This window comes from Adiantum capillus-veneris, chromosome 12 (assembly GCF_014529385.1).
Source record: "Adiantum capillus-veneris isolate H3 chromosome 12, ASM1452938v2, whole genome shotgun sequence".
In the NCBI taxonomy this organism is placed as follows: Eukaryota; Viridiplantae; Streptophyta; class Polypodiopsida; order Polypodiales; family Pteridaceae; genus Adiantum; species Adiantum capillus-veneris.
In genome coordinates, this window is record NC_140942.1 from 59,684,804 (window position 1) to 59,756,892 (window position 72,089).

Here is a 72,089-nt window from a genome sequence, read left to right on the forward strand (position 1 = left end):
GCTTCTTATACTTGAATGCCGATTGAAGATGAGCAAAAGCTCAACTTCTCCTTGTTGACCACCTTTGTAAACATGTCTGCAGCTTTCCTAGCTTTAGTTGTCCCTCTTCCAAAAGATTGCGTATGAAGTGATATCTCACCTCAATGTGCTTTGTCCTTGAATGAAAGGCTGAGTTCTTCGCAAGGTGGATAGCGCTTTGGCTATCACTGTACAAGACACAATTGTCTTGTTTGAATCCAAGCTCTTCTAAGAATCTGTGAAGCCATAGAATTTCTTTGTTTGCCTCCGTCATTGCTACATACTCTGCTTCTGTGGTAGAAAGTGAAACCACTTTCTGGAGCTTTGAAGCACAGCTTACTGCTATGCCTCCAACCGTGAACACATAGCGAGTAGTGCTCCTTCGAGTATCTTTGTCACGTGCCATATCTGCATCAGCATACCCTTCTAGAAAAATATCAGTTCCTCCAAAATACAAAGCATTTGTTGTTTTCCCTTTTAGATACCTATGTATCCACTTCACAGCTTGCCAACCCTCTTTACCTGGGTTGTCCATGAACCTACTCACAACTCCCACTGCATGTGCAATGTGTGGCCTTGTCCGGACCATAGCATATATTAGAGAACCTACCGCTGCAGCATATGGAACTTTAGAAATATAGGCTATCTCCTCTTGTGTCTTTGGACACATATCCTTCGTTAGTTTAAAATGACCAGCCAAAGGTGTAGAAACTGGTTTTGCATTTTGCATTGCAAAATGCATTGCAAACCTTTCTATTACCTTTTTGATGTAATCTTCTTCAGATAGCTTTATTGTCTTCTTCGTCCTGTCCCTTGATATTTTCATACCAAGTATACTCTTTGCAACACCTAAATCTTTCATTGAAAAAGGTTTGGATAGCTTCTCTTTTAGGTCTTTGATGTCCTGCATGTTAGCACTTGCAATCAACATACAACATTAGGATGATGAATTTCCCATCTCCCAAATTCTTCGTGTAGACGCAGTGATCCGAGTTGCATCTTGTGAATCCATGATCCAACATCCATCGATCAAACTTCAAGTACCATTGTCTTGATGCTTGCTTTAAACCATACAAGCTCTTCTTTAATCTGCAAACCATTTTCTCCTTACCTTTTACTTTATACCCCTTTGGTTGAAGCATGTAGATTTCCTCCTCTAAGTCACCGTGAGGGAATGCCGTATTTACATCCATTTGCTCGAGATTTAGATCATGAGCAACCACAAGGCTTAAGACAAGCCTAATTGAGTTCATTTTTACAACAGGAGAAAATATTTCATTGAAGTCAATACCTTTCTTTTGAGAAAAACCTTTTACCACAAGCGTAGACTTGTACCTTTTCTTTCCACCTTCTTCTTCCTTCAGCTTGTACACCCATTTGTTTTGAAGTGCCCGCTTACCTTTAGGCAACTCAACCAACTCCCATGTTTGGTTGCAATGTAGTGAGTCCATCTCCACATGCATGCTCTTCGTCCATTCTTCTTTGGATTCATGTTGCATAGCTTCATTTTATGATTCCGGCTCTCCAGAATCTGAGATCAAGAGATGGTTGAAGGAAGGAACAAACCTTTCTGGAGGTCTACTTGCTCTTGTAGATCTTTGGGGAATAGGTTGAGGCTCCTCATTTGGTTGACGTTGTTGCACATTGTCACCGTTTGCAGTCCTTGAGTCTTCACTGTCCTCAAGCTCCATGTACTCATCACCTGTTTCTTTTGTTTGTTTTCTTTCCAAGTAATCTTTGTACATATTTTGTTCGCTAAACATTACATCCCTACTCCTTAAGATTTTACCATCTTCAGGATTCCATAGGCGATACCCAAAGTATCCTTCTCCATAGCCAACGAAGAAACACTTTTTGGACTTTGCATCTAGCTTTGATCTTAGGCTTCTATCTATGTGCATGAAAGACTCACACCCAAACACTTTGAGAAATGCATAATTCACCGGTTTACCTGTCCATGCCTCTTCTAGAACTCCCCCATCCAATGCCGTTGAGGGTGACCGATTGATTAAGTACACATACGTACTTACAGCTTCCGCCCAAAGCTCAAGCGATAGGCCTGCATGTAGCCGCATGCTTCGTGCTCGTTCCATGATTGTCCTGTTCATCCTTTCCTAAATCCCATTTTGTTGATGTGTCCTTGGGGTTGTCCTTTGCCTCCGAATGCCATTGCTAGCACAAATGCTTTCAAAAGCTTGCTGCAATATTCACCTCCATTGTCGGATCTGAGGCATTTAACCTTGGTACCTGTTTCATTCTCCACAAAGGCTTTCCACCTTTGAAATATGGAAAATACATCGGATTTATTCTTCATGACATAAACCCATGTTTTTCTAGTTGCATCGTCTATGAATGTTACATAGTACAATGAGCCACCAAGTGATGGTGTACTTGCAGGACCCCAAACATCAAAATGAACCAACTCAAGTTTTTTATTTTTTCTTTCATTTCTTGATTTTTGAAATTTTACTCTCTTTTGTTTACCATAAACACAATCTTCACAGAACTCTAAGTCCACTTCTTTCAAACCTGGTAGAAGCTTCTTTGTTTGAAGGATTTCCATTCCTTTGGCACTCATATGCCCAAGTCGGTAATGCCACACCGCACTGTCGACTTCTGTAGTTGCTGCACAAGTTGAAGGTTGCATGCTAACAGTACACAAGTAAAGTGTACCGACTTTTTGTCCCTTGGCAACCACCAAAGATCCCTTTGAGATCTTCCACCGTTTGTTTCCGAATGCAATGTTGTGACCTTCATCGTCCAATTGTCCTGTAGAGATCAATTTTTTCCGAAGAGAAGGAGCATGCCTAACATCTTTAAGCTTCCATTCATTTCCGTTAGTAGTTTTGACTAAAACTGTACCTTTGCCGACAATCTGACAAGCTTCATCATCTCCCAAGTATACATACCCAAAATTACCTTTGGTGTAGTCTTGGAAATGTTGCTTGTGTGGTGTCGCATGGAATGAAGCCCCGAAATCTACTATCCAGGAATTAGACACATTGTCTAATGAGAGAATTAGAGCATCTTGCTCTACTTTACCTGCCACATTGGCCTCCGATGTTGGCTTGTTGTTTTGAGACTCTGTCTCCTTCTTGTTCTTGGACCAACAATCCTTCTTGACGTGGCCCTTCTTGCCACAGTTCCAACATTCAAGAACTGACTTTGTGCGTGACTTGCTCCGCCTTGAGCGATCACGACCCTTTTGGTTTCTGAACCTCTCCTTAGGCCTTCCTCTTGTGTCCACTGACACTTGATGATTCTCCTGTGCTTCTCCTTCACATTTCCTCGCTTAGGAGAACACCCACAACATCATTAAACTTAAGAGTATTTGTGCCAGAGATAGAATTACTTACAACCATCACAAGGCTGTCCCAACTATTCGGTAGAGATGACAGTATAAGGAGAGCTCGCACTTCATCATCGAAATTGATTTTCACTGATCGAAGTTGACTTATGTTTGTGTTAAATTCATTTAGGTGTTCTGCAACTGAACCATTCTCTGCCATCTTTAGATTGAACAAGTGCTTCATAAGAAATACCTTATTGGATGCTGATGGTTTCTCGTAGAAGTCGTCAAGTGACTTCATCAAGTCCTCCGTGGTCTTCATCTCCAAAACATTGAAGGCCACCGATGATGCCAAGCTCAACCGGATTGTTCCCAGTGACTTTCGATCAAGTACAATCCATGCTTCATATGCCATTGTTGCGGGCTTCTTCGCAAGACCGCCTAGTGGCAAATAGAGGTCCTTCTGGTAGAGATAGTCTTCAATCTGCATCTTCCAATGTTGGTAGTTTTTGCCGTTGAACTTCTCAATCTTGAGATTCCCTTCCTCCGCCATAACTCCCACTCAATTCACGGAATCCTTTCCTTGAGATAATTTAGCTGCGAGCAAACCTTGCTCTGATACCAGTTGTTAGGAAATAAGACGTAGCTAAATAGATTTTTGAGTAGATTACTTAATGGAGAGAGATAGATTTCACACACAAGAGATTATAGAGTAGAGAGAGAGAGAGAGAACATACGATATACGTGGTTCACCCAATGTGGGCTACGTGCACGGGAAAGCATCCACTCAATGGCTTTAGCACTTCAAAAGAAGAAGTAGTTTACAAAGGGATTAAACCCTTGATAGAGCTCCCGCCTTGCTTCACTCTCACCACCTCACACTCACCTCGTTGCATCAACTTCACACTATGAAATGTGTGTAGAAATGGCCTCCTTTTATAGGCCAAAAGCGCTACCCTCTCTTATGAGAGACAGCCATGTGTAGCCGCCCTTGTGCGAATAAGTCCAAATCGGACCCTCCAATCCGCCCATGTGTGGCTGCCCTTGAGAACACAAGTCCGCTTTTGAATTCGGCCACCAGCCATTGAATTCGGCCACCGGCCACCGGCCATTGACTTCCGACCACCGGCCATCGTCCATTGACTACCGGCCACCGGCCAACCGACCGGTTGTTTTCCGACCACTTTCTGGCCGCGGTCCGGCCATAATATTCCGGCGAAAAAAAACGTCTCGGGGGCCTCCGCCCCCGAGGCCTCTAAAGTTGCCCCTGATTCTTGTCCGTGAAAATTTTGGTTTCCGGTGAGTGATTTTCCTTCACGCACAATGGCTTCTCCTCATAATGGGGGCCTTACAAATGTGCGCTTTTACCACAGAAAATTACAAGGGTAAATCAGGCTCCATACTTAACAAGATTCTCGAGAGTGTGAAGGGAAAGGATGCAAGAGGAAATAAAACAAGTACGGAAAGCTAAAACAGAAACAAAATCAACAAAAACTCCAAAATCAAAACAAGAAATAACAAAAGACCTAGAGTGGACCAAATTGGAGCGTAAAAAGAAATACCAAGAACTAAAACGGTCATTACGAGAGGTATGGAAGACTGAGGAAGAAAGTGATAGTAAGGAGGATTCAGACAAAGGAAACATGAATGTACCATCACACTATCGGAAATTCACCATCTAGGAGAAAAGAATCATAATGACACCACCAATCAGGGAAAGAATAAACCAGGAATCTTACAATGGACCGGAAAATGCAAAATGGATAGACCTCGTTGAACCAGGTGAAAAGCCCTAGCCGGTCTATATCGCAACTAATTTAGATCTTGAAGAATAAGGACAACTAACACAACTTCTCAAGAAGTATAAAGATGTGTTTGCATGGTCCTACAAAGACCACAAAGCAGTTGATCCATCAATATGCCAATATACAATTCCTTTGAAATTAGATGCCAAACCTAGCAAACAGCGTCCTTATACATATAATGACACATTACTAAAAAAATCAAAGAGGAGACTGACAAGCTGATAAATGATGAATTCATCTATGAAATTAAGCATACAAATTGTGGTTGTCCCCAAAAAGAACAGAAAGCTGCGAGTGTGTGTGAACCTCAAAAAAGTAAATGCAGCCACCATAAGGGATAATTATCCCTTGCGGATCAGAGAACATGTACTTGAAAGGGTGCCCGGAAAACGGGCTTATTCCTTTCTAGATGGATTTTCAAGGTATAACCAACCTGCAATTGCAATAGAGGATCAACACAAAACAACGTTTTCCACAAAATGGGGAATATATGCGTATAGAGTCATGCCTTTTGGCTTAACCAATGCACCAGCTACCTTTTAGAGGTTAATGATGCATGCGTTCAAAGAATACCTGAGAATATTCTTAGAAATATATATGGATGATCTTTGTGTACACTCTCTTCTACTATAAGAACATATAGACCATTTACAAAAGGTATTTGAGAAGTGTAGAACATATCAAATCTGTCTTAACCCGGATGGTGCATTTTTATGGCTAGTCAAGGCCGCATCTTAGGACACATTGTCTCAAGAAATGGCATAACCACTGACCTAGACAAAATCAAAGTCATAGTAGATCTGCCGAGGCCTACTAACGTGAAACAAGTGCAATCCTTCATGGGACACTACAAATATTATCGAAGATTCATATGTGTGTATTGTTGTGCGTGCGTACAGAATGTGTGCAAGAGAGGAGAAGAAGAGAATGGGGAAGGGGATGAAGCACAGTACACAGCAGGTTTGGGTTTAGTGGAGAGGAAAGTGAGAAAGTGGTCAACTCTCTCCCTTTCTCTCCCTATATTCATTTAGGTGAAAGTGTAAATAGGGGCGGTTTCCCACGACCACCTGGCCCACACCCCAACATGTATGCAGTCATTGCACAACCTCTGTATCGCTTGTTAGTCAGTTTAGACTGGACTGAGGAGTGTGAAACTTCGTTCCAAAAGCTGAAGGAAGACCTTGTATCAGCACTGATACTTAAGGCACCAGATTGGAAAAAGATATTCTATGTTCACATTGATGCATCCCCATATGCAATCGGGATTATTTTGGCTCAACCTGGAGACGGAACAATGGATTTCCCAGTTTGTTATGCAAGCCGATAGTTAAACACTGCAGAAAATAACTACAAACCACTGAAAGAGAGTGGTTTGGAATGATTTATGCTGTAAAGAAAGTTCGGCATTATTTGCTTGCAAACAAATTTGTGTTCTTCACAGATCATCAAGCTCTTTTGTATTTGGTAAACCATGCAATACTGGGAGAATTGTACGCTAGTTTATTATATCACTAGAGTTTGATTTCAAAGTGGTAGTCAAAAAGGGTAAAACTCATCTACGAGCGGATCATCTTTCAAGGCTGTAAAACGGGGAAGCTTCTGAAGGAGCAGATGATGACATTTTTGGTGCGTATCTTTTCAATATTGAAATGATACCCAAATGGTCTCAAAAAATTGTTAGCATTCTTTCCTTTGGAGGTAGGTTTGATAACAAGGAAGACAAATCCAAACAGTAAACAATTCAACAAACAAAAAACTTCCAGTTGATTGCAGCACGACTGTATCATCTAGGATCGGACCAGATTCTATTATTATGTATAAATTCGGAGGAATTCAAGTGTTACCTTGAAGAAGCACACTTCCGGGATTGTGAATTTCATCGTTCATCACAACGAAAACACACAAGAGACTGAAATAATTAGGGATTTATTGGCCAACTATGTATGCTGACACACATGCTTATGTTAACCATTGTACTATATGTAGTGCCAAATGACCTGTGGATCAAGCGACATTGTTTTAACTAAACATTGCAGTTGCATGGAGTCAATATATCTTTGATTTCTTCACCACAAGGACGTTTCCTGAAAACATAACAAGAGCACGAAAAAGGTCTATAGAGTTGGAGGCTCGCGACTATAATTTAATTGGAAACCAACTCTATAAGCAAGGAAAGGAAAATCAACTTAGAATCTGTGCAAGTGAAAGTGAATACCTGCTGATTCTAGAACATGCACATGGAGGCATAAGTGGAGGCCATTTTTCAAGCGATAAGACGACAAAAATTGTCCCGCAGGAATATGGTGGCCAACATTGCATATGGATGCTGAGGAGTTTGTAAAGCGTTGTGACGCATGTCAGCGCACCAAGGTGCTGATAAAGAGAGATGAAATTCCACTACGGCCAATGATGGGAGCAAGGGCATTTGCAAAATGGGGCATTGATTTTGTGGGGACTATTTCACTAGGCTTGCATATCGCACCCATACCTAGTATATCATTGTGGCTACGGACTATCTCACAAAATGGGCGGAAGCTAAGGCATCAAAAAGCAGACGCACGAACCACTGCAAAATTTTTGTATGAGAATGTGTTTGTACGATACGGATTACCAATAGAAATTGTCAATGATCGATGAACACATTTTCTTAATGAAGTCATTGAATATCTACTAGACAAATTCATGGTCATACATAGAAAATCTGCTCCATATCATCCACGGGAAAATGGACAAGTTGAGGCCACAAATAAAACACTATGCATGGCTCTCACTAAAATTGTATCAGAGTCAAGGACAGATTGGGATCAGCAGTTACACTCAACACTATGGGCAGACAAGGTAGCATACAAAACATCAATAGGAACAACATCGTACAACATGGTGTTTGGCCTAAATGCTATATTACCCATAGAGTTTTTAATTCCAACTCTACGAGTAGCAAAACGCTTAGAATGGACAGAGCATGAGCTCTCTTCAAGAATAGATGGTCTTGAAAAGCTAGATGAAGTTCGCTTACGAGCTGTAGCTTCGATCTATGCTAAAAAGAGAAGACAAATATAATTTTTTGACAAGCATGTGTGCACAAAAGAGTTCAAAACATGTGCTTATGTACTTGTTTATACCTTGAAGCTGAAGGTGAAGGAATGCAAAATTGGATTGGTGGGTGTCGATTAAAGAAATATCATTTACCACTAGCACGGGATATGCGTGAACAAATCCATCAAGAAAAACAACGGATGAAGGAGAAATAGAGGGTACAAGAAGAAGCTCAAGCAGAAGAAAAAGAATGCATTGCAAAAAGACGGCTTCTATAACAACAACAACAGTGTGGCTCACCTTTTCAAATGAATGCTATTCGACTAACGAATTTTGATGAAGACATAGTGGAGCCAATAATTGCAATCAAAGTGGGTAGAAATCAAGTTGAATCGATGGAATTGCTTGATTCTGGAGCTCAAGCAAATCTAATCTCTTACAGATTATACAAACAACTCAAGCCCACAAGTCAACTACATCCTACTCCACAAGTGCTGGAAAATAGTACATCACATTCGCTAAAAACATTGGGCTGGATTATATTGTATGTACAACTACATCAATATATTTACCCACAAAAGTTTTATGTGGTCGAGGATGAAAGCACACAACACCCCATGTTGTTGGGACAACCTTGGCAAAAAGAGTATAATGTGCAGATAGATTAGAATGCAGATGCGGTAAAAATTCAGCATGCACAAGAACAACATGTGGTAGCTTTTCCTCAGCAACCCTGCAAGAACCAGATGGCAGCAACACAATCACTGGATAAAGAACCAAAAGGATGGGCGCCACTAAAGAACAACACGATACCCATGGCGACCAAACAGGGAACTGCCAACCATGTTCACTCCAACCATAAAACAACATCGACCGCAATCAAAAGATCAAGGTTAGAAACACGAGAAAAAAAATTATGGGTGTGGAATGATAGAGGTGACATGGAAAACAAACCACAACATAAAAGAAGAAGTCAACAGAAGCAGACAGTTCAACCAAGAACAAAGGGAATAAAAAAGATATGGATCCCCAAAGAATGCTCAGTAACAACTTAAGTGCAACTCGCATTTGGATCCCGAAACCAAAGCAACAGGGACTCCCTTTAGTACAAGCAACATCGGCATGGAGACACACACAACATAAGAAACCAACAAACCGATCTATGTGGGTGCCAATCAGCAGCAAAACAATGACAACCGCGGAAGTAGCAATAAGCCTACAAAAATATCCAAATCAAAGCTACAAATGGAAAGCAAGAGAGACAAAGACTACGACCAATTCAGCCATGACAATTCTCTACAAGGAGACAACCATGGCCATATCGACTGTAGCGGCAAACCAAGCGACTTTTGCACGAACGACGATCAAACAGAAAGTGGTGGAGTTACAACTTTTACTTGCAAAGAAAATCCGCCAACCAAATCAACAACAAACAAGAAACCTCAACGGCGAATGCCAATAAGCATCTTGCTTATACCCTCCTCTTGCACAACATTAATTTTTCCATGCATTGACCGAGTATGCATCATGTAGGGCCACATTACACGGCCAAGCATTAGCACAATTTTTCACTCCATACACGGCACATACATCGAGGCGATACCTTGTCGTCTGGGAGGACTCCGGCTAGGAGGGGGGGAGGCATTCTCAAATGCGGACCCAATGGACCCAAATGCGGCCATGAAGAATGAGTTAGAAGCCATGAAAAGAAATCTCGAGCAGGCGGAAAAGATAAATGCAGATCTAAATGACCTCCTAGTAAACATGGGAGAGCAAGCAGACGAGCAAAAGAAGACTCTTCAGAAGCAAATAGAAGAGCTGAGAGGCCAACATCAAATGGAAGAGCAGCAATTTAGCACCGGGCTAGCAGCCATGGAGGGTATTGACATAGAAAATGTGTCAGATCCAGTGGACACCACCATGTAAGAGGAAATCCTAGTGGGCCCTCACAAGAGCCACAAGATCTGACACAAGAAGAAGAAGAGAAGCTGCAAAAGGCCATAGAAGAGGCAGTCAAAGACACAGCTAGAGAAGCATTGGAGTGGGAGTGTAGGGTGTTTTAGTCGATGACTATTCAGAAGATAGATGCTAGTAACCTTCGGTGTAAATGGCTACAACCCTCTCTCCCATATCCTCTGCTAAAATATGAAGCTTCCACAATTAACAAACAAATAAAAGAGGCAGGAACAGTGCCATTGTACAAAGCAGATATCTCCAAACCTGAAGGAGTCAAGTTGATAGTGGACTCTCAGCCCAGGTGGAGAAAGGCATGGCTGACAAAGTATCCTCAATATCTAATTCATCAGGTAGAGGCACCTAAAGTGATCAGAGATAACCTCAGTTTTTTCCCTCTACCAAGGATGAGGACATGGAAAGCCCACGAGATGCTACAGAGAAGCCAACCTAATTGGCTAAATTACCCGAAGCTACCAGGCTTGGAGACAAGCGAGAGAATAAGTGAGCAATACATGGTGAAAACCCTAAGGGGCGTCATCAAATTGTTCACTAGCTCACGTGACCTATCTTGCATCATGATGAGAAAGATATGTAAAACACTTTCGGCAGTCTTTGAGACCTTCAAACCAGGCCAGAAAATAGACATTATCTTCTTCTTGCAAGATACATACAAATTTGCATACGATCTATTTGGTCAGCCTTCTCACCAGGTCATACATGCATTGTATCAAAGGATTATGTTTTTGCCATCTTATCACCTCCAGGCCTTTGAAGAAGCCTTCTACACTGGCTTCTTCACAATTAGCACAAATATATTTGGCCCGACGCTACTAGCTCAACATGCGAGATATGAGTCACTTCTCAAGATGAGAGAAAGCCTACGTTCAAGAAGCAGCTCAACTGCCATGTCGGGGACGACATGAACAAGGAGGGGGGGAGTGTTAGCACCTGGACACACCCAACGAAGAATGACTGCTTGGTGGAAAATATTCTTTGTAATTATTCATGTATTGAGAAAAACCGACATTTCACCTTTGTAAATAGTGGGGCTTACAGAAGCTTCTAGATTGTATCCCATTTTTGACATTTAGATTGAGTAGATGGTCAAATTGGAACATTAGGGTTTGAGATTGTAAGGTATTTATACCACTTTTTGACCTTAATAAAGAAAACCTTTGTCATTTTAAAAAAGTACTGTTTGTGAGTGAGTGTACTGTGTATGAGAGAGAGTGAGAGTTTCATCTTGACACTACGCGTGTACCACTGGTCGTCAGAATTGAGTGCGGAGAAGTGCAGCGTGTTGCCCTTGATGAGAGATACGAGCCGATACCTACATTGCAGGCGTACAGTCTGGTTTTGGAAGCTCGATGTACGAGCTTCATCTGGTGATTTAGTGAGCATACGTTATTCATTTTCGCATTTCAGAATATCCATGCATTTGCATTGAGTAGAGCTCCTCATTAGGCACTTTAGATTTTGAAACGACGATTTGCAAATTTCGACCAGACATCCTACGTGATTTTGCACCAGGTGTTTAGGGTTGAGATTTTGGTTCATAGACCTTAGGGAGAGTGACCTATTGGTGTTAGTAGGGTCTCCTTCAAGTTCTGTGGCATTTCGAGAATGTTTGATGGGTATTCGTCTCTTGAAAGTGTTATAGGAAATCTTCTCTTATGCACTCTTGAAGGCTGTAGCTTACACATTGGATAGAGACCTCTCTAGGAGTCAGTCGAGAGTCGGTCAAGTGTAGATTGACACCCTATGCTTGCTTCCACGCGCTTGCAGATCGAGCTTTGTCCTTAGCTGAAAAATCTTGTTAGGTGAGTTCTCGCTATGCTGACGTTCGTTGCGGCATATCTGCCGACCCTCCCCTTTCTAGAATGATCATGTCCTCAAGGAACGACACTTTCCTATACATTATGTGCCAGCTCTCGTTCACCGCATCACTCCTAGGGGTGATTTGTTACATGTGGTAGTGATATGTGTCAACACACTTAGGATTTCCAAGGCACTCTTTGTCAGTGCATGTGTACATAGCCAAATTTCAAGCCAATGAGGCCGCTATCGAAGAGAAACACAGGCGTGAGAATGGAGATGAAGGGCCTTCAAAATTGTTGGGAAATAAGACGTAGCTAAGAGATATTTGAGTATATTATTTAATGGAGAGAGATAGATTTCACACATAAAAGATTATAGAGTAGAGAGAGAGAGAGAGTACACACAATATACGTGGTTCACCCAATGTGGGTTACGTCCACAGGAAAGCAGCCACTCAATGGCTTTAGTACTTCAAAACAAGAAGTAGTTTACAAAGAGATTATACCCATAATGGAGCTCCCGCCTTGCTTCACTCTCACCACCTCACACTCACCTTGTTGCATCAAGTTCACACTATATAATGTGTGTAGAAATGGCCTCCTTTTATAGGCCAAAAGGGCTGCCCTCTCTCATGAGAGGCAGCCATGTGTAGCCGCCCTTGTGCAGATAGGTCCAAATCAGACCCTCCAATCTGCCCATGTGTGGCCGCCCTTGAGAAGACAAGTCTGCTTTTGAATTTGGCCATGGGCCATTGAATTCGGCCATTGGCCATTGGCCATTGGCCATTGGCCATTGACTTCCTACTAACGGCTACCGGCCAACCGGCCAACCAACCGGTTATTTTCTGACAACTTTTTGGCCACCGTCCGGCCATAATATTCCAACGAAAATGAATATTCCAGTGAAGCTCTCACTTCGTCATCAAAATTGATTTTCACCGATCAAAGTTGACTTATGTTTGTGTTAAAGTCATTTAGGTGTTCTGCAACAACTGAACCATTCTCTGCCATCTTTAGATTGAACAAGTGCTTCATAAGAAATACCTTATTGGATGCTGATGGTTTCTCGTAGAAGTCGTCGAGTGACTTCATCAAGTCCTCCGTGTTCTTCATCTCTGAAACATTGAAGGCCACCGTTGACACCAAGCTGAACCCGATTGTTCCCAGTGCCATTCGATCAAGGACAATACATGCTTCATCTGCCATTGTTGCGGGCTTCTTGGCAAGACCGCCCAGTGGCAAATAGAGGTCCTTCTGGTAGAAATAGTCTTCAATCTGCATCTTCCAATAATGGTAGTTTTTGCCGTTGAACTTCTCAATCTTGAGCTTCCCTTCCTTCGCCAGAACTCCCACTCAATTCAAGGAATACTTTCCTTGAGATAACTTAGCTACGAGAAAACCTTGCTCTGATACCAGTTGTTAGGAAATAAGATGTAGCTAAATAGATATTTGAGTAGATTATTTAATGGAGAGAGATATATTTCACACACAAGAGATTATAGAGTAGAGAGAGAGAGAGTACACACGATATACGTGGTTCACCCAATGTGGGCTACGTCCACTGGAAAAAAGCCACTCAATGGCTTTAGTACTTCAAAATAAGAAGTAGTTTACAAAGGGATTATACCCTTAATGAAGCTTCCGCCTTGCTTCACTCTCACCACCTCACACTCACCTTGTTGCATCAACTTCACACTATATAATGTGTGTAGATATGGCCTCCTTTTATAGGACAAAAGGGCTGCCCTCTCTGATGAGAGGCAGCCATGTGTAGCTGCCTTGTGTAGATAGGTCCAATTCGGACCCTCCAATCCGCCCATGTGTGGCTGCTGTTGAGAAGAAAAGTCCTCTTCTGAATTTGGCCACCGGCCATTGACTTCCGACCACCGGCCAGAGGCCAACCGAACAACTAACCGGTTATTTTTCGACCACTTTTCGGGCGCCGTCCGGCCATAATATTCCGGCGAAAAGGAATATTTTGGTGAAGGGGAAAAAAAAGTCTCGGGAGCTTCCGCCCCCGAGGCCCTCGAATTTTGGCCATGAATATTTTGGTTTTCGGCGAGTGATTTTCCTTCACGCACGATGGCTTCTCCTCATAATGGGGGCCTTACAAATGTGCGTTTTTATCACAAAAAATTACAAGGGGTAAATCATCCTCCATACTTAACAATCTCCCACTTGGAGACTGATCTCCAAACCAAACTTGTGATTGCTTTCCATCCTGGCTTCTTAGCGTTGAATGCCGATTGAAGATGAGCAAAAGCGCATCTTCTCCTTGTTGACCACCTTTGTAAACATGTCTGTAGGATTTTCACTTGTATGCACCTTTCCTAGCTTTAGTTGTCCCTCTTCCAAAAGAGTGCGTATGAAGTGAAATCTCACCTCAATGTGCTTTGTCCTTGAATGAAAGGCTGAGTTCTTTGCAAGATGGATAGCGCTTTGGCTATCACTGTACAAGACACAGTTGTCTTGTTTGAATCCAAGCTCTTCTAAGAATCTGTAAAGCCACATAATTTCTTTGCTTGCCTTCATCATTGCTACATACTCTGCTTCCGTGGTAGAAAGTGAGACCACTTTCTGCAGCTTTGAATCCCAGCTTACTATTGTGTCTCCAACCATGAAGACATAGCGAGAGATTTTTATTTCCAGTGAGTGATTTTCCTTCACGCATGATGGATTATCCTCATAATGGGGGCCTTACAAATGTGCGTTTTTACCACAAAAAATTACAAGGGGTAAATGAGACTCCATACTTAACAAAAATGGGCCACAAGGAGTGGAGTTAGAAATGGCACAACGCCTCCTAGATTAGCTTCCCCGCACCATATTCCTATCCCCAAAGTGCCTATGCAAGAAGACTCTAAAGAAAAGAAGAAGGATGCAACAAAAGCTAAAGGAAAGGGTACATCCTATAAACTCCAATCTGATATAGAAGTAGAAATTGATCTCAAGAATGTTTTGGAAGAGAGGACTTCCAGGAGTAAGGTTGAATTTACCTTGTGTGAGTTCCTTGACACAGCAAAGAGGAAGTTTTATGAAGAAATACTTGATAGCATCAAGATAAAGCAACAATATCTTATTGAGTCTATCCATGTATAGGGTGAAGAAGATACTTCAAATGCACAGGGAATATAGGTCTATGGTGGCAAGGTGATGAAACTATTGTTGAATGCCACAAGTCTAAGGGAGGAGTAAAAAAGGTTCGCTTGTTGGATGATGAAGATGAAGCTGAGACCACTGAGTTATTACTGCAAGATTCATTGGGCAAGAGCAACTACTGAGACCCTAATTAAAGCGGGAGACTTAGAAGAGACATTCATTGCGATGATAGATCATGGCTGGAAAATTAACCTCATATCAAAGAGTCTATATCAAAAAGGCAAATGGCCAATCGATATAAATCGTGGATGGATGGTCCGTGCAACAAACAACTCATCAGGGGAGCTATATGGAGCTTGTCCAAATGTAAGGGTGACTATAGGGGACGTGAAAGATGATCAAAGTTTCTTTTTTAAGGATATTTCTATGTACCCTCTTATCCTTGGGCAGTCATACATCATTTCTACTCATATAGAAACAAAGGTAATGGACAATGGTTCAACTTATGCTAGGATAAGGAGCAGGGATTGGAATCATGTAGTCCGATTCCTTACTATTTGTGTGGACCAAGAAAAGAGCCGTGAAATTCTTAGACAGCAACGCTTGCCAAAGACAAACAAAGAATTCAAGGACAGTAGGGATCTAGGGGGGTCTGGCCATGTACCATTGTAGAGCGGTATTGCAGTGGTACAAGAAGGGAAACGTTCTCCCATGATGTATATGAAAAGGAGATGTTTTCTATAGGCTCTATAGGATTATCAGATTAAGAGCTATTGATTTTACAAAGTGTGAGGACTTGAAGCGGGGTGAAAGACAACATGTAAATATTGTACCCAAAGGTTTGAGAACCAATGCTTTGATAGAAGACGAGGAATGTATTGCAGGTGTGTGTGATGAGTGTTTTTGTAGATACCATGCAAGACTTGGAGTCTTTAGAGGATTGCAATTTGTGTGTTGGGAATGAGGTTGTGAAAATATGCTCCAAGAACTATACAAAGTTATTGATGTGCGAGTGGATACTGAGTATAAGTCTGTGGCAAAGAAAGTGAAGCCAGTGGAATTACCTCTACCAAAAGACTGCACAAATAAGATGCAACAAGATGCTTTGCAACCTAGTATTTGTGACCCAAGCAAGATTGGACACAAGTTTATGCACGATTCCTTGAAGGAGCTAAAGGTTGGTTGCAAGGATAGTTTGAAATAAGCGGAAAAGATATTCTTTGAAGACATGCTTGCCAAACATGGAAAGGATTTTACATTTCAACCGCATGAGATAGGTTGTGTTGATCCTTCCATTGTTTCTACTATGGTAATCTTCACTATATCTCATGTACCCTGGAACTTGCAACCTATTCTAGTTCCAAAGATTCATTTGCCAAAACTCATTGAGTTGCTTAATAAAAAGTTCAAGATGGGTATTTTGTAGCCTTTGTGTGCTCCATATTGAAACAGATTGTTCACAATTCATAGAAAATTGGGTCTTTGCGGTTTATCTAGTATTTACAACCTGTCAACAAGGTTACAAATAGAATTTTGGGTATAGGATCAATTGTAGATGAGTTTGCTGAGGCATTTGCAAGAAGGGAGATATATTCTATGGGGGATCTGTACTCAGCGTTATCATCATTTCCAGCTAGTAATGAAAAAGCAAGGACTTGACTACCATGAGGACACCTTTGGGTCTAGTAAGGATGTGCACCTTAGCTCAAAGAGAAAATAATTCAGTTGTACATATGATGAATGGTATGGACAAAGTCCTATATGACTTCATACTTCACACTACGATGCCCTTTCTTGATGATGTGCCAATCAAAGGATGAAATGTAAGTGATATAGATGTGGCTCTGGACTCAAGGGGTGATGCAAGTATGTGGAAAATCATATCAATGACTATGATAAGATTTTGTCAAGGTTGGAAGAGATGGACCTTACCTTGTCTGGGCAAAAATTAGTGTTTGGAGTGAATGAAGTTCTTATTGTAGGACATATGTGTAGTCTATATGGTAGAAGGCCTTGTCCTGCAAAAACTAATGTAATTCAAATAATGAAAGAGAAATGTATAAATGTGACAGAGCTTTGAAGGTTTTTGTGTGCATATGTCTTTTATGTTATTTGGATTCGCATGTAGCAAAAACCTTTGCATCGTTTTTTGAGAAAGAACAAGAAGTTCCAAATAGAAGAAATGCATACCCAGGCCATGAGAAAACTAAAGAAGTTGTTTCACTTTGAGGAAAGTAAACTATGAATGTGAAAGAAATGTGATTGTGACAGTGTATACTAGGCCCACAGGAATTGGATGGGAGATTGGTCAAGATGATGAAGATGGTAAGCGATATGTAGTGAGATTTGGAGCAAAGGTCCTAAGTGCTTGTCAACACAATTATCTACATGTGAAAAGGGAACTATGGGGAGCAATTATAGCCTAGAAATGTGATAAATACTATTTGATAGGTAAAAATGTAATACTGGAGACGGATTGTCTGCCCCTTCTTGGAATGACCACAAACTGCTCAACTCCTGACATTGCTATGTTGAGATGGATTTCCTACATAAAGTTATTGAATATTGAATTTAACCGTATAGCAGGGAAAGATAATTTAGTTGGGGATATCCTTTTTAGAGAAAGATCTGAAAATGAAGAAGAAATGGTCATCGAGGGTGATGGTGTAGGCACAAGGTATTCTGGTAGCTCTCATGCAAAGGGTGATCATGGTTTCCTCTCAAATCCACTTGAGTCATTTACAGAGGACCTATATCAAGGAGATTGAGCACTTTGACAAGGCAAGAATGGTGGACTGATCAAGAGCTCAAAAAATACACAGAAAAGCCTATGGATACCTTTTGAAAGATGGATACTTGTGGAAGCATCCAAAACAAAGAAATGGGAGGCCACTGAGGGTTGAATGATGAGGAAATTAAAAGGGACCTTATCCAAAAGTTTCATGAGAGTCTCCATGCTAGACACAGAGGTGTGTGGGCCACCTTTACTAAAATCAAAGAGAGGTATTGCTGGATCAAAGGCATGTATAATGATGCATCTCATTTTGTGTAGTCTTGTGAAATCTGTCAAATGTATTCAAATGTATGTCATCGTAATGCTAGCACCCTATATAACCACTGGCTATGCACTATAAGTGGGTAGTAGATTTGGTTACAATGCCATTGGATTTATGAAAATGAGTCCTTGCATGAGAATATTTAATTAACCAGGTCAAAGGTCATGCCTTCAGAACAAAAATCACAGAAGGGATATGTAAATTCCTCTTAGACAATGTGATTAGCCATTATGGTTGTGTTGGGAAAGTAATAGTTCACAGGGGTGAGCTGGATGTTGACATAGCGAAGGCGTTTTTCTCTACATTGGGCATTAAACTCGCTCTCACTACTACATACAATCCTAAAGGGAATGGTAAACCAAAACGTGCGCATCCTCCTATCATTAAAGCTTTGTCTAAGGCTTGAAAGGACAATTGGGAGAGTGGCCTAGGCTATTACCTCATGCTTTATGGACTGATCGTACAAGTCATAGCTCAATTACTGGTTATGCCTTTTTGAGTTGATGTATGGTCAAAAACCTATAATGCCAATTGAAGATGTAATTCATACATGGAATGTATTGCCTTGGGAAGATGGAATGAGTAAGGAATACCTTTTTTCTTTATGCATACAAAAATTTAGAAAGAAGGCCTTAGGATACTGAGACTGCAATAGCACGATTGAAAGATGTAAGGTTGAAGAATAAGGAACAATTTGATAAAAGGCACATGCTCACACCTAGAGCTATTGAGGAAGGTGATTGGGTGTTGGTGTATGACAATAGTCTTGATAACCAACATTCAATGATAAGAAAGCTTTCAAAGATATGGTTTTGTCCTTATGTGGTTAAACATGGACATGGTAATGCAACTTATACCTTGCATGAGCTGGATGGGACCAAAATGAAGTTCGCATAGCAAGGAAAATAATCGAACTGTTTAAAAATACGATCCCTTTATTTCACTAGAAAGTCAGAATCAAGGCTCTGATGAACATGTTATGGATGAAGATGAAGAAAGAGATGATGATGCAGCACTCGACTTCGTTGGAAGTGATGATGAAATCAATATGTATGCTGACTGAAATGAATACTGAACTTGCAAATGATATGTGTGGCACATGCCAAAGGATGTGCATGTTTAGAAGGGGTGGAAGTCATGCCATGGCACATGCATAATGTAAAACTAAAAAATCTACCTCAGCCTCAATGATTTTGCTATGTGGGATGAAATGCTATATGATGCACATAGTGTGATAAATGCAACAACAGATGCAACCCCATTGCAATCATGTACATACCTTGTCAGGAAGGTGAGATCTAGAAATTAGTATTTCTGCATGATTTATCGCATTAAAGCATGCCTACTTTGATTTATAAATGTAATAATGTCAAGTGTTTCGAAGTGGCATGCTCGTTTTGCCTAGAAATTTCAATGCGGACGATCTCTGCCAAAAATAAAAGGTTTCATACACAGGAATAAGAGATCATCGAGAGTTCTTGCCAAGCGGTAAAATGAGGTTCAAGATGAAATGTAATGCCAATGAATTTTTCCACAATTCTAGGGATTTTCACCCAACTCGTTTGGGTTTTTTACGGGCCAAAAAGGGCATTTTTGGGCTAAAAATGACAAGAACATGATAAAAATGACCCAAAATTGGCTCAAAATGCCACTTCATGCATGGTTCCATGACTATGAGAGCTGAAGGAACATTTTAGAACATCAATATCAGCACTTTGAGCTCCTCTCAGAAGGGATACAAAGCCTACACCTATGGGTCTGCTAGTGGAGTCGAGTGCTGTTCGAACCCTATATTCGAGGCTATGAGGCCACCAATTAGGATTTCCCCACTTCAAATACTTGCTTGGTAATGTCTTATGAAGATCTGAATTTTCCACAAAATGGATACGATAAGGAATTGAAGCGTTTGTTTAGGGTTTTATCAAGGCAAAAAAACATTGTAACTGTGCAAGTGGGAGTGAGGCTACACTAAATCATCACACACACAAGAGTTTTGAGTTGATCTTGGAATGTTTTTTTAAGTAAGTCTTTCATGGCTCAAGTTTTTTTCTTTTTGAGTGTGTTTTTAGCTTCAAATCTTCTAGGAGTTTCTTGATTTTGTTGCAAACTCTCACAGTTAGAGACCCGACGCTTTCCTAGCCGCACTGCGCACTTCTTGACAATGTAACATCATCATCATTGGCATATGAAGCCACCAATCTAACGGGTGTCAAAACCTCATCTACACCACACATAGATATCTATTGTTGCCTCATATATTTGAAACAATGGCATCTAATGTGACATGCGTGACCACAATGCAAACCTCGCATATATCAACAACTATGAGACCATTGTCTCTTACAAGTCATCATCCATCAACTTTGAAACTCACACATTTTTGCTACCATAAGTGAATGTCCAAGTGAGGGATCAACTTCACCACTACACAATCATAAAACACACGATCAACACATCAAAATTGATGTGCAGATATATATGCATAAAACAACTCCACAATATTCTATATGTATGCACACAATCTGGGATAAACAACTCAACCGAGCATAAAGTGCATAACCATGAACTCAATTAGTGAGCAAAAAATCTCAAAACACATCCCACAAGAAAACTTCCTGCAAAAATATGAAAATTACTTGTAAAGCATGTGATTGCGAGAGCCACGAGCATATGCAATCCTCACTTTTGTGAGAGTGGGTACAAGAACACTTAGCTATGTCCAAGCTGACAAAATCTATCAAAGTGGGAGTCAAACTTGACCACTAAACCATCACAAAGTAAAGCTACAAATATGCATAAAACTGAGTAGAAATTAAAACTACAGATACACATAAAAATTCGGCAGTGTTTTCCCTAAAATCTTAGTAGAAACTCAAAACATCTCAGCCATAAACAATTGGCAGCACAAACAATGCAAAAATGCATCAATGAAGCTGTTTCAGCAATGTGCAAAACAGAGACTTAGTCCCTTATCGACATATGCCATACACCAAGTGAAAAGTGATTAAATGATCTCCAGCCATGACAAAGAGAAGCAAGACAACACCTGTGGGTCATAATAAACAAAATGCATAAACCTGTCTGAGACCAGTTTGTCTCAATCACAGATCCACATATGGCATACTAAACAAGTATTACATGAAGATGGTGATTGTATAAAACTCACAATAGGTTGGGATGATCTTGGACTCTTTTTTGGTGCATGCTTATCGCACAAATTGATATACCACCAGCAAAGCAATTGTGAAAGAGAAATGGAGGCATGATAATGGGGTTGAAGGACTCTCTACTTCAAAGATAACAAGTTGAGAACAACAAGAGTTGGAGGAAGAAAGGATCCAGACCTTCTCATGAGGCTTCACTGTAGGTTCCTCCCCCTCCCTGAGGTACCAATGTAGGAGGTATCTATAGAAAAATGAAAGATCGGGGGAAGAAAAAAGAGAAAGATTCTACTTATAGGTTAAAATCAAAGATGAGTCTACTTTGGGGGAGTTTCTTGCAATAGCTAAGCGTGATTTCCATGAGGATATTATAGATATCATGAAAAGAATGAGGTAGACTCTTGTTGAGCCTATCCCTCCATAATCATAGGTAAAGGAGAGCCATAGAAGGCACAAGAAATACATGTATAAGACATGGAATGTGATGATAATGTGGTAGGATGCTACCAATCTTTTAGAATAGATATGTGTGCTGGATTTTTGGATGACAATGATGATGATGATGAGGATGGAAAGGGCACAATCTATGTGTATGGCAAGAAAGGTGAAAAGAGGGTGTTTGATATGACTACCAAGCAGTCTATGGCACTAGAGGATGTGAATGATGAATTCGAGGTTATGAGTGAAGATAGTTATGAAGATTTAGAAAGTAGTTTTGCTTCCAGTTCCAGTGACAAGGATTAAATGTCATTCTTGTTGTTTGACAATGAGAAGGGAGAAGTGGTTGAACTATAGCAAGTGTCAAGAAATATAAACTGTTCAAGCCGTTTAGAGAAATTTGAAGAGTTGATGCAGCCTAAACAAGAATTGCAAGTGAAGAAAGAGTTGATTCAAAATATGTTGAGTATTATTTTGATGCAAGGAGAAAGAAGGGAGTATTGTTTTGACACAAGGAGAAAGAAGGGAGTACTTAGCAATGCTGGACAAATTCCCAAATCTTTTCATCACTTCATATGAAGAAATTGTTGAGAGAGAAAAAGAGAGCACAGAAATAGAACCCCAAAGTGTGTAGAATACACACATGAGATGATGTATATATAGAGGGGACCTGGGTGCCATATATAGAGAAGCCATATATTGAGTAGCTTCACATATAAGCTCAACACCCCCGCTCAAATAAGGGTCCCTAACTGTGGATGAAAAAACCCTTGGGGGATCAAGGGAAAAATCCACAGCTCTATATACACCCACCGTTATATTATAAAAATCATTGAATATACAAATGTTCATGAGGAGCTACATCACTCCTTTTACAATGAGTATTTTATGAGGAGCTACATCACTCCTTTTACAATGAATTTTTTATGAGGAGTTACATTACTCCTATCCCATCAAATACAATAATGAATACAAAGGTTAAATAAAGAGGTGTAAAGGCTATCGATTAGCTCGTAATCAGAAGTGTCTCCATGAATCTGCTATGTAACTTGTCATCACTATCGTATCACCAAACATATCTTCATGTTGTCATCAATATGACATCACCAAACATATCGTCATAAATCTTTTATTGTCACCAAGTTTGTCTTCATAAAATCAATTCTTTGATGAATCCTACATCGATCATAGACTCAAAAAAACATAGTCATGAAAATTATTAGCATCGTTAGTGAAATAATTTACGTTCACAATGCCATAAGAGATGGTTCGCGATGCCACTCTTTTGACGACATATATACGCACGAAAACATATGGTACATAGAGTATGAACGTAAAAGTACAAGATGCGTGATTACGTGATACAAATGATATGTGTATATACTACATAAAACAACATTTATCAAAGTAGTGATCAATGAATATCATCAAAGTATTAACAAAACATCATCATTATATCAATAAAAATGAATAAATAATCATGGTATCAACAAAAAGCATCATGATATCACCGAAAATAATCATTGTATCAACGAAAAACCATCATGGCATCACCGAGAATAACCATGGTATCAACGAAACAACATCATGGTATCACCAAGAAGAACCATGGTATCAACGAAACAACATCATGGTATCACCGAGAATAACCATGGTATCAACGAAACAGCATCATGGTATCAACAAAAATCACCATGGAATTAACGAAATATCATCATGAAATCACCGAGGATAACCATGGTATCAACGAAACATCATCATGGCATCACCGAGAATAACCATGGTATCAATGAAATATCATCATGGTATCAACAAAAATCACCATGACCAAAGCACTAACAAAAAATCATCATGGTACCATCAAAACCACTATGGTATAAACGAGAAATTATCAATAAAACGACGAAACTATATCTCTAAAAGAATAATTATACGAGAATCAATGAACGAGAATATCATATAACAAAAGATTATGTACCAACAGTAGCTCGATAGAATTTGGACGATCATCAACTGCTCGATTGAATCGGAACGATATGTAACTAGCTTCTGCAGCAAAGTTACGTCAGTAACAAATATATGATTGATGAAGAAAAAATATAATTGAGAAGTTTTCAATTATGAGAAAAATCAAAAGCAAAAAGTAAAATTCAAACATATTCATAGTCTGCAAACGATAACCCAAAATCGGTGCAGAATTTAGAGAAACTTTCTTCTGCAAAGTTATAGACCACATCAATTCCGATGGCTCAAGGGAATAGTTTCTCATCGATTCTGATGCCTGCAGCGGCTAGTTTCTTCTTCAAAGTTGTAGACCACATCAATTCCGGTCCCTCTCACGGGTAGTTTCTGCAAAATCGTTTTCAATTAGCAGAAAAATCAAAAACAAAAAGCGAAACATGCTTTTCAGACATGTACGTAGTCCGCGAACGATAACTCAAAATCGGTGCAGAATTTGAAAAAATTTTCTTTCGGTCCATCTCGCGGGTAGTTTTTGCAAAATCATTTTCAATCAGGAGAAAACTCAAAAACAAAAAGCGGAAGTTTCTTTTTGGGTATGTATGCAGTCCGCGAACGATAAATCAAAATCTGTGTAGAATTTGAAAAAACTTCCATCTGCAAAGTTGTAGACCACATCGATTCCGGTCTGTCACGTGGGTAGTTTCTGCAAAATCGTTTTGAATTAGCATTGAAATCAAAAACAGAAAGCAGAAGTTGCTTTTCGGGTATGTACGCAGTCCGTGAACGATAACTCAAAATCGGTGTAGAATTTGAAAAGCAAAATTTTACTTTTTGCTTTTCAAACATATTCACAGTCCGCGAACGATAACCCAAAATCGGTGCAAAATTTAGAGAAACTTTCTTCTGCAAAGTTATAGAACACATCAATTCCCATGGCTCAAGCAAATAGTTTCTCATCGATTCCGATGCCTGTAGCGGCTAGTTTCTTGTGCAAAGTTGTAGACCACATCGATTCCGGTCCCTCACACGGGTAGTTTCTGCAAATCAGTTTCAATTAGCAGAAAAATCAAAACAGAAAACGAAACTTGCTTTTCACGTATGTATGCAGTCCGCGAACAATAACTCAAAATCGGTGCAGAATTTGAAAAAAATTCCTTCCAATCTCTCTTGCAGGTAGTTTTTGCAAAATCATTTTCAATCAGGAGAAAGCTCAAAAACAAAAAGCGGAAGTTTCTTTTCGGGTATGTACGCAGTCTGTGAACGATAACTCAAAATCGGTGTAGAATTTGAAAAAACTTCCTTCTGCAAAGATGTAGAGCCAATCGATTTCGGTCCGTTCAGTAGGTAGTTTTTGTAGAATCGTTTTCAATTAGCAGAAAAATAAAAAACAAAAAGCGAAACATGCTTTTCAGGCATGTATGCAGTCCGCGAACGATAACTCAAAATCGGTGAAGAATGTGAAAAAACTCCTTTTTGCAAAGTTGTAGACCACATTGATTCTGTTCTCTTGTATGGGTAGTTTTTGTGAAATCGTTTTCAATTAGCAGAGAAATCAAAAACAAAAAGAGGAACATGCTTTTCAGTCATGTACGCAGTCCGCGAACGATAACTCAAAATTGGTGAAGAATTTGAAAAAATTTCCTTCTGCAAAATAGTTTTCAATTAGCAGAGAAATAAAAAACAAAAACGTACTACTATGATACCATGTTGAGAGAGAAAAAGAGAGCACAGAAATAGAACCCCAAAGTGTGTAGAATACACACATGAGATGATGTATATATAGAGGGGACCTGGGTGTCATATATAGAAAATCCATATATTGAGTAGCTTCACATATAAGCTCAACAGAAATAAGGGGTTTTGTTGGGGATCCGGTGAAGATCAAACGAGTTGAATGGGAAAAGCCTATACGACAAAAATTAAGAAGAATGGGTAAGGAGAAAATGAACGATTCAAATGAAGAAGGGGATAAGCTTCTGCATGCAGGGTTCATTGTGCCAATTGAGAATGATAAATGGGTGAGCCCCGTAGTGGTCACTCCAAAGAAAGATGGGCGTTGGAGAGTTTGTATTGATGATAAGCCATTAACTGCAGTGACCAAGAAATATCCTTACCCTTTGCATTTCATTGATCAACTTTTAGATGCAGTGACTCTCTTTGAAAGATATAGTGTCTCTGATGGTTATTTAGGATATTTTCAGCTTATCCTTGCTCTTGAAGACCGAAAAAAGACTACTTTTATCACGCCATGGGGTTGTTTCTGCTTTTGTTGCCTTCCTTTTGGGTTGAAAAATGTGCCCATTTCTTCTGAAAGAAAAGTAGATTGTGTCCTTACCCTGTTCCTTGGGAAGTTTGTCAAAGGATTTATAGATGATTTTTGTGTATATAGTTCAAGGAAAGAGCATGTTCAAAAGCTTGAAATGAATTTTTCAAGGTATGATGAATGTGGGGGTCGGTTAAACCACAAAAAATGTCATTTGGCATAGCCAAGGGTGAGGCTTCTAGGATTGAAGCAAATCCAGAGAAAGTGGAAACTTTGTTGTTGCTATCATCTCCAAAAGATACCAAATAGTTGTCCACTTTCATACAGAAGGTTAAATATCTGTCTCTTTTCATACCTTCGACATCACATCTACTAAATCCATTGCAAAAATAGTAAAGAATGACCCCTTGAAGTGATCTCATGATTGTGACGATGTTTTTGACAGATTCAAAGAGGTTTTAAGTACACTACCCATTATGCAAGTTCCTGACTGGGAAAAGGAGTTTTATGTTAACCCATCAGTGGGAAATGATGCCATTGGGGCCATGTCATTGCGAAAGGGGAAGGAATCTTAGTATATGAAGCCTGTTCATTATGCTAGCAATGTAAATACTCCTCATGAAAGAGATTTCTCAGAAATTGAATTGGTGATGACCAATATGGTTTATGCTTGCAGACGATTGAAACACTACTTGCTATAAAAGTCATTCACCTTTCTCATCAGTATTCATTGATTCCCTAGTTTTTCAATAATTCAAATATATCAAAAACACTAATGAAATGGGTTCTTAAACTTTAAGAGTTTCAGTTCACCTTTTTGGTGGAAGAGAATACTCGGGCTACCCTGGAAAATTTACTCACTTATAAAGACACTCCTATTTAGGTTAAAGAAGAGGTGGTGCAAAAGAGAAAGCCGAGACACTTGCCATTTTTGACGCTTCACTGTTATACTTTGATGGTTTTTATCCAAGAAGTCATGATGCTGCTTCAGGAGGCATTGTCATTTATGATGCACAAGGAAAGCTTGGAAGGAAACAAGGGCTAAAACTTGATGCAAATAGTGACAAAGAAGTAGAGTACATGGCTCTTGAAGGTGGTTAGCACAATTGCTTACGGTTGGGAATTAGACTCTCACAGATCAAAGGAGAAGCCTTGTTTGTCGTGAAGCAAGTATTGGGAGTATGGAAGAATAAGAATTGTAAACTAAATAATTTATGCTTCAAGGTGAAATCCTCGCTTAAAGGAGATGGATTTTTTGTTGATAGGTGTCCTATCTGAAAGTTTACCATCTTTCAAAAAGTATGCATTTATAAGGAAAGCCAAGAAATACAAAATGATTGATGATGTGTTGTACATGAAAGAAAGTGATTTGGTTTTGCCTCTTGTGCCTTGGACATACAAAATCTACAAGCTCTTGAAAGAAAATCACGAAGGATCTTGTGGAGGCCATTTTTCCATGAAGATCATGTTGCATAAAATTTTGCAAGAAGGCTATGTATGGCCAGGCTTTCAACGGGATGTTAGAAATTGGTTCCATTTGTGTTTGCCTTGCTAGAAGATGGGAAAGAGAACCTTGAAACCCAAATTGTAACAAAGAGTTCTAGCTTTCGATGTGTTTGAAAAATGGGGTCTTGATGCTATTGGACCCTTACCTATGACTAGCAAAAGAAATGCTTACATCTTGACAAGAGTAGATTATTTATCATGATGGGCAAAAGCCAAAGCTATCAAAAAGATTACCAGTAGAGAAATGGGGAAATTTGTTTCTGAACATATATGCTCCAAGTTTGGTGTGCCCCTAGAGCTACTTTCTGATAGAGGACTAGGGTTTGGAGGGGAGCTCATTATACAACATAGGTACATTTCTCCTTATTATCCAAACGCAATGGTCTCAATGAAAGGTTAATGGAGAGTTGGTGAAGATCTTTACAAAAATGACCTAGACACATGGGAAGACTTGGGATTTGGAGTTTCCTTGTGCATTATGGACCTACAAAACTGCTATACAAACGAGCACATGATTTTGTCCTTACCACTTGGTTTATGGCAAGGAAGCTTTATTGTCAATTGAAGTGGAGATTCCTACACTCAAATTGTTATCATTGGGAGATGAAGAGCAAACAAATACTTGGTAGAAAAGTTTTTTGGATCTACAATGTTTGTAATTAGACAAAGTTTTAGCTTTGAGCTACTATGAAGAAGTGTTAAAGAAGGCTCAGCTAAAATACTAACGAATGCATGAAGGATAAAGGAATTGAAAAGGGTGATCTAGTGTTGCAATACAACATTAAATTGGACAATACCTTCAAAATAAGTTTCAAATAAGATGGGAAGGTCCTTTTACTGTTGTCAAGAAGTTTGATAATGGCACATATCAGTTGGTAGATTTGAGTGGTACAAAACATAAATATCGTGTTAATGGTTATACATTGAATAAATATCTAGCACGCTTGATGACAATTGTGACAGATGAGATGATATCAATCAAGGAAGAGAGTGTGGAAACATTTGAGAAGGTAGATGAGGTTATTGGGAATGAGCTACAATAGTTGTTCACCATAGGAACCTCTACTTAGTCATGCCAAAAAGCTTGCCCACTAGCCTCATGTATATATGTGTACATAGCCCTGAAGTGGTCCTGTAAAAATTCATGTACAAAGGCAAGCCTGGGTGCTGATGTTTTGAGTAGTTTGAATCTCCAAAACATAATTTTTTATAAGTATTTTCAACCATGTTTTAAGAATCCTAGATGTAGCCTAAATGATGGGCTTCGAGCCTGTGTTATGGTGTGTAATTCGGTGATGGGAGCTGCAAGTTATGCTTCGAGAAAGTTGCTCAAAAAGTGCTCCTACTTTGGGGGAAATCTGGAAATTTGGGCATGAGGGAATTGGGAAGCTTGAGGAGGAAGTTCCATGTGGTGGGGGGATTATCCCACATGGGAAGGGAAAAGTGGAGAAGAGGGGGTATATAGCCTAAAGGGGGAGCCTATTATGGGTGTATCAAGTGAAAGGAGCTCACAAGGCTTGGCTATGGAGGGGCTTGTGGCTCATGGGGAATAGGGGGTGCATTTTGGGAGTTCACACCAAGGTGGACAGGTGCCTGGAAAATGTTTTTGGTCCTTGGCCACTTGCACCCACCCCATTCCTTGGTCAAACGGTCACCGACAACTCAATTTTTTCCCAAAAAATGCCTAATGATCCAATTAAAAGATTCCTTGATGGAGAGCCTTGTCGGCTAAGAATAAAGAGAAAATTATTGGAAATAAATGATAAAAGAGACTTTATTTTAATAGCGGCAACACCTGCACAACTTTCAGAGAGCTCATTTTTTAGTAAGAGAAAGGACACTTCTCATCTGTCTTTTGCCTATGGATACTCTATGGACATCTTTACAATACAATATTTGTCATGATGTCCTCTATTTCTCTTGATTTTGAGTGTGTTCTATGCTTGGAGGGTTTCTCATAAATCTCTACAGGTGTTTACAATAGGTGTTTTGGACGGTGCAATAGAGGCTTGTGCAAGGCTATAGAGGCATTCATTTTCCTCCTTGTTTGTATTCTAATAATGATTTACTACCTGCTCTTGCAACTCAGTCAGTAATAGGGCTAGATCTGTATGAATGGAGCTTTCATTGCACACACATTCCTTGTTAGAACAAATAATTGTTTTTGTTTTTTGTAACAAACTTAGACAAAAAAGAACCAAACATACACACTATTTTATTGGGTTACACTTCGCTTTAAAATAAAATGAATACATGTACATCAAAAGAAGTGTGGTAGTTGATGAGAGATAGAATGATAGATTGTGGAGATGCAAGAGTTTCTCTTGTTCTTTTAGTCCCAAACATAAACACCATACGTTGCTGAAAATGTATCTTTCTACTGAGTGCAATATTTATCCTCGTAGGTGGTGTGAAGTAAAAAGGAGAAATTTATGGGCCATTATTTATACTCTATATATAAGCTTATTCCTAAAATAGAACAAAGATATATACATCCAAACTATGATCGTACCTAATGAGAGGAAAAATAAAGGGATTTACCGAAGTGTCTATTTTGGCTAACCTAAGAGAACCTAAAATTCTATAAATTACACGTTGAAATTGAAACTTAGTACTAACAATTATGTGTACCTTTTGCCTTGCAATGGGGATGAAAGGATCATACAAATTCTCGTGATTCATGCAAACTACTTGACTATTCTAATCACCGTCTTAAGGACAACGGAGTTCTCTCCACCCTGTTGTCCTCTTAGAGCATGTGGGATTTATGGCCAAATCAATAATAACACCAGAAGACAAGTTATCAAGAACTTAAATAAAACACCAAGACACTTACACATCATTGTTTTCCATGACTTCATGCTATGAAAGAGACAAAGTAGCCATTCTTAGTCCAATTCCACCTCCTTGATTCAGTAAAATGTTCGGCTTACACTTGTAGGAGAAATATGGGCTTTCTAATCTCAATTAGATGATCACTCTCTCTTAAAATGGCATGGAACTCCCTTGCTAATCACCCCAGATACATGCGCACAAGCCAATGATATTTCACTTAGAGCTCCTTCTCAAGAGATTGAGCTTGGCTTCTAAAGCTATAGCATGGTGCTCTTGCTTATGGATTTTTTCCTTTTGTGCTAGCTACACCTTCATTTTATAATATTTTAGCGGGCTAGGGTTACTCCTCTAACAATGGATGGGTTAGATTTTTATCATTTTTTCTATTCTTTTCTTGGAATTATCAAGAAGTTGGTGGGGATAGAGGAATAAAAGAGAGAGGAGAGAAATGGAGGTGATAGGACTTTTCATAGTGGGTTAGTGTTAGTAGATTTTAGTAGAGACTATTTTTATTAATTTACAAATGGATCTGGATATTTACAATGGGAGTATCCATGTAGGATACAAATAAGAAAGAAAATTCTTAAGAGGTAGGAAAAGATGGATTTTTTACAATGTTGATGCTCCAAGTGTCTTGAGTAGGGCCAATCTTGACGTTTGTTCACGGTCCACTAGCTTTGACGTCACGTTTTTAATCCATTCTTGGCCTTCCTTGGGAGCCAAGGTAATTGAACATGAGTAACCAATCACCATGATGCTGCTCTTTAATAGAAGAAGCTAAATTTTTGTGGTTTTTTAATAGATATGGGTAATTTGGAGGAGAAAAAATGAGACTAGGTGGTCAATTTTGGAATGGAAGTGTGTGTAGGAGGCATGAGTTCACCATGGTTTCTCTTATTCTTCAAGGTTCAGGAGAAGGTGAGTAGGGTGCAGAGAGGAGAGGTGAGAGAGATGGGGATGATGAGTGGAGAAGTTTGTGTGAAAGAGGAAAATGATAAGTGGAAGAGGGAGTGTGGCTGCATGGCATGGGCAGAAAGGGCTCCACCAATTAAACCATACCTCACAACCCATAGCTAAAAAAAATATGAAAAAATTTGAGGCAAAAGTTCAGCTCATGAGCTACAACTCTTGTATTTATCACCTTTTCAAATTTAGAGATGAAGTGGTCTTCAAAAAGTTGGCAAAACCAACTGTCTTTTTCCACTCCACAAAGTCCTTGTGGGGTCCCTCTTTGGATGATTCTTTTGAATGCCTCCAAGAGTGATCCCTTCATATTGCACGTGTGAGGTTGAGAAAACTGTCGTACTTGATCCTCCACCCAACCTCCCTTTATAGGCCTTGCCCCTAGGATCTCGTCCTCATTGGCAGTTGGCCCCTAGCCACGCCCGGTCCGTGACCTCCCTTGGATTTTCCCTTGGCATTACATTACTCCCCCCTTGGAGAAGCGTTTTCGTCCTCAAAAACAAAAGTGGTGATATCTTCATAAGTGACACTAATGTTTTCCATGGTGGAATCCTTCATGGATCCAACTGTTTGCATGACCAAAACATGTGTCAGTAGGAGGTTCAATGAAACCAAGAGTAACATCTTGTTTTTCCAGATTGTTGTCCCTTTGCAACTGCGTTGTGTAACCGACGCTTATACAACATAGCATGTAGACTCCATGTAGAAATCAATTGAGTATGCTAAACAAGTTATCACAACTAAGATGTACCTGAAAGAATACCTCTTTGCACTTTCCATGAAAATAACTGGGTGACATAACTTATCAGCAAAATATAAGTCCTTGACTTGTTATCATTTGTCATCAGTAAACAACCCCACCATAACCAGTGTTTAAGGTTGAGAATTTTACTTAATCATGAGGCACGAACTAGCTCAATCAATGCTTACTAATTGCATTGGCTGGTGCTAATGTACGTACTTCGCATATCCTTTAGCACAAGATATACTTTGTAGTCTGCCTATCCCCTTGGATGACTGACACGATTGAGGTGTGTTTCTCCACGGTTTACATACAGTCATCAAGAATGAGCAGTAAATGGGAATCACAATGTTGTACAACATTGCTGATGTTGGAGCTATATATGGCTCACTCTACTGAACTTGGTCTCACCTATATATTTGTATCTTGTCCTCAATATGAATCAGTCTTTGGGAGCGTATATGGTGTGTCTCTTGTTTCGTCTCTCTCTCTTTCTCTCTACATCTCAACATGGTATCAGAGCGGTAACGATCACGCGCTGATTCAATTCATGGTGACACAACAGTATGTGTATGCGATTCGCATGTAAGATTCAAAATTGCTACAAATTTTATTTTTGAGCGTTGATTTTTGTTAACTGTGGTTGTTTTGTGTTAAGAAGAATATGATTAGTGTTTTATGTGGCGTTTATTTCTAATCAATCTAATCGTTGATTATGTTTTCTTGTTGATGACACCCTGAACTTCATCTCAATTTTTCTTGCTGTTCTGCACAAAATTTGGAGAAACGGGAAACGCGCGATGGAGCATAGTGCAATGGCACTTTTCATCCAAAACTTGTTCGTCTCCTCGACCTCTTCGATTTGAGTTCTAGGTTTGCGTCAATCGGAGTTTGCAACAGAAAGTTATGTTGTTTTTACTGCAATTGAGCTTGACGCAATTTTCTTCGTCCTACTTCTTCGTGAAGCATCCACGATCGTTTTTCTTATTTTGGCGTCTCTCACATCTTTGGACGTTCCTTGAGCAGTCTTCTTACGTTTATCGTTGAGAGAACGCAGTAATCATATCTCTCTCATTCTCAATTGTGGCCTTCACCATATACGGTGTGTAGATTCTGCGATCTTATCTTATACGTCTTCTCACAACAAGATATGGCTATGAATATTCTCGTTAACGGCTTTCCTTCTGGCCAGCGTTCTGTTCCTCCTTTCCAAGGTCAAGGATTTCCAGGCTGGAAAGAAAAGATGTTGTTAATTCTTGAAGGCGATGAACTCTCCGATGTGGTTCTTGGAAATCATGTTTGTCCGCCTCGGCCTGTTGATACGGATAATGATAATGTGCTTATCACTGAAGGACCTATATTTGAAGATTGGAATGTTGCCTATACGGATTGGCAACGTCATGATAAAGCAGCTCGTCGGTATATTCTTTCTGCTCTTACTGATTCCCTTTTGCTTGATATGTATGAACTGCCTACTTCCCACGACGTATGGAAGTACCTTATTGCAAACTTTCAGAAGAAATCTGTTACAGAAATACTTTATTTGAGAGGGTTGCTTAACAAGTTACAATATGAAGTTGGTATTGCCATGACGGGACATATTGAATCTTTCAAATCTATTATTAATCAACTTGCTGCTACCCGTGATCCTGTTCCACAAAAGCAACTGATTACACTTCTCCTTGATATGGTGAAGGACTCTTCTTATGATAACATTGCTACTATTCTCTCTAATAAAGATGGTCTTGATTTTGACCAAGCTTGCATGTCTTTAATTGAATACTCTCAACGTCAAGAACGTCGGAATGCTGGTCATGATACAGCTATGATTTCACAAGAGGAGACTAAGTCACAATAGATGGAATGTGCTTTTTATGCTCGAAGGCGTCCATTTCAATGAGGAAACCGCAGACGTGGCCGTCGCGGTAATATTTTCTCTCGTCTCAAATTTCCTAATAAGCAATGTTCTTAGTGCAATAGAAATGGCCATACTGAAGATGATTGTTGGGCACGTCAATATGATGAAGAACACAGTATTACCACAAAACAACCACGTTTATCTAGAGACTCTTCTTCTTCTTCTTGTGAATATTGTGGACGATCTGATCATCCCACTCATATGTGCTATAAGCGTCGATTCGACACAGATCAGAATAGAGCATATGCCACTGAACATCGAAACAACATTTTACCAGAAACAAGTTGCGTCCTATGTTCAGTTGCTCCAGACAGAATACTTCATGTACGTGATGGATCACTTTTTATTGTCGATTCTGGTGCTACAGGAAATATTACATATCAGTCTAAGTGGCTCCATAACTATCATCCAGTGTCAATTCAACGTGTTGTTTATCTTGCTGATGATACTACTTGTCAAGTAAAGGTTATTAGAGACTTATATCTTAGTACCTTATCTTCTTCCACTCCAATTTTGCGAGGAGTATTACATGTACCAGATCTTCAACGTAATCTTATTTCAGTTGCTAGACTTGTTGATCTTGGTCTGTTTGTTGGATTTGATCATACCAAATGCCGAATTGAGAAAGATGGAAGGACTATAGCCACTACTCCTTCAAACGGTAATTTGTTTGAACTCTCTCTCAACGATGCTGTAGCAAATATTGTCACTGCTCCAGGTGATCATGATTGCAAAGTATGGCATCACCGTTTTGTTCATGCTGATTTCTCAAAACTCCTTGATCTTCAACGTCGTGATCTTGTTCATGGCATGGATCTTAAAGCCCATCCCCATATGGGAATTTGTGAATTTTGTGCTCTTGGGAAACACAATCGTAAACCCTTTCCTCTTTCAAATACAACTCATTCTCATGACATATTGGATCTTGTTCATACTGATATATGTGGACCTCTACCTTCTTCGAGATCACAATATCGCTACTTCATTACTTTCATTGATGATTTCTCAAGGTATACGACTGCATTTCTCCTTAGACAAAACTCAGAAGCCTTATCTGTTTTCAAACAATTCCACAAGGCTGCAGAACTTCAAACTGGTCGTCGTCGTAAGAAGCTTCGTAGTGACAATGGAGGCAAATATGTTTCTTGAGAGTTTGTGAGTTACTGTGCTGACAGTGGAATTCATCATGAACACACTATTCTATATTCGCCTCAACAGAACGGTGTTGCTGAATGAAAGAATCGCACTATTCTCAATGCTGTAAGATGTATGCTGATTCATTCTGACATTTTGATCAAAGGCCTCAATGAGTCACGTTTCATCCTCTTGCGCTCGGAGCTTGGAGTTGCTTCGGCCTCACTCTTTCTAGATTAGCTTCTTTGCTATTGTAATAGCTTTGTACATATGACATTGTAATCTTTTAGGTACCATGCACTATGCACACTCCACATTTGCACCTTGGGATATCTAAGTCACTTGAATATTTGTACATAGATGCACAATTCACTTTCACATCATCACCGCTGGTTCATATTTCACATTGTATAGGGGCTTGGGTTTTTCCCTTGGAACTCCCCAAGGGTTTTTTCATCCAAAGCTAGAGACCTTTGTTTGAGTGGGAGTGTTGGAGCTATATATGGCTCACTCTACTGAACTTGGTCTCACCTATATATTTGTATCTTATCCTCAATATGAATCAGTCTTTGGGAGCGTATATGGTGTGTCTCTTGTCTCGTCTCTCTCTCTCTCTTTCTCTCTACATCTCAACAGCTGAGGAATCAACAATGTCTTGAATAACCATCGTGGTTAACTGGAAAAATCCACAAGCACCCAAACCAAGCCATGACCTCTATTGGTGATTGGTAGATCCAAAAGTAATCTCATAGAGATACTGCACATGGAGTGGAAAATGCTTCATAGCACTAATGCAATGAATATGCATGTCAGCCTTTGCTAAAACACTAGAGCCCATAACACCTAGTGTGCATGCATTTAACAAAAACGGATCCGAACCAGTATATCCAAATTCATTATTGCCAATACTTATGGCGAATGTGATGCTCCTATCACACATTAAAGAGGATTGTTAATAGTTCTAAAAAGGAACTAAAGAATTTTTGCTGCAATCATTTGCTAGCCTCGCTGAATGTTTGAACCATAATAGAAGGTGAAACATTAATCACTTCTAGGTACAAACAATGAAACATTTTCATTAACACCTTATAGCCTTGCTATATGCATAAACAACCACCACTTAATGTTGTTTAGGAGCACTTGTATCCGATAATTTTTTGCCACGAAAATTGTTCCTTATATGAGGTGCTGAAAACGGTCTAGAAAACACAGTCGACCAGCACCTAGGGACATTTTTGTGACACATACTAAAATAGTGGGCGCCAATTTCAATCCCAGATACTCATATTCTCCACATATGGAATATGTCTCATGTAAGGGTGTCTGAAAAAATATCCTTCGAGTACAAGATGTACTTGTGTATGAAGGTACCTGCAAACACTCTACGATGGGAGTGAGAGGGACCCTCACTACACTTGCTCCACATTGGCAATACCAAACTCCTTGAGTTCCTAGACCATGTTGTATCCCATGTGAAAACATGTGCCAAATAAACCCAGAAGTGCATCTATAACTGCATAATGGAGAAACTTATTTTTAGACACTACAACCCAAAATTGTGAGCTCTTACATGACCTTGTCATCTCTCTTAAGAGAAAAAATGGATGAAAACATAGAATGGTATGCATCAGACTTGAAAAGTTAAAAACATATTAAAAAAAGAAACAAAACCAAATGAAATGCGTACCTAGAGGTTGAACATAGAGTTCACTTACCTGTAGGAAAGTGCACCTACCCAAATTTTTCGCATGCAAAGGCCTATGAAAACTAATTGAGAATCTTTGAAATTCAAGGAGTATTACACATGTAACCAGGGTGTTGCCTTTCCAATCCAAACCCCTTGGGTAATATGAATATAAAAAAACGCCTTTGGTTTCACTTTGCAAGGAAAATACTCAGCTAGCAGTGGACCCTTCACCTGTGTTCGTGACCCCCCCTTGGGTTTTCCCTTAACACTATAATGGTAACCTAACAGGACATAAAAGTGTCCTTTCAAGGTTTTGGAAAAAAATTCCAAAACCATAGTAGATCCACTCATTTTGAAAAATCCTTTCATGAGCTTATAGTTCAATAAATACTACATATGGAGAAAACGAGAAACTTGTAATTTTTCTCATCTCTTGGTCACTACAAGCCTCCAAAGTTGATGGACCAGTGCATTTTGCCCAAAACAGCAATTTCTTACGGTTGATTGCATATAAATAAGAGTGGAGATTTTTGTAGGACATGAGATAAAATGCCCCGTTAACTTTAATGGGTTGGTGACCAAAACATATGGTTGCTTTTACCTCACTAAATTTTTTTTGGGCAAAAGAAATAGGTACCAAAAAGTTGCATTTTTGCCATTCTGCGGACCTATCATCAAAGTTTCTATAGTCACGCTCAATACAGATACTATATACATGTTTTCTTAGTTCCCTTTGGGCCTCTGGATTCAAAAGGAGCCATGGATCATGTCAAAAGGATAATGGATCTCTTACAATTGGAACCTTGGGGGCAATGATAAAGTGCTAAATACAGCAAACATGAAAAAACTGGGTTTAGCATTATGACCTCTAGAAACCCATAGAAACTACTCAATATCTAGCCAAGTTTGTAGTATATGATTAGATATGGTTACTACCTACAAAATACACACAATTGGCCTAAGAAACTAGCAATATTGAGAAAGTTATACTTGCTACTCTAAAATGTATCGTATTCTTCAGCAATCAAAAAACTCAACCATCATCATATACTATGCTATATAGCATATTAGGTTCCTCAAAACTCAAGGAAGATTAGGTTTATGTTATACATTACACTTACACAATCAAAATTGAATTTGGATATCAAGAAAGCCACCAAAAAAATCATAAAAGTGCTAATTTTGGCCAAAAAATAGGATTATGCAATTCTTGTAAATTGGTCATAACTTTCAATTTTAACACTTAGCTCTCCCTACAAGCATCAAAACATGTTGAGAACTATGAAATCCTAACCTCTAGCCATCTAAACCTCACAAACATGAATTTTAGAGTGGAATAGTTACCAAAAATTGAAAAAAAACCAATAACAGGACCCATTTTTTCACACAGTTTAGGTTCAAAAATGTTGTGCAAGAGTAAGGTTAATGGTGAGATCGATACTCAAAAAAAAAATGTTAAGTTTTATTCAGCTTATAAGGCAACTTTGTGCATATATAGCACCTAAAAATTCATTTTCATACTCTTCAAATAATTCAAGCAAAATGGTCACTTAACAGGACATAAAAGTGTCCTGTTACCATTCTAGTGTTAAGACTACGGAAGATTAAAGTTCTCCACTACCCCTTGGCAGTTGGTGAACTTCTAAAACGTAAGTGTTGGATGGATACGCCGCGACGGACGTCAGCACAGCGAAAACTCACCTAACATGTAATGTCAGCTAAGGATGAAGCTCGACCCACAGGTGCGTGGAAGCAAGCATAAGATGTCAACCTACACTCGACCGACTCCTAACTAATTCTTATAGAGGTCTATACCAATTGCCTTAGTCACAGTCTTCAAGAGTGCATAAGAGGAAACTTCCTACAACGCTTTCTAGAGCTGAACACCCATCAAACAATCCAAAACACCATAGAACTTGAAGGAGACCCTACTAATACCAATAGGTCTCTCTCCCTAAGGTCTATGAACCAAAATCCCAACCGAAAACACCTGGTGCAGAAACACGTAGGATGTCTGTCTCAAATCTGCAGGTCTTCGTTTCCAAAATCTAAAGTGCCTAATGTGTAGTTCTACTCAATGTGAACGCGTGGATATGCTGCAATGCAAAATCGGACAACGTATACTCACCCAAACACCCGATGAATCTCGTAGAAGGAGCTCGCAAAAATGGACCGTACGCGTGCAATGTAGGTATCCGCGCGTAGCTCTTGTCGGGGGCAGCATGGTGCAGTTCTCCGCACTCGATTCCGACCACCGGAGCACACGTAGCGTCAAGATGAATCTCACGCTCTCTCTCTCGTACACAGTACGCTCACTCACAGACTTCAAAACTTGTTTTGTAAAATGACAAAAGGTTATTTCATTAAGGTCAAAAAGTGGTATATATACCTTACAATTTCTCAAACCCTAAAGTTCCAAAATCAACCATCTACTCAATCTAACTATCAAAACTGGGATACAATCTAGAAACTTCTGTACATCCCAGTATTTACAAGGTGAAAAATTAGGTTTTCCTCAATGAATGAATAATTACAAAAAATAATAATCCTCCGAGTAGTTAGTGCCGTGGGGTGTGTCCAGCTTCTAACACTCCCCCCCTCCTTGCTCATGTCATCCCCGACATGGCGGTTGATCTGCTTCTTCCTCGTATTGTTTCTCGCATCTTTAGCAGAGATTCATATATTGCGTGCAGGTTCATCATTGTCCGCCCAAAAATGTCAGTGTTTACGGTGAAGAAGCCTCTGTAGAATGCTTCTTCAAAATCCTAGAGGTGATAGGATGGTAGAAACATTATTCTTTGATACAGCGCATGTATCACCTCCTTGGAAGGCGAACCAGACAGATCATAAGCGCATTTGTATGTATCTTGGAAGAAAAAGATGCTGTCGGTCACCTATCCTGGCTTGAAAGTCTCGAACACTGCTAAGAGGGTTCTCCAGATTTTCCTCATCATAATGCATATAAGGTCAAGTGAGCCAGTGAACAACTTTATGGCACCCGTTAGGGTTTTCACCATGTATTGGACACTTATTCTCTCACATGCCTGACAGCTTAGGGTAGTTTAGCCAAGTGGGTTGGCTCCTTGCAATATTTCCTGCGCTTTCCACGTCCTAATCCTTGGTAGAGGACAGAATCTGAGGTTGTCTCTGATATTTTTCGGTGCCTCTACCAAGTGGATTAGGTATTGTGGGTACTTTGTAAGTAAAGCCTTCCTCCACTTTGGTTGAGAATCCACAATGAGCTTGACCCCTTCTAGTGTTGAGGTATCTGCATTGTAAAGGGGTACGGGTGGCTCTTCTTTGATCCGCTTGTTTATGGTAGCTGCCTCATATTTCAGCAATGGATATGGGAGAGAGGGTTGAAGCCACTCGCGCCTAAGGTTGTTGGCGTCGATCTTTTGAATAGTCATAGACTTGAAGACCCTCTGCTCCCACTCCAAGGCTTCCTTTTTGGTTGCTCTGAGCTCCACCTTAATTGCTTTACGGAATTTCTTTTCCTCTTCTTATGTTAGATCCTGTGGCTCTTGAGAGGATCCTTCTAGTTCTTTTTGTCAAAATCGACTATTGCAAATGTATGCTCATACTCGATTCCGCACGAAGTGACAATCACTTTTTCTAAGAGTCCTAGAGGCTTCTCCATGAACCCATCTGCCAATTGCAGTTTCATTCTGGTAGCCCTCAAAGATGGATTTCCCCATTTTTTCCAGATTTCCTTGGTGGCGATAGCAACTCCCGCTCCACTGCCAAGAATAGCTTTTGGAAACTACTCCTTGGAGTTCTACTGGTAGCGTGGTGTTTCCATCTTCTCCCTCGCAATATTCTCCAACCTTATTCAATGGTACTGGCTTAGTGTTTAGTCGAGGACTGTCCAACTCTCTGATCCCTTCGTGAAGCCTTAGGGTGGGGTCTTTTACTCCAAATTTTTCTAGGCATTTACCTACTGTGGCCCACATGTTTGGTCGTAACCTTAGGAGTTCTGATAATGTGATTGTGCATGCCACCGGAGTGGACAACAACTCAATCAGTCCTTGCAAATCCATCACTTTGTTAGAAGAAAGTCTTTGAGATGGTATTGCTCTCACTTCCAACTTGGCTTCATACTCTCCTAGGTAAGAGGGTAAAGTTCTCAGCGAGTGTGGTTGGCTGTGTCCCGAACTAATTGATCGTTGGTCTCCCCCTTGTGAATGTATCTCAAAGTTTATTTGCGATCTTGCCTCAAATTCTTCAATAGGTGGTAAGGTTACATTCTTTTCATGTGGTTACTCATCCTATTAGCTTTGTTGGCCTCATGGATTTGCTTCCAGAGATCATTTAGACCGTTACTGTCCTTACCCATTTCTGCCAATATTTTAGGCTGGAACCCGTCACTTGTCCCATCTGTGGTATTTGGCACTATGGTCGGCTCTGTTCTGGACTCATAGGAATTAGTGAGTCTTTCCTTCGTTTCTACATGTTTCTCTAAAGTTGGTTGGATAGGGGTTGGAGCTGGTCCCTTATGCCAATTTACAGGTTTACCCAGCGGGTCTTTCATCAATGATTGAGCTGTTTTGATCATCTTTTTACACATCTCCAGCCTTTGTTTTTCTATTTCTGCATATGGATAAGTCATCCACCTTTGCTCCTGGGTTTGGTTTTTTTTAAAGTCTAGCTTCATAAGCTTTTAGAAGTGCATCTAACTTCTCATTTACCTTGTCAGCCAGTACAGATCCTCCTGATCCTGCACTTTTGGGCTCTGCTATGTCCTTGGGTGCTATGGTTTCTGTGGTGTGTGAGATTAAGCTAGCTAGATCCTCTAACCGCTCCAATCTATCCTTTGTATGTTTCAACTCCTCGGATAGGGTTGTTTGCTCTCGTTCCTTCTTGGCTTTCCTACGCACCTTTCTAGCTTTCCAAGTGCTTCTCTGATTTTTGTTTCTAAACTTTGGGCGTCGGTTTTTGGTTCTTCAACTATGGGTTCATTCGTCCTTCTTTGAGCTTGGGCTCGTGTTACTGCCTGAATAGATATGATTGTTTCATTTTCCGATCCTCCACTGGAAGGTACTATTTCTAACATGTTCAAGGTGGTTTTTGCTCCTTTGCTCGGGTTTTTAGGGCAATCAGGAATCAAATGAGTAATTCCACATTCTGCACAATACGCATTGACTCTAATGATTTCATCATGAGGACATTCTCTCAGCCAAGGGTCTCCACCACACTTGTAGCAGGGTCCCTTGGGTTGTTGAGGTGCTCCTTGAGCTCCTCTTTGTTGGTAAGCAAGTCTCTGTCCGCCCATGCCTTCATTGGCTATGAACAACAATGTTCGTCCATCTAAGCTATATCTTCCTTCTCCTGCTGCCTGGACAGCAGTTGGTGGTCCTGTATTTTCTATCATGCTCCATGGTTCTGGTGTTGAGGGTTCTTTTGGTGGATAATAGACAGGGTTTGCCGCATATCCATTGGGATCTTCATAATATGCATGCATAGGCACCAAAGCCTTAACCTCTGATTCAGTTATTGTGGTGTGTATCTTATACCAACTGATCGTAATCCTGGTAGGGGTGGTTTTTGCCCCAGCACCGGTTGTGGTCTTTCTATACCTATAGGTCCTGGTAGGTTGCCTGCTTGATATCTAGGCATCGGTGGAACTTGAGGGGAAGCTACCAGAACTTGGGGAGCGTAGGGTCTCTCTCTCACATACCCCTTGTTATAATAACATTCCTCGGTCCCATGGTTTGTCCATATTTGTTCAATAGCACACCACTTGGGCTGTTTAGCCTGGGGTTTGGCATACAAGTTGATCTTTTTTAGCACTTCATCTATAAGCTAATCTTGGTTTACAGCTACTTCTCCTTTCGGTGTTGTCTTAGAAGACTTGCTTCCACTTTGTTGTGAAAACGAATCGTCATCAAGCTCCTTGAACTCCCCATCTTTGTAGACAACACAATTGTCCACCAGGTAAAGAGCCTCCTTGGTCAACTCATTCAATGTCGTGCTCCTCTTCATATACAGTAAGTATTTCTGGAGATCTGCATTCCTTAGTTCTTGGATGAATATCAGCATAAGTCTGGACTCGTTGGCAGTTCTTCAAAAGGACAAAACTTAACATATCTTTTTAGTCTTAGGGTTGCCTTTCGTACAGATTCTCCATCTTTCTGTTTGAATTTATGGATGTGTGAGACGGTATTATGAGCTATTCCCCTTTGTGAGAATTTCTCAATAAACTCGTCAAACACTTCCTCCATAGACTCAAAGTCTCTACGCTCTACAGAGTCAAACCAAGTGGCAGCATCATCCTCTAGGGTTAGTCCAAACCCTGCAAATTGGGTAGGGAAATCTAACATCTCTTCGGCTCTAATTACACGCACAAAGGCTGCTACATGATCTCTTGGGTCTCTGCTTCCTGTGTATTTCTTGTTTACCCATTTTTGCAGTTGAGAAGGCCTAACTCTCCTATGATCTACAAACCTCATCATTGGATCTCCCCGTCCTAATCGATATACCTCCTTAGGTCTTCTGTAATAGGCTGGTTCCTCTCCCAATGGTGCTCCTAAGCCATAATTTCTAACGGTTCTCACTGGAGGGGGTTCTTCTCTTCGAACTCGTTCTATGGGCGGTCCTCGAAGCTCTGTCGACCCTTGAGTCTTTGGCTTACTCTCTCCCTGATACCTTGAATAGAGTGGTGGTTCCTGCAAATCCCTTAGCCCTCGTGAGACTGGATAACCATCTCGGTTTTGGTCTTGCTCCAATGTTGCACTCTGTCGCAGGCATGCTTGCAATGATGGATGGTTTTCTGGCTGGTCTTGGTTGTTGAATGCTTGCGGTCGTGTGGAATGTGAGGTAGCGTCATACTCATCTGAAAAAGGATTCGTTGACTTGCTTGGGGTGTTGGTGGCTCTTGGCACTTCCTCAGGGGCATATGCTGATGCTCCTGGACTTGTTGCCCTTTCTACCTCCTCTGGGAGAATACGTTGGTATTCTCGCCCGTATCTATCAACAAAAACTATACCCTTCCCCATAGCAGTTTCATAAGAGAACAAGTAAAGAACCTTGTCTTACATTAGGAAGGAGAGAGAGAGATAGAGAGAGAGAATGTTGGGCTGAGTAAAATCCCTTATTCAAATGTGTTGTATGCCTCTTACATATGATCTAGTGTAGACCATGTCTATATCTTAGCTTATCATATAAGCGTACAACAGTGTACTTGTACCACACTCTTAGAGAGAGAGGTACCATAAATCACACCTTGAATCACTTACCATGTATGTGATTGTGATTGTAACGATAAGGTGTATATGTATGGGAATTTGCCTATGAATAAGCACAAACACAAAATGTTTTAAAACATCAATAATTGAGCTCATCCTTGATAGAGTAGCTAGTGCTATAGCGAAAGCGTATGCAATGATGGGTGTTGTACCTCCATCGTACTAGTATGCCATGCATACCAAGGAAAAAAATAGAATAATAAGCCCTTGGCTTCAATGACAATTTCAACCATGTCTGCCTTTGGTACACGTGCCTTGCACGAGTACATTAGCATGGATACATCACAATGCACCATTGCATAAATTGTTAGCATAGCCATTATCATTGATCTGAAGTACTCACTGATAATATATTAGCACATAAGAGAATCCACGCTTCACATGAAGTCCAACAACGCACTTTTCTTTGCACAATAGAGAGATCTTTTCCAGAATGAAAAGTAAAACATAGACAGGAACAAACATAACTTGAAATGTACTAACCTTGTCACACACTTGTGGCAAGGTTTCTAGTAGTTCGCTCGAATCCGGCTCATAATCATACACAGTCCTTGAGTGAGGTAGCATATGTATTATGTACACCCTCGTGGGATGTAAAAATGTGCAAACATATGAGAAAGTTTTTCCCAAATTTCTGTGCTAATATCATATTCCAAACTGTAGAAACCGCAATGCAAATGACAAAAGGAAAGCCTTGATTTGCATAAGTACTTATGGACTTCTGGTTCTCATAGAGAACAGATAGTCTTGCCAATGTACAATGTCATAGAAAAAGAAACTCGACCATGTCGAGCATTCACAGATAATTGACGTTGTGAAAGTGTGCAAAGTATTGAAAAAGCAACAAAAAACTTGCAAGAGATGTACCTTGTATTTGTAGATGGAGCCTTGCTCCAGTGATGTTGTAGAAAACTCATCGGATCATCCTTTGCCAACAATGGTTGGTCCTGTTGTTGTCTGATTGCATTAATGATAGATGACCCGTCTAGGAGCCCTGTCCTAGCAAACTTATTTTACAAATTCTTGAAATTGTAACCAATGGTTGGCCTTGCCAAATACCCACACCTTACATGCCACATGCCTTGCATGTACCAGCATGCTACAGGCCTTGCTTGCACCCAAGGAGAAAACATTGCATAGGACCAAAAGATTCCAAGCCAAAACTAGGAGTTTGGTATCCATAACGGGAGACCCTTGATAGTATAATTTATTTGGCCAGTGACTGTGCTCATAGCCGTTTAAGACCAGTGTGAGATTGAGGGAACTGCCGTACTTGATCCTTCGCCCAACCTCCCTTTATAGACCTTGCCCATAGGATCCCGCCTCCATTGGCAGTGGGCCCCCTGCCTGGTCCATTACCTCCCTTGGGTTTTCCCTTGGCATTACAGCATACATGCATGCCACATATCCCTATTTTGTGGGTCTATAATTGAAGATATTGTTGAGCTTATGATATAAGTAAATAATACAACTAAGAAAATCAAATATTGAGGGTCTAAAAAAATGTGTACAAGTCAAAATATGAATAATATAGGCATAAAAATATAAAGGGGTCAGCTTAAAAATAAGTCTCTCTCATTATGAGGTTACCATAAAAAGATGAATATTTTTGGGGTTTGAATTTATGAGAGTGAAAGAGAATAACTGTAGGAAGGGAAAAATCACAATAGTGAAAATATGTACACACAAATAAATAGTTGTTTATGGATTTGTGTTGGGGTGGAGTTACACCAATGGTAAGTTATAGCCATTTTGATATTATTATTTGAAATATCTCTATACAAGTATTCACAAGTATACAAGTATCTCTATTATTATGTAGAGTAAATGGTAAAAATTAACGTACATAGGCTCGTTAAAAATCCACACTTCAACATAGGTATATATACATATTTTCAAAATATTTACATAAAAAACACACTACAATTATACCAAAAATAAAGTTGAAATATTATATACAAACTTGAGTTATTCATATATTTTTTTGTCTCTCCTAACTAGAGATAACTAGCTAGTTGAGGTTTCTTCCATGGAATAATAAGTCGCATAACACATATGTACATATGACTAGGTGAGGATAGCCATATTGTTAAAGTGATTTTTCTTATTGTGATAAATACGGAGAGCCGAAAAATGATTATCAATAGTTAAACTTTTCTTCATGCATAAAATCATAAATTTCACACACAAGTGCCATACAAAAGTATGGTGGAAGGTCAACACTACGTCTCCCTAGGAACTCTAAGAAACAAAATTTGTGCCCCATAGTCTAGCTGTGTTGTCCAAGTAAACGCATTGTTGTGGAGGTTTGGGTAATAATTACGAACCTTGCAGTATTATTATTGATGTGGAGTCGTGCTTGTCTCGTCTTCAGAACGTCCACTCCTATGATTATATAAGCTTATTGTGGAGTCGTGCTTGTCTCGTCTTCAGAACGTCCACTCCTATGATTATATAAGCTTCTTGTGGCACAGACTATAAGAGTTAAATTAGATTCAATAGATTTTGAATAGAAACATAAATAAATTTTTGAAAATATAATATCACAACCATCACAAAACTTGATATTGTTTACTTGCCTCATTCTTAGTGCTTTTGTTATGTGGGACCAAATGCTACAATGTACATAATGTCATATGTGTGAGAGGTTTCCATGGTTCCAATTGTGTGCATACCTTAATGGGGAGATGAGGCCCTAAACGCAGCACTCTTGCACATGTTCTCAGATAATAAATGCTTAAGTTGATTTAGCAATGTACAAATGTCAAGTGTTTTGAAGTGGCACGGTCATCTTGCTTGGAAAGTCTAGCCAGTTGATCTCCTCTTAAAATAGTAAGTTTCATGTATATCCATAAAGAATGTATCCATAGTGCTTGACATGTGGGTTTCAACATGTAATTTGAGGCCAAGGGAAGTTTCTCACAAATTAACGATCTTTTCTAGCTTGCTTGGACTAAAAATGGCAATATATTGATAAAAAAAATCAAAAAATAGCCAAAGAAGTATATAGCACAATGCCACATATACAATGGTGGCCATGGTTGCTTGAGGAAATCCAAACCCCGAGAAAACTTTTTCGAGATTTTTAAAAATTGAGCGACATTTGGATAAATTGGTCTCAACGTAAATTAAGCTTAACGATGGCGCACAATTTGAGAGAGAAATTCATCCTATGAGAACCATCAAACAATCTCTATGCATTGAGAAAATTTTGAATCCTTTTTTGAAGCAACATCATTCCCACAGACATGATACAAAGCACTTTTGTGAACACCCTCATAGTCACTTGGCCACATCCTCACATGCTCTACTATCTTTTCACCTAGAAAACTCTACATAGTTAGGTACATGTTGAAGCATGAGACAAGGGTAAACTAGGCATAGTCATTAGTAATTCCTCATATTCTAGCTAAGAACCTAGAGGGTGGTAGCCAGGTTGAAATCATAATCCTAACTTGCAAAAATCTTAAAGTATTCTATTTGTTGTCAAATTTGAATTCTTCTCAGTACTAAAAATAAATGGTCATCAAAGAGCCCAAAGAAAACCTCTAATGGACTGTACACGTGCACAAAGTTATTTTTTCCTTTCTTATACTATATCATCTTAAAGGAACTCATTTGTAGACATATCCCAACCCGTTCATCAACCACTTGTTCTTGCCCGTAGAGAAAATTCTTACCTTTTTAAAGCGTGATTATTCTTGCACCCCAAAATAAGCAATATGTACTACAATCTAATCAGCGTTTGATTCATCCTGTATGAGCCCTCTAAAATCATGTCTCTCATACCCTTAGTCTAGTTGAGGCACTTTATTGAGTATTTTCCAAACTTCAAATCGAGCATTTTTTTTTTTTCTTTAAGCAATACTCTCTCAATTGAGAGAGTTAGATATTTTAGATAAAAACAAACCATCATACAATACTCCATGCTCTTAATGATCCATGGAAGCATGGAGTGACAAAAAAGAATTACCAAGTGTTTGTCATAGAGTATATAAACTTTTAATAATGAACAGAATTAGATGTGGAAATGTATCCACATTTGGGCTTGATTTCCACCAAGTCAGGCTTGTAATTAAAATAATTTGAACATATGTAGCTATTCACCAACCTCGTGTGTTTGCCCCTCATCTATCATTATCAAAGGACCGTGTTACTACGTCTAAAAGGATATATATGCACCAACTTTTCTGATCCAATAAAACCTTCCAAACTTTTGTTGTGATAAACATCAACTGCCTAGTGTGCTTCCTTCAAATTTTTGATAGGTACGTTTTAGGGAAATTGCTTAACTTGTAGCTTTGAAAATTTAAATGCTCTCGTTAATGACACCTACCTCAAGCCATCCGTGCCACTAGCGTGGATGGCTAGAGTCAGGTGTCACATACATGACTTGCGAGAAAAAATTTGCTAGGACAAGCAATGGGCATACGTGCATAACTCTCTCCTAGGATGATGATTGATGGTGGCGCAAAAAATTGTGCCCCATACTGATTGCCTTCATGCTATCTGACAAGTGCCTATAGCCATCCACGCCGACACGGATGGCTACAGACAGTTGTTGAAGGGGATGAATTGAGAGAGGTAACGACTCTCATCCTCAACTAGCTATGCTCAAGCATAGCCATGATAGGAAAATCATGGTGGCTACCCGTCCCTTCCGATCATCCTTCCCTTGTGTACGTCCGCAATACTCCAGCGCTAGAGAGAGAGAGAAAGAGAGAGAGAGAGAGAGAGAGAGAGAGACGTTTCTATTGAACTTATATGTGAAGCTATTCAATATATGGCACATAGGTCCCCTCTATATATACATCATCTCATGTGCGTATTTTACACACTTTGGGGTTCTATTTCTGTGTTCTCTCTTTCTCTCTCAACATGGTATCAGAGCAGGACATTTTTTTTTTCTCTTGATTGAAAATGATTTTGCAGAAATTAACTTCTAGAGGCACCAGAATCGATGTGGTCTACAACTTTGCAGAAGAAAGTTAGTTCAAATTCTACACCGATGTTGAGTTATTGTTCGCGGACTACGTACATGCTTGAAAAGAAACTTCTCTTTTTGTTTTTTATTTTCTCTTAATTGAATTTTTTTTTGCAAAAATAGCCCTGACTGAGCACCAGAATCGATGAGGTCTACAACTTTGCAGAAGAAAGTTTTTTGAAATTATGCACCGATTTTGAGTTTTCGTTCACGGACTTTGTGCATGCCTGAAAAGCAACTTCGCTTTTTGTTTTCAATTTTTATCTTGATTGAAATTGATTTTACAGAAACTACCTGCGGGAGGCACCGGAATTGATGTGGTTTAATAATTTGCAAAAAAAAGGTTTTTCAAATTCTACACTGATTTTGAGTTATCGTTCGCGGACTACGTACATGCTTGAAAAGCAACTTCTCTTTTTATTGTTGATTTTTCTCTTAATTGAAAATGATTTTGCAGAAACAGCCCACATGAGGCACCAAAATCAATGTGGTCTACAACTTTGAAGAAAAACTTTTTTCAAATTCTGCACCGATTTTGAGTTATCATTCGTGGACTACGTACATGCCTGAAAAGCAACTTCGCTTTTTGTTTTTTATTTTTCTGTTGATTGAAAATGATTTTGCAAAAACTACTCACTTAAGGGACCGAAATCAATGTGGTCTACAACTTTGCCGAAGAAAGTTTTTTCAAATTCTGCACCGATGATGAGTACTGCATACATGATTGAAAAGCAACTTTTCTTTTTGTTTTTGATTTTTCTCCTAATTGAAAATTATTTTGTAGTAACTGGCCACGAGAGGCATTGGAATGGATGTGGTCTACAACTTTGCAAAAGACAGTTTTTTCAAATTTTGCATCAATTTTGAGTTATCGTTCGCGGACTACGTACATGCCCGAAAAGCAACTTATGTTTTTTGTTTTTGATTTTTCTCCTGCACAGTAGTAAAAAATTACAGGTTTTTTTTATAGAAATTAACCCTCTCTTTCTCTTCCCCACGTAATTCCTAGCTGATGTGTAATTTTTTAGGCCAATTTTCCACTTTGGACCAAAACTAGGCTATTTGCAGCTCGTTTTTGACCCAAAAAATACCATTTTTGATGCGAATAATCCCAAACAGAGTAAAAAAAGTCCCTAAATTTATGGGATCAGTCACATAAGCATAAAAGGAATAGATATGCATAATTTTTCATCAATATATCATTTTGGGTCACTATCCATGCAATTTTGCACGGCACTTGTTAGTTGCTATTTTTGGTAGTTTTTACCCTCATCAGTCTTTATAGGCGAGATGAGTGTGCCACCATGAAAAACTTGGAATATGTACATTTTCAAACCAGATTAGCAATCTTATCAAGTGGGAAAGCACGCAAAGGCTCCACCTTTAGGGCCACGATCCCCAGATAGGTATGCACATTATAGCCTAAGTTGCATTTATACGCTCGTATATTATAAAGTGTACGTATATTATAGATTTATACGTTGTATATCCATTTTATACATGCATATCCAAATAAAAAATATTTTGATTAAAGTATATATTTCAATCGATCTATATCTTGATCGAGTTATAGTTTGATCGAAATATAATTATACTTATAAAAAAAGGGCGGCGCGGCAGTTCCAACGAATTGCTGCGACTATGATTGCTAGAGAGATAGAGATAGAGTTGCTGGAGCTTTAGAGAGAGCAGTAGACAGTGAGCACAACACATCCACAACGAGCCACAGAGCAAGTGATTTTTCTTATAGTGTTTTTTTCTTTTTTTTTGCAGTTATTTTGCTAACACTGTTGTTGTGGAGCTTTGCTCGCACCTCAGTGTTAGTTTGTATTTTGTGTTTTACTAGCGCTGTTGTTGTGGAGCTTTGCTCACACCTAAGTGTTAGTCTACAGGTTTAGACACCCGTCCTTGGCCTTGTTGATCCTCGTGACACATTGCAAGGGGGGTTAGACTTTAGACGCTTCGTCCTTGACTGTTGTTGACCTCCGTGTCACACTTCAGGGAGTAGCTTAGGTTGTACAATTAGACTTTTTGTCCCTGGTTCTTGCTGACCACCAAGTCGCACCACAAAGAGAAGTTAGCTATCATGCATCTTTTCTTTCTAGTTATTGTTGACCATTGCGGTGCACTATTAGAAGATTGGATTTACAAAAATAGATTCCTCATCTTTGGTTGTTGTTGACCACCGTGTCACACTGCAAAGAGGGGTTTAATGTTGTTAAATCCATCTTCCTTGGTTATTGCTCACCATCACGTCGCACTACCCTCTTTTTACCAATGATAGAGAGAAGATGGAAGAGAAAGATAGATAGTGAGAGAGGAAGAGAGAGAGAGAGAGAGAGAGAGAGAGAGAGAGAGAGGAGAGAAGGTATGGATTGTAAAGCTAAACTACACATAACTTCCACATTGCAAAATTAATTGAGAATATAGTACAAAATTTACAGCTCACCCATCCCCTCAATCACAGGCACCATGTCATCAATTTCTTCGACATCTGAACATTCCGGATCAATATCTTCTGGGTTCCATTCCATTTCATCATCAGAGTTGAGCTCATTTGCAACTGCTTCGTGTGTTTGGAAGCACCCAAAGCTTTCTTCTGTGGCACGTGTGCCTAACTGCACAGGCTTATGCATAAGTTGCATGTTACAAAAGACATACTCCAAGTCCGCAGGTCGTTTAGGACTTAATTGATTTTATTTTTCAGTATGCACGAAAGTGAATGAAGAACAGTTTCTTTCACAGATACCACTTGAGGTGGCAATAGAAAATACTCTCATAGCCACGTGTTGAAGCTCCACTATTTCTCCTCTATACTCTGTCCACCAAATTGGTGTGCTCATCGTCTTGATAGCATCTATATGCCAAGGATCCCCAAACGTCCCCTCTGTACTAGTATATGCCGTCTTCTGTGTGTATGCCACCTGTCCATCCACATTGCCTAATAGTTGAGCACACACTTTCTTGAAATCACTGATCACTTCATTGTTTGAAGATTGCTCGTGCATCTAGAACTTGGGATCCAAGACAAAACCTGCTCCATGTAAAGGAGTATGCAACTTCTCCCATCGTCTTTTGACAAATGTCATCATCATGGATTTCTCTTTTCCTGCATAATATGTACTATCTTTTAACTTGAGAGTGGCTTCATGCATGTACTAGTAAACCCGTCGAAAGATAGAGGCTTCTTTGTTCGCTAATCGTATCAAATGAGTGACGGGTTCTATGACAATAACTATTTTGTCTACATTTCTCCAAAAAATAGAAGAGTTTACAAGCTGATATCATTTGGAAGCAGCAGGTTCATACTTGGGATATTTAACAAGCCAAATGTCCCATCTTCTATCTGCCATTGTTTCAACAAGGGCTGCTTTTACCTGCTGCAGTGTGGAGAGAACGTAATATGTTGTCGCAAAACAGGTCACACAAAAAATCTGTAATTTTTTTGTTGGGGAATTTCTTCTAAACAAAGTGGAAGAAAATGAATGCTCTCTTACAAAATTCACCAAGTGGTTTGCATCTAGAAGAGTTTGCTTAATAGAAGGAACTTTTCCAAAGTCCTTTAACAACAAATTCAAAGTGTGAGCACCACATGGAACCCATGTAATCTCTCAATACTTTGCTTCAATTGCTTTTCCAGTTGCTTTGTAGCTAGATGCATTATTTGTGACAATGGTTGTCTCATAAACACTAGCAAGATATCCACTAAATTTTTCTTTCAAGGATGTATCAATCGCTTCAACAAAGATGGAACCTCTTGGACAAATCAACATCACATTAATCAATGGTTTCTTCTTGCAATTTGTCCAACCATCTAGAGAAATTGTGCATACATACACCGGCACAAAATCAAGAGTTGTGTGATGTGAAATATTCTATGATGTTGTTTTTACGTTATCTAAATATTGTGTACGCATCTTATAATCAGGAACCACAAAACCCTTCTTCGACGTGCTCATTACAGCATCTTTGAAGATAGGATTTCGAATGACATTAAAAGGAGTTTCACATGGAACAAATGCTTGAGTCCACTTAAGATGGAGTTCAAGCAGCCATTGTTTTCCAAATGCCTGTTGCAAAGTAGGATCACTTGGTGCAAATTCTCCTCCAGCCCATGCTTCACTTCGGCTTATGTTAGCAGTATAGCTTCCGGTAGAATTAGAGCTACAATTCCTCGCAAAGGATGACTGACACACTCCTTGACCTGACGTAGGGGTTGAGTGAGGGTTTTGATCATTCTCGAGTGTCATCTCAATGTCCCTACCCATAGATGGAGCCATCATTTTGGCACCTCCCTTTTTTTGTCCCTCAAGAACTATCTTTGCCTTGAGTACCCACTCGGGAAATTTTTCAGCAATACCTCTTGGGGGCTTTTTGCAAGTTGCCACGTTTCCATGAATTTTGAAAACATGTTCTTTTATCCTGTGAGCATTTCCACTAAAATTATGGCTGCAGGTGTAGTCTTCCCTTTGGCCAATTCATCTACTTCTAGGTGTGAACATAGTTCAACACACAACAAGTAACTCTTAACTTTACCTATTTAACTAAAGTTACTCATAAGTGTGAACATAGTTCAACACAAAGCAAATAACTTCTAGCTTTAAGTACCTTGAATATGTAGGTTTAATCTTCATTAAGATCCACAAATATTTGGATGTCATTTTCATCTTTTGCAAATTTTGGAAGATCATCCAATGCTTCTTTATCCTCATCTATAGCAATTTCATTAGGTTATTCATCAACATCTTGTTGTGAATCAAAAGGATCATTATCGTGTCTCCTCCTGAACATGTTGATTCTTTTGCTTGGTATGCGAATTTTATGATTTTTTCCATCAAGCTCCCTCAAGAAATAAGTAGCATTTCCATGCACATGTTGGACAACATAGGGACCAAACCACCTTTTTGAAAAAAAAAATGCATGGTGTGTTGGTTGTAAGGGCTACTGTCATATATTAGGACCCAATCACCCTCGTCACTAGGTTTTGGTAAAAGCCTATGTCTTTTATCAAACCTATCTTTATTCTTTAGTCTTGCATCCTTCAATTGAGCTTTTGCAATGTCTATCATGTCTTCCTGTCTTCTTTCCAATTGCTTTATACGCAGTGCAAGTAGAGTTCCCTACTTACACCATCTTCCCAAGGTAACATGTTCCAAATAGGAACTACACCCTCAATTGGCATGACTTGCTTCTGAACATACATCAATTCAGCAGGCATGTAACCATTCACTTAACAATGAGTTTTACGGTCAGTCCATAAAGGATATGGTAGCAACCTTGGCCATTCACGCATTCTACCTTTGCACGCCTTAGCCAAAGCTTTGAAAATAGGAGGATGTCCTCTTTCACTTTTCCCATTTCCCTCTGAACTATAAGCACAATTTAGGGCTAGCTTGATGCCAATTCTCGTAAATAAACCCCCTGCTTCATCTGCATCTAACTCACCTCTATGAGTAACTATCTTTCCCACACAACCATAGTGGAAAATTACATCTTCAAGCAAAATTTTAAAAATAGATTCTGTAGTTTTTGTCCTCAATGCACTCCCTTCCACTTATTTTTTCAAGTCATTAGGAAGAGAATGGGGTCTAGAAAGGACTCTTTATCTAGAAATTTAAGGAAGTAAAACTCTTTGTATTAAGAGATTAATCAAAGGAAAAAAATTTAATTCAAACAGGAAAAACGGACAGTTTATTTGAATTTAAAGTTTCTTCCCAAAATGGAATTTAAAATCTAACGAGTAAAACCATATCATGTAGCATAGCTATGGAAAGAGCTTGACGCATAGATTGTAGATCTACGATCTCCGCTCAAATTGGAGATCATATGTGGGAGTTATGGAAGGCCAGAAATAATAAACTTGTCCTCTCCTTTTTGGGAAGAAAAAGTGCATCCTTTGACCACTCTTACACATCTCTTACACACCCACCATTCTTGCATACATGGCGTATACCTATTTTTCAAAATGTTAATCACCTCCATAATCTCATGGAAAATAAAGAGGCCCTCCTATACCCCATCCTCCTATCTCATTTGCCAAAGTCCTAAAGGCATTGTGACTAGATCAACACCCCATTTATAGTGCATGGCTAATGGGTATGTAGGATGCAATCCATCACAATGGCATACATTGGAATAAATTTCGCATGTCACACAAGACTCCAAAAACTCAGCCACATCCTTATACATGCCTTATCACCAATATCTTTCTTTCACTTTGAAAAAAGTAGCCCATACACCTCAATGTCGAGCATATAGGCTTTTATGAAGCTCTTTGATAATTTTGAGTTGAGTAGGCTTATCACATCTTTTCTTTTAGGATGGTTCCATAAGCATCCATCCCTCATGAAGAATTCATATGCTTTATTTATGATCCTTTTGAATGTTGATTCAGTCTAGTCATCTTGCTTTTGTAAAGTACTCAGGTAGCAACCTATGAGCAACCATTTATCCTCATAAAACTCCTATGAAAATGACTCAAGTGAAGATCCAATGCATATATCATCACACCTTGCATGAGAAATTGTGTAGAATTTTATTTCCACATCTTCTTCCTCATCATATCATCCTCATCTACACTTGAAAGCATATCTTCCATTGATTTATCTTTTCCTGCAATGTGAATCAATTCTGGGTTCAAGGACTTTGTATAAGCAATCCACCTAAGCATAGAAATATCAGGAGTAGAGCAGCTTGCAATCATTCCTAGAAGTGGTAAGCGATCAATCTCCACAACTACAGATGCTCCAATGAAGTACTCTTTGTCACACTTTAATGTTGTAACCACCCCCCATAACTCCCTTGTTACCTGTGGATATACTCTTTGGTAAGAGCTTAGAACCTTGGCCCCAAACCTCACCACATACGTGTGTTTCTCTTCATCATCTTGTCCTATTGCCAATACAATCCCCGTTGGACTAGTGTCCACTATCAAAATCACCAATCTTCCACACACATAGTCAATCTTCCTCAAAGTTCGTGAAGAGAGCAGCAATTGCTTTAACTTTCTCATAGCTTTTACATGTACATCATTCCATTTAAACCTTTAGTTATTCCTTTGCAATTGATAAAGAGGATTTTCCCTATGGGCATAATGTGGAATCCATATAAGGTAGAAGACACATGCGCCTAGAAACCTTCTCACCTCCGTGATATTTATGGATAATTCCTTCATCCTCTACATTGCATCCACTTTAGTTGGACAAGGTTGGCAGCCATGAGGATTAAAAAGATATCCCAATATCAATATTTCTTCAACCCAAACATTGATTTTTTCCTAGATAATCTAAGGTTCACTTCTTCCAGCGTTGTTAAAAATTTTTCACAATCATTGATGTGGTTGGCCACATATTTACGGCACCCCCTCAAATCTAGAGTCTTATATTTTTTAGCTAAGTCGCATCCTTTGATTGGAACGTCATCAAGAAAATGCATTGTAATTTGAGGTATGAAGTCATGTAGGACTTTGTTCATACCATTGATCATGCGCGCGACATAGTTGGTTGTTCCATGTGGTGATAAGGTGCACATCGTTACCAAACCCAAGGGGGTTCTCATGGTTTTTAGGCCCCTATTTTGATCATACCTTGAGTAAAAACCCTCCATCAAATATATTTCCCTTCCTGCAAATTCTTTTGAAAACTCGTCTACAATTGGCCCTGTAACCATATTCCTCATTGTGACTTTGTTGTCCTGAATGAAGCGTAGAGCTCCATTTTTCTTTGGTACATTGAACCACATGCTTGAGTAGGGGGAACATGAAGGCTCCAAAATCCACCATCTTTATCTTTTCAATGACTAAATCTATAAGCTTTGGCAAGAGTTCTTTTGGCACTAGAATTGGTCATAGATTCCAAGGCACATGGGTACAACGAATATTACCATTGGTTCGACTCTAGATGGATCCACACACCCTATCTCATGTGACTCAAGAAAAAAACTTTTCCTTGTTTAGAGAGTGTCTCTTCAAAGAATTTTATTTCAATCTCTGTCAAGGATTCATTGCTTTCAACTTTTAACATCTTCAATGAATTTTGTAAACTTGTGTCCAATTCTTTTAGGATCTTAGAGACTAGGTTGGAAAGAATCCCGATCCATCTTTTCCTTGCAATCTGTAGGCAAAGGCAATGCCATTGATTTCACCTTCTTTGCTGTAGTCTTGTACTTTGTCTCCACTCGCACTTCTAGATATTTTTGCACATTGAAGTACTCCTCATCTTTGAAAGACTCAATGATCCTATACATGTCCATCAAAGCTACTTTTACCACGTCATTTCCTTGTTGAAAACTAGAAATTGTTATAGCATTGAAATCACCCATAGTATCTACAAAAGAAACCTCTTGAAAAACACCTGAAATGTACTCGTCTCCCTCTAGCAAATCATGGTTTTTTTATTTTCTTTGTACACTATTTACATATTATTTTTGTCCTTTCTTTAAATCTCCGAGCATTGTAAAAGATATTGATCCATCCTTTTCTACTAGGGCACCTGTAGAAAAAGCTTCATCTCCCTTTGGATCACGTGAGAGCCTTTTTCTTCACTCACTCCCACTTTACAATGGTACTCGACTAAAACCGCTCATCTCCCTTTGATCTCAAAACTCCTTGCTTGGTTTTGGTAAAGAATGGTCCCTTAGGTTGTCATGACTTCTCTCATGGTCAATGCAAACTGTCAAGAATTGAACAACTTGTTTTTCATTTTTTCTTTTGGCCCTGGCATAGGCAGATCCATCATCCAATTCTTTTGTCTCCATTCACCCTGAGGTGATGCATGGTTGTCCAAGGATTAGAGGAAATCTTGACATCTCCTGAACAAATAAATTTTGCTCACCTTTCACATCCCGTATGGATACATTAACATTTGGACAAGCACCATAGAGATCCTCAGATGAGTTTTTTGCAGCCCTAATCATCCACCCATGGTCAATATCAATTGGCCACTTTCCCTTCATATAGAGACTCTTGGACATGAGTTTAATCTTTGAACCTTGGTCCATCAAGGCCATGTAGGACTCATCAAGATCTCCCACCTTAACCAAGTGATGGAGGGAAAAAGAGCAGTGCAATTGGGTGGCCTCTGTACTCGTGCACACTCCACAAACCACGCCTCATGCAAACAAGCAAAGAACAAAACAAAGGGAGCACCACCCTAAATTAAGAGGTTTAGGGACCTCACACATAGTGCACATAGGCAAGTGAGACTTCTGGCATTATGATGGCATCAAAACATATGGCAAAACACATAGAAACGAAGCTTAGGGACCTTATGTAGCATATATATACACAAGACATCAGCTTAACAATACAACGGCATCTGATCATACATAACAAGGATATAGAGAAGCAAGCCAAGGATGGCATAATCCCTTGTCAAAAACAATCAACCCAGCAAGTAGGTATGATCCTACTAGCAACATATCAATACCTTAGAGAGTGATGGCGAGGATGGTGGCCATGGAGCATGAGAGAAGGCTCCTTATTTGGGTTTTAGGGCTAGTAATGTAGCATACTAGAGGGAGAGAGAGAGAGGGAGAGAGAGTAGAGCTCCATCCATAGCTCCTCGTTGTGAGCAATGTCGTCATAGCTTCATTGCTTGGTGAAGGGGGTGAAGTGTTGGTTTTGAGTGAGAGAAGGCCTCCTTATATAGGTTTTTGAGAGGGTTTAGGATTAGGGATAAACATGCTTAAATCCGCTGATTGGGGTTACTTTTTGCTTAGGGTGGTCAACAGATTGAGGTCATGTGATATGTCACCATCAAGATATTCTCTAGAGTGATGTGAGAGGGGAGGGTAAATGCTGATTTTCTGATTGTGACACATGGGGATAAGGCCTTGACCAGCATTTAAGAGTAGGTAGGTGGCTGTTGAAACTGGAGGTTCTGCACATGTGAGGGGGGGACCTGCTGGGTCCTCCTGAATATCAATTTCTCAAAAAATCCTCAACCATGGCTTCTTTTGACATGTGTTCTTTGAAAAAATCAGCATGTCTCTTTTCAACTCAAAAGTCTTTATCCCTCTTGACTCACCTTTACCATAAGATTTTCCCCTTTTCTCCTCCTGTAACTGCATTGTTGATGCCCAATCACTGCTTCTAGTAACAGTGAACTGTTACCTACCAAATACTTATGGTGCACTAAAAAATATTTACTATGGGTAAAAAAAGTTACTGTAGGTAAAAAGTGAAAACGGAGTATGCTGTGCTGTGAGTCCACACGAACATCCTCGTGTAAATTTCACTAGAAATTCACACCTAGAATGGGCTATTCTGTAAGATATAGGTTGTAGGCATGCATAAGAGCTCGTTCCCATGTATCTTCTGTCCATGGCACTTTTTACTCTTTGGTGCTTGTGAAGTAGATTTTTCTTCTCTTTCGAGATCCCTTGGACTAGAGTATCCTCATCTCCCCAACAACTGATTGTGCCTTTATTGCATCTTCAGAAGGGGTCCTAAAAACCATGCATCATATAGCCCTCCCCCTTAAGCTAGAGGTATTTGATGCCTCTAGCTGTAGGTTGTGCTACAATAGGGTTCTCTTGAATACTTACCCACCTGGTACCACTTGAATTTTCCATGTTACTGCTTTCTTGGCTGATGCACCCTGTTTAGTCCTTTCTGATGAATAATTGTATCCATCCATGACTAACAATTGGTCTCCTAGATCCTTGAAAGCCATACCCCATCCATTGTCAATATCCGCTTTCACTGGTAGCATTTTTTTTTCCTTTTTTTTTTTTTTTGCCCAACCCCTCGTTGAGCATTCATGCTCAACCATAGTATTATTTAGGTAAAAGATGACTGTATAGAGAGAATTATATAACATAGAGCTATAGACTGTATAAGAAAAATGATAGTATAGTGGCTATATAGATAGGATAGAGATAGAGAAAAAAGCATCTGCTACTGCATCACCCTCCAGGGTCAAATGGAAAGCTCAAAGCTCCCACACGCATGGTGTAGAATCCACCTGGATCAAAGGTAAAGCATTGCTCATTGCCATCAACCTGTAAAACATGTATATCCAAGCCTTCCTTTGCACTTGTAGGCCAATAGACAGGCCACCCTTCGAGCTCTTTATAGCACGGAGCTTCGTCACCCTGCATCCATAATCCTTCGTGTCCACTATAAGCATACTTGCCATCACTTGAGAAACCTGAATCATAAGCAGCTATCCTACCATCTGCTACAGAACCCTCCATGGTATAGTCCACTTCGAAAAAACCTCGCCATTGACACAAAAATATATGTAAAGCAACCTCCAATAACACATATATCCATAGGATCACATAACATAGCAAGACCCTGCCATTTGCCTCCACTTGCTACATAGCCAAGCAAACCTGATCACTTTTCAAACCTGTATCCAAACCCTCTGTAAACGTCTCCACAACCATCTCTTTATACTCGGAAACATGACCTACTAGAGCTTCAACCTGTGCAAATACCTCATCACCAACAAGGTTGACGGCACCTTCCTTTAATTGGATATGGTGTTGGGTTACCGTCACTCCTTTAATGTGCTCGTAATCAGTTATAAAGAGGCCAGCATGCTTCTTTAGTACCTGTAAATAGGGTTCTCTCTCTTCTTCTAGTAGGTCCTTAGCTAGCATCTCCTCTAAGCCTGCGGCTTCTTCCTTGTTTAGAGAGTCTTGACCACCTTCTCCTTTTGGGTTTCGCAGTATTATACCCATGACTTCCAAAGAGCTAGCATCCTCCTCAGATGACTCATCCTCAGATGAAGAGCAGTTGCTTGTGCTCCATTCATCCATAGAAGTCTCCATCTCTAGGTCTTGTTGTCTACCCTGCTTCATGTCATACACAATTTTTTGTTGCTTGCCACCTACCTTGTGATTTGGTCGCAACTCAAGGGAACCTGTCTCCCAATCTTGCCTAGCTTTCATAGCCATAAGCCAAGGTCTTCCAAGGATTAGCGGATAGCCCTCCCCCTTAGTTGGGATCACATAAGCATCAATTGAGATTGTAACACCAAAAGCTGAAACCTTCACTCCATTAACCTTTCCCACACAAGCCACCCTTACATTATTTGCCATCTTAGCTTGTAAGGAAGTTTGCTCGTTTACTTCCAAACCCAACTTGTGCATTAATTTCTCTATCATAACACAAGTCTCGGCTCCACCATCTACGTACACATTGGAGACTCGCTGGCTCTTAATCTCTGCATCAATGACTCGCACGATATCCTTCATGCCTCTTGCACTAATAGACCCAACTGACTTTGCCTTAGCCCTCCTGGTGTTGACCATCTTAGACCAGGTTCTACGCATCTTTGGGGAAAGGTGGAGGAGTTGCTGCCATGAAATCTTTGGTCCTTGCTTACTCACATCTGCTACCAGGTCGTAAGGTATGGATCCTACCCCAAGTGGAAAGTTTTCTACTCCTATGTGCCTCCTTGACCTAATCTTCCTTTTCTTGTCTCCTATCACTTGGGAGGAACCCTCATTCCCTTTATCCGGCTCTGAAGCTTCAATTTCATCAGTTCTTTGTCTCCTAACTCTCTTTATTGGCATGGCAACAGCTTCCTCCATTTTTTCTTTCCCTTTATCCTTACCATTTTCAAGACTTATGACAGAGATAGCCTTGTCCTCCCCTCCCGATGCTAGTGGAGGGATCTCTGCTGGTGCTTGTGGTGGTGGAGGAGGGGGTCTCAATATTTGGATTGGTGGAGCCACGTGTGCATTTTGTCCATTTAGTGTCCTAGCTCGAGGAGGAGTGACTTGCTGGCGAGGAGGCCGTCTTTGATTACCATTTCCTTGATAGCGTCATGGATGGGGGCAATAATACATGCCGTGACCTACCTCTCCACAGTTGTAGCAAATGTACTCACGTGCTTGCCTTTGTCTTTCTTGTCTATTTCGTTCATTTCTTGGCTGGGGAGCCCTTACACCTTGAACCAGATTGATGGACAGGCTCTCTAGTTGATTGGTGATTTGTTGAAGTAATTCTTGTTGAGAGGACTCTTGGTTTGTTGCTCCTATCCCTGCTACTACCCTTGCCGTAGGTTGAGCTAGCGGTGGAGGCTCCATTCCCCCTTGTAGTTGAGCTTGGAATTTTAACTTCCTATCCTTCTCCCTTGCATAAGTCATAGCTTTATCAAAGGTATCTGGGAATTTACCTTTTACCTTTTCTCGAAGGATGGGGTAAATCCCTGCCAGGAAACAGTCCTTCTTTAGGCATTCTGGCGCCCTTTCTCCTTCACCTAGTGATGCACACCATTTCTCCCACAGGTTGGAAAACTTTCCTTCATAGCTTCTATAGTCATTGGGTGATGTTTGGCGTAGCTCTAAGAGCTGTCTCCATATCTCCTCTGGAGGCTCATGGCGGCAAAATTCTTCGATGAAGGCCATCTTTAAGGACTCCCAGTCTCTTCTTTCTTCAGGTGCCAAAGTTTGATACCATAATTTTGCACCTTCCCTCAAGACCAAAGGAAAGGCCCTTAACTTAGTAGCTTCGTCATCCCTTCCCGATACCAGAAACGCCATTTCCAAATTATCCAAAAAGTTAGGAGCAACCTCCCCAGGCTTACCATAAAAATTAGGGAAGGCCATAAGTGAGAGAGTAAACAAACAGCTCCAATTTATTTTAAAATAGAGTATGGTAATTACAATTTGGAGCTTTAGCACAACTTAGCTCAAAATAGGATGAAGATCGACACATCAAAGGAATGGTAATAGTCTAGTAAGGGTAGAATGACAGGATGAGGAGAGCGCAAGATTTCCCAAAGTCTCTCGGCTCCAAACAACAGGGCTATTCTTTGCTGATAAAAGATTTTTCTATCAATACAAATATTCACACGAATATGACGCACAAAATGGAAAGGAAACATGCGGGGATCATCATTCTCATTATTGGCATCCATACTTACACACAAGAGCCTAGCTTAGTTGCACCACCATGGGACCAATGAGCTTGATCAGCCACAGAAGGTCAGCACCTTGGATCACTTTGACTCTTCCTGATGCATCTGTGAAGACGTAAGGCGTGATGGCAACACTTTGTACAATGCTGAGCCTTTTAGCAAGCAACAATTGGATGCTATTACCATAATCAGCATGACGAATGAAAGTGACACGATTAATGTGTAGCACATCATCAACTAACATAGTTTCCTTAGATTGAGATAACTTCTTGAAAATTAGCAACAAAGGTAGGGTAGGGAGGCTTTTCACCCGGTCTCCAAAGCACTTTGGACAATATCCAAAGTGATCTTCACGCGGACAGGAGGTTGGCTTGGGATTGGTGGTGTCTGGATTCACAAAGTGCACTGGGAGCACTCGCAGACGGGCGGCAATCTTGTAGGCAAGCCTTCCCCTCTTTGCTTCAGGAGGATTTAGGGGTGAGAGTCGTGGTTGCAAGTTGGAGGTTGAAGTTGGTTGCTCACTAGCCTTTTTCTTGCCTGTAGTGGTCATGTAATCCCTTATTAATGAGATTAAGCCAAATGTTACCATACGCTTGAGCACGCGCTGCGGCCTTCGGCCACTTAGGTGTAGAGGTGATCTTCCTCCTCTTAGTCGGCTCCTCAGGAAAGAGAGGTCTGGTGATGCTTTCTCTTCCCTTAATGTGTGTCACAGTACCTTCCTGTATGTTGATGTAGAATATTTCAAGCTCGTGTGCGTTGGAGGTTTCTGGAGCACTCATAGGTTGAGAGGAGAGGTATATCAAGCTCTTCTTCTCACTCTCCTTCGTTGGTGACGATCATGAACAAGGCATGTAGAAGAACTTACTTCTTGAATTTCAATGACACTGCAACCTGGTAACAAGACCTCCATGAAAGCTTTTAAGGCCTCTAAAGCCTCCTCCTCTTCTGTTCTCCAATTTGCAAACTCCTCATGCCATTCGTCCATGTTGTGGATTGTACATCTTCATTGCTTGTGGACTGAAGGTCTGTGCAGCCCTCCTCACTGGGGGCACCAAAATGATGGCGGGAAAAAGAGCAGTGAAATCGGGTGGCCTCTGTACTCGTGCACACTCCACAAACCATGCCTCATGCAAACAAGCAAAGAACAAAACAAAGGGAGCACCACCCTAAATTAAGAGGTTTAGGGACCTCACACATAGTGCACATAAAAAAGTGGGACTTCTGGCATTATGATGGCATCAAAACATATGGCAAAACACATAGAAACGAAGCTTAGGGACCTTATGTAGCATATATATACACAAGACATCAGCTTAACAATACAACGGCATCTGATCATACATAACAAGGATATAGAGAAGCAAGCCAAGGATGGCATAATCCCTTGTCAAAAACAATCAACCCAGCAAGTAGGTATGATCCTACTAGCAACACATCAATACCTTAGAGAATGATGGCGAGGATGGTGGCCATGGAGCATGAGAGAAGGCTCCTTATTTAGGTTTTAGGGCTAGTAATGTAGCATACTAGAGGGAGAGAGAGAGAGGGAGAGAGAGTAGAGCTCCATCCATAGCTCCTCGTTGTGAGCAATGTCGTCATAGCTTCATTGCTTGGTGAAGGGGGTGAAGTGTTGGTTTTGAGTGAGAGAAGGCCTCCTTATATAGGATTTTGAGAGGGTTTAGGATTAGGGATAAACATGCTTAAATCCGCTGATTGGGGTTACTTTTTGCTTAGGGTGGTCAACAAATTGAGGTCACGTGATATGTCACCATCAAGATATTCTCTAGAGTGATGTGAGAGGGGAGGGTAAATGATGATTTTCTGATTGTGACACATGGGGATAAGTCCTTGACCAGCATTTAAGAGCAGGTAGGTGGCTGTTGAAACTGGAGGTTCTGCACATGTCAGGAGGGGACCTGCTGGGTCCTCCTGAATATCAAATTCTCAAAAAATCCTCAACCATGGCTTCTTTTGACATGTGTTCTTTGAAAAAATCAGCATGTCTCTTTTCAACTCAAAAGTCTTTATCCCTGTTGACTCACCTTTACCATAAGATTTTCCCCTTTTCTCCTCCTGTAACTGCATTGTTGATGCCCAATCACTGCTTCTAGTAACAGTGAACTGTTACCTACCAAATACTTATGGTGTATTAAAAAATATTTACCATGGGTAAAAAAAGTTACTGTAGGTAAAAAGTGATTTGTATTTACCATGTAGGTAAAAAGTATTTATTGTAGGTAAAAAATATTTACTGTGGTAAAAAATATTTACTGTCGGTAAAAAAGTGAAAACGGAGTATGCTGTGCTGTGAGTCCACACGAACATCCTGGTGTAAATTCCACTAGAAATTCACACCTAGAATGGGCTATTCTGTAAGATATAGGTTGTAGGCATGCATAAGAGCTCGTTCCCATGTATCTTCTGTCCATGGCACTTTTACTCTTTGGTGCTTGTGAAGTAGATTTTTCTTCTCTTTCGAGATACCTTGGACTAGAGTATCCTCATCTCCCCAACAACTGACTGTGCCTTTATTGCATCTTCAGAAGGGGTCCTAAAAACCATGCATCACCAAGGTTTCTATTGTAGCCCTTTCCCAATGGTTTCTAGAATAGTGGCTCTTATGAGTGGTTCATCTTCACCTTCATCTTCAAATTTAACATGCCTAGTTATGCAGCGCAAAGACTGGTCGCAGCTACAACATTCGCATCTTCATCTCTTTGTTGTAGTTGTATCACATGTGCCTTTGAAGCACTCTCTTCAACCTTTGATTGGATAGAATCCATTAAAGCTTGTTGCTTTCTTCTTATGATATCAATTATTTCCTCGTGGAACTCTCTCTTTGCAATGCCAAGTACTTCTCCCAATGTAAACTAACTTTACATCTGTGGCGGCTTCAATGTCTGATTGTAGCTTGTATGGTGGGCTTTTTCTTTTCCTCTTTTCATTATATTGCTTTTCCTTTGATGCAGCATCTCTCATTGGTACTTCTTGTGATGGAGATTCCCTTGCCATGGGCTCTTGAGAGGGACCTAGATCGTTTCTTCCTCCACCTCTAGTAGCCATCTTTGAGGGACCTTCATCCCCATTTTCTCTCCTACGTTTTCCTTCAGCAAGTTCCTTGTTGCCTCGATACTTTGTGATGTAGGCATGCACTCACAAGGAATCTACAAGTTCATTCCCCCCAGTTTAAAGATGTATACAATCTCTTGTTTCATGTAAGACTTATTTAGCCCACTTTCCCTTCATAGCTAGCTCCATTGCAGATGGCCAAACATCTTCACCATACTCACTCATGTCTTCAATAGATTTGGACCCTTTGAGCATGACTTGACTAGCCTTTAAGCGTAATGTTATTGATTTAACCATCGAGATAGCGTGACTGGCTACCATGTCCTTAACTAGCCAAAGCTGGATGCCAAGAGCTTTCCTGTTTCACTAAGATGTATCTTTACTTCTTTGAAGATGACAAGATCTCTACCCAAGGCATCTTTGAAGCTTTCACACTCCCTTCTTGTATGGTATGGGTTATCACACCATATGCATCTATTTACAAACCCCTCTCTGTTTTGAGGTCTTTGACTTGATGATTGTCCAAACGTTTGACCCTTTTCTTCAAGCCTTGCTAGATTTTCAGTTTTCATATGCCCTTCACAAGTTCTTCAAGCATAGATCCATCATCCTTAGAAGCTATACTAGTAGGTTGTGGCCGCTTCTCAGTAATAGGAGAAACTGGAGCACCATTATTCACCACCATCTTGTCTCTTTTGCATTGTATTTCTTCCAACAAGGAGACTACATCTTGTACATCATTCCACCTTGTCTTCAAACCTTGCTCTGTATCTTTGTCTTCCAAGAGAAGCTCTAGCATTTCTTCAATTTCTTTTCTCGCTGCTTGTAGGAAAAGTTATACCTTCTTGCTATCCGAGGAAGATTGTTCAGTTTGTGATAGTTGAGCATAGTTTCGCTCAAACTTATGAGCAGCTCTGTAGCAAAGATCCCTTCTTTAGGCTTTGCAACCCAGGAAAGTTCTTTTGGTCAACCTCTCAGAGTCCTCCATAAAGTAGTCTTCTTTTAGAGCAAGCTTGAACTCCTCCCAGTTTTTTCCATGAGCATTTTGAATTGCCCTAATACAGTCTCTAATCTCTAGGAAATAAACTAGCTCAAAACTTTGAACCATTCTTCCTCACACACCTGGTTGAACTCCATTTACTTTATATAATCTGGTAGATACTTTGTGATGTCCTTGGCATCAAATTGGTTAGTTCTCTTCACAATGGACTGCAATGCTTTGGTGGTTGAAATCTGGATTCTTTCCATTGCCTGTTGTTGCTGTATATACATGAAAAATTCTTGAAACCTTTGCATGGTTGCAGGCCCAACTGCATCCCATGTGTCTCTCGATTTTCATCCATGGCTTGAAAAGTGTTTAGATCAATTCATAAACTCCCACCCAGCAATTTTGCATCGGGTTCACCAGAAAAGTCGGAATGTGTGCGGTCTAGCTCGGAAGGTGCAGGACCTCTAACTGTGAGAGCTCATGATGAGAGTCACAAACACTTTAAGAAATTTTTTTAATGTAAAATCACTAACCCTCTTTCTAAGGGTGACTAAAAATCTAGTAGTGTTCTTGACAGCAAAGTTTCAAACCCTCTTTCCTATCATGCTTGGAGTTTGCTTGTTTTTGTAGTTGAGATTATGATGAGAGGATCAACAATTCACATTCAATTTCACTTGAAAAGACCATTTTAAAACACAAAAGTTTTAGCCATGAAACCTCAATGCTCATAAAAGCATAAATATCAATCAAAACCCAAACCTCTTTCTTGGTGTCATGTAGCCTTGTCCCCAATTACATAGTCGTAGCATCAAACAGTTGAAAGGAATACACGAGCTTCCACAAAGGATGTTTGTGAACGTATGTTAGTGTATCATATTAGATTCTAAGTCTACCACAAAGGATGTTTGTGAAGGTATGTTAGTGTATCATAATAGATTCTAAGTGTACCTTTTTATTAGAAACATAATTAATTGAGGTACATTAAAAAAGGTACGCAAAAAAATGTTAGCATTGAGGTGACTGAAAGACATAAATCTTTTTGTCATCTTACTAGTTTCTTCAAGAACCCAAAGATGAAATCAATGTGTGTTGTTATTTGATATGATCCACAACCACATTTTATACAATCATGTCATCTATCATGGACTTGATTATTGTCTTTGACGGTGTGTAATCCTCAAACTTAATTGCATAAGAAGAATAGCGCCCTTTGATTTATTTAACTATATTAGCTTAAATTCCTATTAGTAATAAGTGAAGCATTTAGATAGAAACTCTTTGCTTGCTTTCCATACAAAATCTTGAGTGGAAAATTTCTTGAGGGCTCTAAAAGGGATCTTATAAAAAAGTTTCATGAGATTCTTTATGCTGGACACAAATGTGTGTGGGCCACCTTTACTAAAATCAAAGACAGGTATTGGTGGAAAGGTATGTTTAAAGATGTATCTCATTTTGTGGAGTCTTGTGAAAACTCTCAAATGTATTCAAATGTATGTCATCGTGATGGTTGCACCCTACATACCCACTGGATATGCACTATAAGTGGGTAGTAGGTCTGGTTACAATGCCATTGAGTTTATGGAAAATGAGTGCTTGCATACGAAGATTTAACTAACCAGATTGAAGCTCGTGCTTTAAGAACAAAAAGCAAAAAAGGGATATGTAAATGCCTCTTAAACAATGTTATTAGCCATTATAGTTGTGTTGGGAAACTAACAACTGACAGGGGTGAGTTGGATGCCGACAAAGCTAGGGAGTTTCTCTCTAGGTTGGGCATTAAGCTCGCTCTCACTACTAAATACAATCCTGAAGGGAATGGTAAATCGGAACATGGGCATCCTCCTATCATTAAAGCTTTGGCTAAGTCTTGCAAAGGAAAATTGGGAGAGGGGCCTGGGTCATTGAATCATGTTTTATGGGCTAATCGTACAAGTCATAGATCAATTACTGGTTATATGCCTTTTGAGTTGATGTATGGTAAAAAACTATAATGCCAATTGAGTATGTAATTCCTACATGAAATGTATTGATTTGGGACAATGGAATGAGTAGGGAAGACCTTCATGCTTTGTGCATACAACAATTAGAAAGAAGAACACAAGATATTGAGATTGTAATAGCACGATTGGGAGATGTGAGGTTGATAAATAAGGATGGATTTGATAAAAGTCACATGCTCAGACCTCTATATGAGGAAGGTGATTTGGTGTTGGAGTATGAAAATAGTATTGATATCCAACGCTCAACAATAAGAAAGATTTCAAAGAGATGGCTTGGTCCTTATGTGGTTAAACATGGACATGTTAATGCAACTTATACCTTGTATGAGTTGAATGGGATAGAAATGAAGATTTCCGTTGCAAGGAAAAGAACCAAACTATTCAAAAGAAGAGGAGATACAGATCACTTTGTTTCACAAGAAAGTCAAAATGAAGAATCTAATGAACATGTTATACATGAAGATGAAGAAAGACATGAGGATGCACTGGATTTTGTTGGAAGTGATGATGAAATCAATATGTATGTTGAGTTAAATGAAGAATGAACCTACATATGGTATGTGTGGCACATGTCAGAAGATGTGCAGGTTTAGAGGGGGTGTATATCATGCCATGGCTCTGATGAACATGTTATACATGAAGATGAAGAAAGACATGAGGATGCACTGGATTTTGTTGGAAGTGACGATGAAATCAATATGTATGTTGAGTTAAATGAAGAATGAACCTGCATATGGTATGTGTGGGACATGTCAGAAGATGTGTAGGTTTAGAGGGGGTGTATATCATGCCATGGCACATGCATAATGTAGCTATAATATCTACCTCACTCTCAATCCTTTCATTACTTGGGACCAAATTCTATGATGTACACAATGTGATATGTGTGAAAACAGATGTAATTGTTACATTTGTGTACATACCTTATCGGACAACACAAACAATGTGAGTAAAATGCATCAATGAAGATGTTTCAGCAATAAGCAAAACACATAGTTAATCTCTCATCCACAGATGTCATACATCAAGTCAAAAATGACTAAATGCTCTGCAGCCACTACGGAGAGAAGCAGGACAAAACCTACGATTCATAATTAAAAAAATGCATAAACCTATTTGAGACAAATCTGTCTCAATCACAAATTCACATATGGCATACTAAACAAGTGTTACATAAATACGGTGATTGCATAAAACTCACAATAGGTTGGGATGATCTTGGACTCTTTTTTGGTGCATGATTATCTCACAAAATGATATACCAACAAAGCAATTGTGAAAGAGAAATGGAGGCATGATAATGGGATTGAAGGACTCTCTATTTTGACATCAAGGGGTAGAACATCACCATATACATCATCATCCTAAGGTGCGAATCTACACTTGATATCAAATGGCCTAGCACATGGGTTATGACACATATGCTATGAATGGAAAATAGATGGTGCACATGCCATAAGATTTGGTGCACAATACAAAGGCCATCCTCAATTGAGGGAAGGGGTGATCCGACTCATCTACATTGAGTCTCTCTCTCTCTCTCTCTCTCTCTCTCTCTCTCTCTCTCTCTCTCTCTCTCTCTCTCTCTCTCTCTCTTTCTTTGCCACACACACACACACACATCCAATCATAGGTATAATATCATACCATCAAATTTATGCATGCTCTAAGTTAAAGTCCAAGTTGATCTTTACAACTACATTGAAATCATAACATCTATAGTAATTCTTGTTGACCGAGATCAAGGTCTCAAAGATCAAGATTATAAGAGAAATGAGAAGTGAAAGAAATATGAATGAATGGCAAGAATGTAAGTTCTAACAGCACCAGAATAATGTCAATATGGATAATCTACTTCTTGGAATATATTTCTTGATAATAAAATGATGACAATACTTTTGTAATTTTAGAATGTAAACAATATTAAATTTTTGCAGCAATAAAGTCTTGCTATCTTTGTTATAGTTGTTGCTATCTTTGGCATCATGTAGCATCACACATCCCGGCACCCATGGTGGATGAAAAAATCAAACATGGTAACGATGACAAACTGAAGATGTGTTCAACCACTAATAAAACTAAAACATTTAGCCGTCGTCCACCAGAACGACGTACATTAAGTTCATTTCAAGAAAGTGAGTGCAAGTATAGAGATATAGTCTTTGTGAATCCGTGAAGACAATTCAACTTCCTTGGCCAACCCTTATTTCACAAGGGAATTTTAAGGATAACGCCTCTAGAGAGAAGCCTTCCATTTCTACTGCAAAGAAAAGTGCATAGAGCTTCCCAAATCTAGCCCTGTTGGGTTATATAGTACAAGAGGAATACTTTTCATCCATGTTTACGAGTCAATATCATCACCCCCTCTAGCTTCATAGCCATTATGAAAAACCTTAGGACTTTCTAGACCTATAACATCAAAGAGATTTTTACCTTACTCTTGAGGTTGATAATGAATAATTTGTCTTGAAAATCTTCATCCATAACATCCGTGGGAAAATCACCTTTGGAAGTCTCAACATTCTTCAAAGCTATAGGAGTTGGCTCTTCTTGCAGGCCGTATATAAGTATAGATGTACAATCTATGTCAATATCCTGTTCACAATCAACATGATGTAGGCAATCTTCAATATCGTCCTCTGCATCCATGCTACTTAGCAATACATTATTACTTTGAAAAGGTTCATCAAGCACCCCTTCTAAAGGGGTACATGCATCACAAAGCTCTTCCAAACTGCTATAACCGTCTCCTTCACATTGGACCAAAAACCCATCAATTATGGAATCTGCTTCTGTGATAATAGAATCGACAAACATATTTCCAGAAGCAACCATAGGTTCATTAGCATTATCAGATACATCCTCTGTTAGGTTCACAATCTCGATCACTTCATCAACCATCGTATATATAATATATTTGTTTATGCAATCATCTGCAATAAATCTGCCGCCTTGTTTAGCTATAGTGCCAATAGAACTATTAGAATCTTGTAGTGGCTCATCTTCTTGAAAACTTGTTGAGAGCATCCCATGCCAAGATCAGTAGCTTGAAAAAATTTTGTTGTACATTCTAGCTCTTCACTAGAACCATTATTCGAAGTAGCTTCCATGCGAGAAATCTTCGAAAAAAATTCATACATTTATGTTTCAGTTGTAAATTTATTATGTACCTTTGCTCGGTTGCTCAAAATATGGTCCTTTGTCGCTGAATCTACTACTTCCAAAGACGTATTTTCTTTGGCTTT